We start from the raw sequence: 72,089 nt of genomic DNA, 5'->3' as shown, positions 1-72,089 counted from the left end.
TATCTTATTCTGTTATTATATGTTGATGATATGTTGATCGCAGGAGGTGATCAAAAGGAAATGGATAAGTTGAAAAGGCAATTGTCTGAACGATTCTCCATGAAAGATCTTGGAGAGGCTAATCAAATTTTGGGCATGAGAATCGAGCGTGACAAGGCGGCAGGAAAATTGTATCTTTCGCAAGCTGCTTACATTGGTAAGGTTTTGGAAAGATTCAACACGGATAATTCGAAGCCAGTAAGTGTGCCTTTGGGCAGTCACTTTAAGCTGTCGAAGAAGGAGTCGCCGAATACAAAAGAAGAACGTGCTGAAATGAAGAAAATTCCTTATGCTTCAGCAATTGGCAGTATTATGTATGCAATAGTGTGTACGAGGCCTGATATTGCACAAGCAGTGGGAGTAGTGAGCCGGTTCATGGGTGATCCGGGCAAGCAACATTGGGAAGCAGTTAAATGGATCCTTCGATACTTGAGAGGTACTACAGAAAGCGTCTTATGTTTCAATGGCAAGAATGTCGAGCTGGCAGGTTATGTGGATGCAGACTTGGCGTCCAATGATCTTGATGGGAGAAGAAGCACAACCGGGTATGAATTTACTTATGGTGGTACTGCTATTTCATGGACTTCTAAGTTGCAGAAGACTGTTGCTTTGTCTACTACGGAGGCTGAATATGTAGCTGCGACAGAGGCAAGCAAGGAGATGGTGTGGTTGCAGAGTTTCTTAGATGAACTTGGGAAGGAGAACAAGAGTAGCATACTCTACAGTGATAGTCAGAGTGCTATTTTCTTGGCGAAGAATCCAGCGTTTCATTCTAGGACAAAGCATGTGGAGTTGAAATATCATTACATCCGACACCTAGTGGAGATGAAAATCCTGCAACTTGTGAAGATACTTGGAAGTGAGAATCCTGCAGACATGTTTACTAAGGTGGTAACCTTAGAGAAATTGAAGCTATGCATAGCTTCAATTGGCCTTGGAACTTGAAGAGAAGGTTAGGCGATGCTAAGCGGATGAAGGGATGAGATCACGAGGAAATGGTTGTTTAGGAGTTGTTAGTCTCCAAGTGGGAGATTGTTAATTATGGAGCATAAAATATCTCCTACCATGTTTAGGATTTGTTTCCTTGAAGTATATTTCCTTGTGATAGATTTATTCCTTAAAAGATATTTCCTTATGGAATATGTTTCCTAGTTTGACTAGAATTAGGGCTCTCTAGTTACTTATAACTAGAGGTGCTCCCTCATTGTTAAATCATCCTGAAATTATATAGTGAAATCCCTGGCTTGGCATCGCCTCCAGACGTAGATACACATTGTATCGAACTGGGTAAACAACTTCTTGTGTTCATTCTCTTTCATATTCGTGATTGCCTGTGTTTATTTCCCAACATTCTTAAGAAAACAAAACAAGTAACATTGTTTAGCTCCTCAGATCAATGAACTGATAAACTACTGGACTACGAAGACAACTGTGACAGACGACAACTCCCCTTCGCCAAGCGGCCTAAGATTCCAAGTGAAAACTGGACTAAGAGTGAGGAATGAGAGTGGATGGAGCTCGTTTCCAAATATCTTTTCCTTCTCCATTTGGTATTCTATTTATAGGGTGGCTTGCTTAGGGTTTTTCTTTTTTATGAAATGACAGCTTTGCCCCTCTTCAACAGCTTTGAACCCAATCCACTTGAATAATTTTTTACTCACTCCTGGCTGATCTGAACCTCAAATTGCACACTTCAACAACTTTCTGGCACATAATATTCGTTAAAGCACTGACCAGTAACTGAGGCTTAAAACATGATTTATCAGTCGTATCAGTTAATATGAAATCAAAGGTGATCGAAGTTATAATTGTCTAGAATATTTATTTTTATAAAAAAAACTACGGGCTAAAACATGAAAAAGATTCTCACACGTATATAGACATGGAATAAGTTAATGTTCGTGCAACGCATGAGTATGTGGAAACAAAAAGTTATGTAAATTAGATGTGTTGTAATAGTTATATATATAGCTAAATGTGTTGTAATACATAAATTATAAATTAATATATTAGTAAATCATGCACATAAAATGTGAAAGAGATTCTCGCATTCGATACTGACGTAGGTCGATACTGGTGTAGGTATGATTGTCAATACATTCGAGATAATACCAAATATTTATTGAATGTTTAGTTTCCAAATACGACACATACGTTAATATGAAACAAAATGTAACCGAAATTATAATTGTACATAATATTTCTTTTAATACAAAAAAACTACGCTCTAAGAACATGAAAAAGATTTTCGTACTTATATAAACATGGAATAAATTAATGCTCGTGCATTGCATGAGTATGTGGGAATAAAAATCTATAATTAGATGTGTTATAATAGTTATATGTATAGTTAAAGGTGTTGTAATATGTAATCATATATTAATATAATAGTAAACCATACGAAAAGAATACGAAAATGTTCTTCAGATTTTAAATCGTCAAGTAGATACCTGAATAGGTCTACTGTCGATAGTCGATTAATTCAAAATATAATCTAATTTTCGTACATAATGAAGTGATTGATAACATTAAATTGATTATGATCCCATCCACTAATATAAAATAGTAAAAGGTCTCACATTTATATAGACCGGTAGACGCCTGTATAGGTCGATTGTCGATAGTCGATTAATTCGAAATAGAATCTAATATCAGTATATAATGCGGTGATTGATAAGGTTAAATTGATTATGATGCCATCCGAAAATATAAAATAGTAAAATGTGATAAGAGTTATTTTCAGAAATATAATAATAGTCCGTGCGTCGCACGAGTGTATGATCAAAAATGTATGTACAATTGATATATTACCTCTATTTTAATTAATGATTTATTATAACAAACATTGTTAGAGTGTGTTATTTTATTTAGTATTATTTTTGTTATACTATTATTGCACATATATTTATTTAGTATTATTTTTGTTGAATGTAATATTTTTACGATCCGTATTTTTTCTTTTATTTTACACCACATTGTAATATGTAAAGTATATCTTAGTAGCCAATGAAAAACTATGCGCAAAATATTTTAAAATGATTCTCATATTTAAACTCGACAAGGTGATACTGATGTAGGTCGATACTAGTGTAGGTATGATTGTCGATATGTTTGAGGTAGTACCTAATATTTATTACTAGTTTAATTTCCATATATGTCCCATCAAAGTTAATATGAAATAAAAGGTGATCGAAGTTATAATTTTCTAGAATTTTTATTTTTATATAAAAATTCTACGCGCTAAAACCTGAAAATATTCTCCCACTTATATAGAGAGGAACAAATTAAAGTTCGTGCAGCGCACAAGTATGTAGAAACAAAAGGTATGTAAATTAGATGTGTTGTAATAGTAATATGTATTACTAAATGTGTTTTAATACATAAATTATAGAATAATACTCCCTCCGTCCCGTGTTACTTGCACTTATTTCCTTTCTGGGGGTCCCAAGTTATTTGCACTCTTTCCATTTTTAGTAAAAATTATCACCTACAGCCGTAATATTTGACTTTGTCTATCACTCATTCCTTAATCTCCGTGCCGAAAAGGAAACGTTCAAGTAACGCGGGACGGAGGGAGTATATCAATAAATCATGCTCATAAAATGTGAAAAAGATTCCCGCATTCAATACTGACTTAGGTCAATACTAGTGTAGGTATGAATGTCGATACATTCATGATAATACCAAATATTTATCGAATGTTTAGTTTCTAAATACAACACATCTGTTAAAATGAAATAAAATGTAACCGATATTATAATTTTACATAATATTTCTTTTTATACAAAAACACTATGCTCCTAGAACATGAAAAATATTCTCGCACTGGTATAAACATGGAATAAATTAATGTCCGTGCATCGCACGAATATGTGGGAACAAAAGTGTATGTATAATTAGACGTGTTGTAATCCTTATACGTATAATTAAATGTGTTGTAATATGTAATTATATATTAATATAATAGTAAACTATGCGAAAATCATGTGAAAATGTTTTTCATATTTCAAATCGACAAGTAGATACCTGAATAGGTCGATTGTCAATTATTTTGAAATAGAATCTAATTTCCATATATGGTGAAGTGATTGGTAAGGTTGAATTGATTATGATCCCATCCACTAATATAAAATAGTAAAAGGTCTCATCCATAAATAAAAATATAAACTAGTAGATACCTGTATAGTTCGAATGTCGATTAATTTGAAATAGAATCTAATTTCCGTGTACAAATACAGTGATTGATTAAGGTTGAATTGATGATGATGTCATCCATAAATTTAAAATAGTAAAAGGTGATAAGAGTAATTTTCAGAAATATATTAATAATCCGTGCGTCGCATGAGTATAAGATATAAAAAAAGGTACGTACAATTGATATACGTACTTTATTTTAATTATAACAGACATTGTTAGCGTGTGTAATTTTAAACCATGCTCTACTATTATTGCACATATATTATTAATAATCCGTGCGTCGCATGAGTATTATTTTTGTTCTATGTAATATTTTTACTATTTGTCTTTTTTCTATTATTTTACACCACATTGTAACATATATATTAGTAGCTAATGAAAAACTATGCCCAAAAAATGTAAAAAGATTCTCACATTTAAAACCGACAAGTTGATAATGAAGTAGGTCGATACATTCGAGGTAATACCTAATATTTATTAGTCATTTAATTTCCTTATATGTCCCATGTATTTTAGTGTACATGGGTTCTTTTGAAAGCTAAACCCCAAGGTCACTCAAATTGGCTTGACAATTATTTTTATGCAAATACTATTTTCGGCAAGTGTTCACTGAGTATATCAAGTACTCAGCCCTGAATGTGTTTTCCCTTTGTGTAGGTTGAGCAATGAAGTGTTGTGGTGGGTGTTGACCGGAGCCTCTGAAATCTACTCGCTATCGTGTACCGAATGAGTCGTGTCTTCACACATGATGTCATTCGTTTCTCTTGGATGTTTCCACTAAAGACTATTTATCATTTCGAATATTGTGACTTTTGTTGTGACATACATTGAACTCAATACTTTAATTCATCGTTGATGACTAAATAAATTGTTTTATTTGTCGAATTCCATCTAGATATGAATTTGCTTCAATCCTCATTTCTTCCCCGCTTCTTATATACTCCCCAGTCGCGATCAACCGTTCTATCCTTAGAAAGGGCGGGCATGACAGAGTGGTATGAGAGCTTACATTCTTTCAACGGCAAGAGTCTTTTCAATCTTCGCCTAGTTTGTATCCCTAGACCAAACGGATTCAATTATCAATAGCTCAACACATGACACGTCATGCTCAACCACGAGAAAGAGGTATAATCTATTTTCAAATTAGGAAAATGAAAGTTATTGATGATGTTGAGAAAAGCGATACTTTTGAGCTTTTGTGAAAATGGGTGAAGTAAAATTTTATGATGACTTTGTTTTAAAAATAGTTTTTGAGCATTTGGGAGGTACAAGGTAGAAAATGTGCGTGTGATGGAAAATTTTTGGAAAATGTCAATTTTTTAAATTTGAAAGCGTTTAATGTATTCTTTCCATATAATTATGATGTGATATGTGAATGTGAAATACAATGATGATGTTATTGATGCTGATGTGTGAAGTGGAGATATATGTATGTTCGATGTTGGTTTTGTTAAGTGTGGACAAGGGACTCAAATATGTGCCCTATGCATGCGAACTAGATGGCTGGAGATGTAGTCTAGTCCAAACACTAGAACAATAGTTGTATGTTGACAATTTTTTAACCGCTTTCCTAAGCGATGGTTAGAACAAATGATTAGAACTTGGGGCGAACCCCTAATTTGCCAAGCATACGAGCAAGGGGAAGTCGAGCATTGGATGAAGGAGATTTGATCGTAATATCCTTCCCTACCATCTTGAAGCCACGTTTAGGCGTTTCTTTGGAGTATCACCACACGTTTAGAACAAGCATAACGAAATTGATATCACTTTACACGTTTTCTCTCATCCTTTCATACACACATATCACATATCGCATCATTTTCTTATACTCTATTTATTCTTGAACGTTACTGAGGGAACTTATGTCACGCTCGCATTTTCTAAGGATAGGAAACACGGTTGATCGCGACTAGGGGGGATTAAAGAAGTAGGGAAGAAAGGGGGAAACATACATCTTTGACCAAAATATTTAAATAACTGAAATAACTTGAAAAAACGACATAGTATTATCTCAACAAAGTACCAACTCTAAGGAAATTAAAGACTGGACAGTAAATAATTTTAGAAAGAGTTAAACTCTCAACGATAAGAAAATTCTAAACAAAAAAGCTATTTTGCGGAAGCGTTAAAGACATGGATAATGTCGAGTATGAAGACACGACATATCCAACAATACTAAACCAAAACATAATTATCAATGAATTCTGCTCAACATCATCCACGTCCATCGCCGCTCAATCTGCACATTAAGAAAAACAATATGCAGGGCTGAGTACTTGATGCACTCAGTGGACACATGCCAAAAATTCAGTTTGTCAATCCATAACAAGTGATATTGGGGGTTTTAATTGAAAAGAACCCAAGTACACTAAAAAGAATTTCACATAAAAAGTCGGTTGCGCAACCATTTTCCATCCACATCCACCATCACCATATCTGAACATACATGACAAGGAACGTGGCCACGAACCAAGTCACTAGACCGGCCAACTCCAAAGAGATAGCACACGATCTACGGGGTGTACACTAGTCCGAGTAGGGTTTGCGGCCCTACTGGGACCCGAATTCGATTAAACATACATGGCATAGCCACTTCAGATAGGTTCATCAAAACACAAAACATGGCAACACAAACATTTTCCACTTTCTTTCACTTAAAAATATATTTAGGACATAGTCGTTATTTAAAAAGAAAGCACACATCGAATGCTTAACTCCTCAAACCACTTTCCGTTCCCACCACAGAAAACGTACACAAGTTCACCCTTTTTCGAAATAACATGATATGCAGAATTATACCTTGCAAAATAAGTAAATTTAACAATGCATGCATCCTAGGTGTGTGCTCAAATTATCCTCCAATCATTTCTTAGTCCACACAAATAAAGTCCTCGTATTTTATGGCTCAAAACATCACTTAAGTCATCTGCCAACAATAATTAATCTGTCCCTTAACTAAGCAAAATATATGTAAATTTTCAACTAGAGTATAATAATCACCATAACACTTGTTCTAACCCAACACTGTACTAATAAATCAGTCCATCAACACGCCTAAAAGTAATAACTAATTTAAGTAAAAAATTAATAGCACACATATACTCCCAACCCAAACACACGTATATACATACAAAAAGGAAAAAGAGAAATAGTACTATTTAAAAGTATACTCCCACATCACTACACGTATATACTCCCTATCCTCCTCTTCAATTTAAAACAACTCCCACTTTCTAGTTCTCCGTTTCTCCAGATTTCTTCCTTGCATAAAATCCACCACATAGAACACCAAACTCACTCTCCATATCTCACTTATGCAGAACCTAAATCCCGATTCTCATCTCTCAATTTACAGATCCCAAATCAGCGCACAACCTCATCTCCCTCTCATCATCTGCTATCTCTATTCACCAACTGCCGCTGCTGCCGTCCAGCCTCTCCGTCGCCGAGAAACAGACACATCCCCTTTTCCCATTCTAAACTTTTATTAAGTTCTCTAATTATTTGTATTTCAAATATTGATGGGCAGGCAGAATAATCTTCCAGAATTAAGGTTAAAGAGAAAACAAAAAAACAACTTCTAATAGCATTAAAGGTCAAGGCTTTAACAAGAACAATCAACCAATAATTTTCAGGAGTTTTAATCGTGTGAGCTACTGTAAATATGTGAAAATATGACATGGGATGGAATGCAGAGAGTTCAGATGTATGGATATACCTCAAGGAAGACAAAGTTTACTAGCAAACAGGGGAAATTGAGATCACAGCTCTCCCTTGGTTTCAAACTGCAATACCACGGAATTAGATTTGTTTGTTGTGGGGAGAGATATATAATGCAGAGATTAGATTTGTTTGTTGGAGAGATTTTTGGGAGTGGATATATTGATGAAGAAACATGTAGAATGAGATTAGGAGAAGGAATTCATGTTGACTGATGATTTGACTGCTAGATTGGTAGAAATAATAAATATTTTGGGCTTCTCCAAATTTGGTGCCAACTAAAATAAATAAGGAGGCTAGAACAAGATAGATAGAAAAGATAGTCTCAAATATTTGATTAAGGGTATTGCTTAAATTGTGGTGTTTTATTTTAGTACTTTGGTGTTATTCCAAGTACTTGTAAACGATCGCCCAATTTTCCCAATCGACAAAATTCACATCAAGCTCGTCGACTATTTTCACCATACAAATAACCAACAACAAATCAAGCATTTAATATTTCCAAAATCAACCAATCAAAACAAAGACGGTATTTAATTCAAGGTCTATCAATCAATCATTCTCAAAACAAAGTCTTAACATAAAAAGGTAGAAAAAATAAAAGCGGGTATTACAATCTACCCACCTTCACAAAAATTTTATCTCGAAATTTGCTTAGATCAAACAAACAGTTCGGGGTATTTCTCCCTCATCTTGTCTTCCAATTCTCACATACCTTCCTCAACACCATGATTTCTCCACCGAACCTTCACCTAGGCAATACACTTATTCCTCAATTCTTGCACCTTGATAAGGCTCGTTTCATGCATTGATTTTGGGTGATATTACATGGTTTTTGGGGGAGATAATGCGCAAATTTGAGCTTAAGTGTGTAGATATTTGCTGGGTCGAGTAGATGCTGCAAATTGACCGAGCAGATGCAAAATGAGCAGAAAATGAGTAAAAATTGTCAAAAATCCGTTAGGTCAAGGAGAATTATCAGGAGAGCAGGTGCGTGAAAAATCTGCCGGATCTAGGAACGCACACAAATTACCCGGGGCAAGGAAAATTGAGAAGAAACAAGTGAAGAATTGAGCAGTTTTAAAAGATCGTATTTTAAGGGTACAAACGTCAAATCATGAAGAGCATACCCTAGGGATTTGAGCTTGAAACCTCCCTATATAAAGGGACCAACATGAATGAAAAAGGTAGCGCTTAACGCTACCATTCTCGTAGTTTAGGTAGGAAACTCTCATAGGCGCTTAACGCCACTGCTCTCTTAGCTTAGTTTAGTTGAGTTGCTGATTTCTTAGATTAGTTTAGATAGTTCACTACTTTCTTAGCTTAGTTCAATGGTTTCAACGATGGAATTGACGACTCCGACGTTGGATCCTTGCTTTCTTTGCCGTTTTTGAGACAATGTAGGTAGATCTCGAGTTTCATCGGAGGAATTGACAACTCCGCCGTTGGATCTCGACTTATTTCCAATTTTATGAAGCTTTGGTGTTTATTTTCATGTTGATGATGCTATTTACTCATGTTTCTTTGATGCTTTTCGCAATTGGTGGCTTAGATGTTTAGATCCATGATGTTTACATGATTTCCAGTAGTTTAGAGGTTGAGATCTAGTTATTCACGTGCTCGATTTCTGATATCTGTTAGTTTAGGTTATGCATGCAAGGTTAATCTGTGTTTATTCCATTTTCTGCTTGATCCAGGAGAGTAGATCTAGCAGTTCTAGCTTGAATTTCGTGTTTACGTCTCGTTTTGAAGCATGCTCTGTTTTATTTCGTCAATGGTGTTGAAGCTTTGTTCCATGCTCTATTTTTACTTGGTTGTTTGGAGGAGATGAAGTAAGAGGTTGTTAGAAATCAGATCTGCTTTTTGCTTTTGCTTTTTTTGCTTTTCACAGTTTCTGCCAGCCCCAACCAGTTTAGAAAAAATGGGAAAGTTTCAGCATGTTCCTTCACTCATAGGTGTTCTAGTTAGTTTAACTCCAGTTTACAAGTTGCCATGAGTTTGGTTGTCATGCAAGTGTTCGTACCTTTCCCATCCGCTAGGTCAGGTAGATAGTTCCAGTTTAATTCCGCCAGGTCAAGTAGATTAGAGTCTTAACCCACTTAATGAATGCGTGGCAGCAGCCGACCCCTTTTCCGATTGTGTCGTAGAAACAATCTCGAGTAGGTCCCTAGTCTCTGTGGTTCGACCCCGCTCTTGCTGCTTATACGTTGTAATATTTGTTGCATTAGTGGGAAATTATAAATCTTGTTGAAAGGAGGGACATGTTCACACGACACACGTGCAAAAACCCTCTCTCGAAATGGCGTCGTTGCCGGGGACTATGGTGTTATCTACTTGATTTTATTTCTGTGACACTGTAAATAGCTTTCGGCTTTCTTTAATTTTTGTTTTTGATCGTTTTCTTTTGTTTAGGCATGACTTCTTATCCAAGGTGTTTCCCAAGGTTGAAAAAAAAATCAAGGCTGAAGTGGAGAAGGAAAGCTCTCCGATTACATGTGGTTGAAAGAATGCCTATGGGGCCAGGGAGTTTTCTTGTTCTTTCAATTTCATGATTATTGGTTGCATATATGATACTTGGATACTTTAGAAACTCATTTTTAAAATACTTTTAGTCGACTTTTAATTATTGTAAATAGTTTTCTAAGAAAAATCCAAAAAACTTTAAAAAAAATAGAAAATTGCAAAAAGATCTTTAGTTTTTTTAAAAATCCCTTTTTCTAATTAAGTTTATTTCAAAAGTTTTTCTTTTTAAAAAAAATAATAATAAATAAATAAAAGAAAAAGAAAAAAAAGGACACTTAGAAAATCCAAAAAAACATTTGAAATTTGGAAACTACAAAAAGATTTTAAGTTTTTGTAAATACCTCCTTTCAGTTTGCTAAATACTCTTCGAGAATCTGCTGGGTCAGGTAGATAGGAAAGAAGTTCTAAAATCTGTTGGGAATCGTGAGAATGGCCAATTGAGGTTGAGACTTCCTACTCAAGGCATCAGCCACTACATTCACCTCTCCTGGGTGGTAGTTTATACTACAATCATAATCGTTCACCAACTCGAGCCATCTGCGTTGCCGCATGTTCAAATCCTTCAGCTCAAAGAAATACTTAAGGCTTTTATGGTCCTGTATATCTCGCAACGCACTCCATAAATATGATGTCTCCAAATCTTCAAAGCATGTACTACTGGTTCCAACTCCAAGTCGTGCATCGGATAGTTCAACTCATGGGGCCTTAACTGCCTTGATGCATAAGCGATCACTTTCCCATTATGCATAATCCAACCTTCGAGGCATCATTATACACCACATAGTTAGTGTTCGGCTCTGGCACAGCGATAATCGGTGCGGTGGTCAGCTTCTCTTTCAACAACTGAAAACTCGCCTCACATTCCGGTGTCCAATTCACTTTGAGCCCCTTCTTCAATTGTTGAGTCATTGGTCTCGCTATCTTAGAAAATCCCTTGATGAATCTCCGATAGTATCCTGCCAGTCCTAAGAAACTCCGAATTTCATTAGTTGTGCTCGGCGACTTCTATTTTTGTACTGCTTCCACCTTTGCAGGGTTTACTCGAATTCCATCCGCGATCACTATGTGTCCTAGGAAATTTACTTCCTTAAGCTAAAACTCGCACTTGCTGAACTTAGCATAGAGTTTCTCGGCTCTTAACGTCTCCAAAGTGGTCCACAAATGCTCTTCATGTTCCTCCTCGTTCCTTGAGTAGATGAGTACATCGTCTATGAAAACTAAGATGAACTTGTCCATGTATGGGTGGAACACACTATTCATAAGATCTATAAACACGGCGGGGGCATTTGTCAATCCAAAAGGCATCATTATAAACTCATAATTGTCGTATCTAGTTCGGAAAGCCGTCTTGGGTACATCTTCTTGTCGGACTCTCAATTGATGGTACTCTATCTCAAATCCATTTTAGAGAATACTCCTGCTCCTCCGAGTTGATCAAACAAATCATCTATCATCGGCAATGGGTACTTATTCTTGAGTGTCAACTTGTTCAACTCTCGATAATCTATGCACATTCTCAATGTTCCATCCTTCTTCTTCACGAACAACACTGGTGTTCCCCAAGGCGACACACTAGGTCTAATGAAACCCAAGTCTAGCAATTCTTATAGTTGCATCTTAAGTTCTTCAAATTCCTTAGGCGCCATCCTGTAAGGTGCTTTAGATATCAGTGTTGCTCCTGGCTCCAAATCAATTGTAAACTCCAATTGCCTATCGGGTGGTAGTCCCGACAAGGCATTAGGGAAAACGTCCGGGAACTCTTTCACTATCGCTACATCCTCTATTCTTCTTTCTTTCTTCTCCTATACATTTAGATAGACAAGATATGCTGAGCATCCCTTTCTCATCATAGTAGTCGCTTGAAGTACAGAAATTATGGACATGCGTCGGTTCATAGAAATCCTATGAAATATAGTCGGTTCCTCTGCCGGGGTTTGGAATGAGATCTCCCTCTCCTTGCAGCGAATGGTGACACGATTCTCGGCTAACCAATCCATACCTAAAATTATATCTACACTCCCCATCGACATCACTTGCAAATTATGTGCAACTTGTTTAATTCTCCCATATAAAATTCTATGTTCGAGCAAGCTTGTGAAATATCCATAGTTTTCCTCCTACTGGTGAAGTCACACTTATTCTTTTTTTCAATTTTAATGATAGGAAGTGCTAAAGTATCCACACATGATGTTGATATAAAAGAATGTGATGCGCTCGTATCCAACAAAACAATAACAGGCATGTCGATAAGTGTGCCCATACCTGCCAAATTTCTGTGCTCGTGACTCCCTTGCTCATTCGCCGGTTGTTTCCCTTTCAAAGCATATGCCCTTACCTGAGAGGGAAGCCTTTGATGGCGCTGCTGCTGTTGTTGTGGTGCAGGTAGATATCCCCTCGGCTCGACTTGTAGTGCCCGCAGTTGCGGATGAAATCCTTGATTACTCTGTCTTGTTCCCATCCCAACATTCCTATTCGGACACTCTCTAGAAAAGTGACCATTCCCACCACAAGTGTAGCATTTATTACTCTTTTCTCTGCACTCTCCAAAATGATTCTTGAAGCACGTAGCACATTGAGGGGCCCTAGACCGGAAATCACCACTCTGATAGGGAGCATTTTGTCTTCCTCCATATTGCGGTTGGTTTCTGATAGGTTGTTGCCTTTTGTTATCATATGGTGTCCGTTCTCCGTCTCATTTCCTCTTGTCTCTGTAGTTTTGTTGGTGAGACGGTGGGGGTGGAGCAGGTACCACTTCCTTTTCCTTAGGCATGGCTGCCTCAATATCCAATGCACGTGCCAACGAGTCGGTGTAGCTTTGTTCCCCAAAAATTGCTAATGGAATTCTTATCTCGTGCCTCAATCCGGAGCGAAACTTCTCTGCTTACTTCACTTCTGTATTAACTTGGCTAGGTGCATAGCAAGTCAAATCGCAAAATGCCCTATTGTATTCGGTCACAATCATTTTTCCTTGCTCCAAATGGTAGAACTTTGTCTCCTTCTCCTTCCGGTAGCTTTTTGGGATGTACTGGTTATTTACCGTAGTTTTAACCTGCCAATTGTTCTGGAGTCATGGCAAGCCTCGCGTTTCCCACCAAAAATCCACCGATCCAGTCAATTGGAAAGTTACGCAAGACATGCGTTCTTGGTCCGTGCATCTTAGTAAGTTAAAGGTACGCTCCATATTGCGTATCCATATCCCGGCCTTGGCCGGGTCTCCCATTCCATCAAATACTGGGGGATTTTGCTTCATAAATAGTTCTTGCACTTGTCTCTCTGGCGGGGGTGGAGGTGGTGGAGGATGCTCTTCCCCTTTTGCTACAACCCTAAAGGGAAGGAGTCTAATGATGAAGATGAGTATGACGAGGATGATAACGATGGCCGCAAGTTGGGTGATGGCGAGAAGAAGGAAGAGTACGTTGAGGATGATGAGAAGGGGAAGGCGGTGATGGAGGAGGGGGACTCAGACGATGATGAGGACCTCGAGGAAGGGCTTTACACCGAGACTTCAGGTGTAGAGGAGGCCAAGTTTATTCCCCCACCTCCACTTGAGCCACGACCCATGATTCCGCCTCCCCTTATGAGTCCGCGTATGAGTACCTTCCACCCTTTCCGCCGAGTGGTCTATTATACTATGTGGATTACACGATACCCATGGGTTATCGGTACGGGATGCATCCTGGCATGGCTTATTATATGGTGATGCCTTAGTCGTCAGAGCTCATAGTTAAGCACGTGATTCCCGCGGAGCAGCTATCTCCTATCATTGAGGAGATCTTTTCCAACACACATGGGAAGACTATGTGGGGACCCCATTTGGATCTACAGTGATTCCGAGGTGGAGGATTAGTTCTAGTTTGAGTTTGTTCTCATACTGTTTTGTTTAGTACTGATAAGGACAATTTCATGCATCGGTTTAAGGGGTAAAAAGTATGCTACTTGATCAGTTTTCACGCGGAAAATGAGTGTTAATTGTGCAGGAATGCCGCTTGACCAAGGGCAGCAAGGCCAAACTGATCAAGCTGGCGCAGAAGGCAGCAAAGGCCAAAAAGTGTATGGGTTGATCAAGTTGGTGGTCAAGTAGTTAGCCGGCGGACCACTGCGAAACAAAAAGAGGACACGTATATCCGATGCGCTGTAAAGCGATCCTCAATCGGATATCAAGGACCACTACATTCTAGAAGGAGGACACGTATCGACGGATGAGACACACAATCCCAGCAAGGACCACTACATTCAATTTCGTGTTTGTTGCATAGTTAAAGAATCGTCCTTGTTTTGTATTCCGCATCTTCACAGTTCGGTTCTGAGTTCTGAGTTAAAAATCAAAGTTATTTTGTTTCGGAAATTTCATCTACTGTTCTAGTCTAATCTTTATCTTTAAAAATCCCAGATCCAGTGTTGAACTTTCATTATGTTGAATGGCAAAGTGTTTCGTAGATTCGTAGCATGTTTAGGTAGTTAAATCTTTTATTCCAGTTTGTCGTTTACTTGATCGATTCGCTATTTTCCAGCATGATCAGTCCCTTGATCCAGTAGTTAGTTTACATTCCGCTTAGTTTAATCCAGTAGTTTAAAACGCCCAACTTAAAGCGTGGCAGCAGCCGAACCCTGTTCACTAAACACACACTCAACGCACCAGTTTCTCTGTGGGATCGACCTCGTACTTGCCGCTTGCTGTTAAAAGTAGGATGCATGTTAGGGAGTTATAAATATTTTTTTGTGAAAGAGAGAAGCGCCTTGATCAAGTCGCAACGACATTTGCAAACTGATCCACTCGGTCGGTTATTTTTTCCATATAACTTGATTAGCGAAATATCCTCTCCGTTTCACCAGATGACACTGTTGCCGGGGAAGCATGGTGTTATTACAAAGATGTGTTTAATGCATAGGTGTAAATAGTTTTGTTCCTTGCTTTTAATTTGTTTTTCTTTCTTTTCATGAGAAGGTATCACCGCGGAGGACACTGGAATCATCCTCTCATTTACAGAAATACAACCGCTCAGTGGCGAGTCCGGGAGGCCGGTCTGGTAACCACTCGTTACAGAGCCGCGTTAGCAGCAGCCACTTCGTCATCAACTGTTGAGCAACTGACCAGTGAGGAGGAAGGAGAACTGACCACGCCGCCTAAACCACCACTACTCGAGGAAGCAGAAAAATAGATGGCCGTCGTAGACAACGATGGGGGAATTGGCTCCCTACATGCTCATGACGAGAAGGAGCCCACTCATGCCATCGCTATTACTCCAGGAATGTGAGCAATCGCAATCAAATCGGAGGTACTTGCGGTGTTATCAAATTTCTACGGACCCTCGTAGGAATGCCCTTATGCCTTTTTAGAAGAATTTTACAGATATTGTGACATACCGACTGGGTTCACATCAGAAGATTATAGGCTCAAGGCGATACCCTTTTGTTTTGAAGGGTGATGCAGGAGTCTGGCAGTCAAGGTTGTCGAAAGGCTCAATTAGAACCTGGGCCGAGTTTCGCATGATCTTTTAGACAGTTTCTTCCCAGCATCAAAGACAAGTGCCCTGAAGAGAGAGATTACAGAGGCAAGGCAGGAGTATGATGAGCCTCTGGGCCAATATTGGGAAAGATTTCAGGAACTGCTTCAAGCGTGTCCTAATCACAAGATGAGAGAGCGGGAGGTCTATTCAACCTTCTATGGTGGATTGACAGTGGACTACAAAAATGATCTGAACCTAGCTGCCCAAGGGGATTTCTCAAAAACCTCGTTCAGTCAAGCAAAGAGCATTCTGGAGAGGTTAATCGAAGCAAAGAGATCGTATGAGACCTCTCGAGGCCATTACAGACAAGGAGCGATGCACGCATCAGATGCACGAAGCGACGAGAAGCTGGAGGCTCGATTTGAGCAGATGGAGAAGAAGCTGCTAGAAGCAGTATAGAAGTCCAGAGCGCCTCCACCGCCCGCTCCCAAGGAGAAGACGTATGTGCCACCACCACCGGAGGAGCACCATTATTATTACTGCGAGTTTCCTCCTGAAACGGAACCGCAGACTCAAGTGAACGTTGTCGGCCATTGGAACCCAAATGACAACTGGATCCAGGAAAAGCAGAGGGATGCGCCATGGAGAGATCATCCAAATTTCAGGTGGAGTGATCAAAGCCCAAGCCAACCACCTCAACCATCGACCCAACAGATACAACCCTCCGAAGAGCAGGCCAATTGGCCCGCACGAAATCAAGAAAGACCAAACAATGGAGGAAACATAATGCAGGGTGGTCAAGGGAACTGGTCAAGCTGTCCCCAGGGTAACTGGTCAGGCGGAAGCTAAACCAACTGGTCAGGAAGACAGCAGGAAGGGAACTGGGGATACAGACATCAAGGCCCCCAGTCAAGCAACTCTGGAAAACAACCCAACAATCAGGTGGTGAGCTACGTTCCGCCACATCAAACGGGAAATCCGCAGCACCTAGGAACCAGCACTACCATCAGCCCCAGTATCAACCAGAGCACTATGGGCCATCCGACAACCCTCAGCCCAGCCACGGCGGAGAACCTTCGAATCAAAGATATAACAGGCACCCCAACGAAGGTCCAGGAGAGGTTATGGCTCCGCACCATCCTAATTATGCGATGCGCGAGATCCAGGAAGCACAGAAGGAGCAGAGGGCAGCGCTGGACATGCTTACAAAGCAACTTTCTCAAGTTTTCATGTCGCTGGGAGAACTGAGAGAAAATGAAGGGAAGATCCCTGCCACGGTGCAACCAACTGGGCGAGAGAACATTAGTGAAATCTCCCTAAGGTCAGGGAAAGTATGTCAAAGCCCACTTGCGAATTCTCCAGTGTCTACATCTGGACCGCGCTACGAAGAACAAGAAGGAGAGTCCAGTTCCCTCGATCAAGCCGCTAGAGGAAGAGACAAAGGAAAGGCGAAAGAAGGCGGCGAGACCTCAGGAGAGATTGAGAAGGTCTAGCCCTACCCCTACCGCAAAATGGTGACCAGAAAGAGAGAAGCCACGATCGATGTGGCCAGTCTATTCAAGGACGTGGAAGTCAAGGTGCCACTCCTGACGGCGTTGAAGATGCCCCCTATCAGCAAATTTATCAAGGACTACCTGGCGGGCAAGGTCAATGAAGAAGGAAGAATGATTACAGAGGAGAATGTCTCTGCAGTGATCCAGCGGAGCGACCTCCCATCAAAAAATACCAACCCAAGGATGTTCACGCTCTCGATTTTGATTGGAGATATTCAAATGGAGCGCGCAATGTGCGATTTAGGGGCGTCTATCAATGTGTTGTCGTATTCCATTTACAAAGTTGGGAGAGGCTAAGCTTGTCGACACCGACATCATGATACAGCTAGCCGACAGATCTTGCATTCACCCCGAGGGAATTCTTGAAGACGTGATAGTTAAGGTTAACAATTTCCTATACCCAGCTGACTTCTTCGTCATAAAAATGTCAGAGCCAGCAGCGAAGGAGTCTAGTGGAGTCTTGTTGGGAAGGTCGTTCCTATCCACAGCCAGCACTATAATCGACGCCCGCCATGGGACGATCAGTCTGGACTTCAATGGAGAGCTTCGATGAAGCGATGAAAAGGCCGAGGGACTGTGAGAACATGCACTCGGTGGACATAGTCGAGCCTCTGGTGCAAGAATATTTAGAGGAGTTTCTACAGAGGCAATTCACGGACTCGGCAGCAGACGAAAAGATCGAGAAGGAAGTCGCCGACTGATTCAACCGATCTATCCCGATCAACACAAGCCTTCAAGAATTCTGTGCAAACTCAGTAGAACAGCGCAAAAATCAAAGTACCTCGACAAACTCAAAACCAATTGCATCCATGCTCGAAATTAACAGTAACTCAAATACGGAAACAGAAACTTCAATAACCAACGGAAATTCAACGGAAAACAAAGCCGAGCTTCGAACAGCGAAGCTCGGTGAAATTCAAGACGGAAATTAAAATGAAAGCGATTAAATTATTTCTTCGCCCTCTATGAGGACGGTGTTGCCCAACTACGAAGTAGCACAAAATAACCCGAAAACTACCCTACGATCTCCCGAACATTTCCCCCAAGTGTGTAAAAGTGAGTAAGCAACGAGCCACAGTCTGGTCACAAGTCCTCCACTCTCCAATCTCCTTTTTTTTGCATGCTCTCCTCCTTATATAGGTGCGGAGTTGATCTTCTAGAAGCCTTCGTAGAAATCTTCATTCTACCTTTCAGCTTCGTTATCTCCTCCGTCTAGTCGTTTTCCTCCAAATTGCTCACTTATTCGCCAGTTCCTTGGACCATGTAATTGTCCTCTTCTTTCCTGGATCTGGCGAAAACCTTCTACACACCTGGCTTAAAATATGCGTTAGACCCCGCAAACAAATGAATTTTTCCCTTTAGCCTTATCAAAAGTTAAACTGATCGAGTGGTTATTATTTGAGTATTCATCTAGATTGACTTGTCCACTTGATCAGTTGGGTACTGGGTGTATTTTGTGGTCTAAATGCAGTGGCTTGATCAAGGCAGGGAACTTAAATTTCGCGCTTAACTGCCGACATGTCGAGGGGAAACCACCTTTTGGATAAGGATAGCTAAAAAAGCGCGCCTAATATATGAAGCGTCGTGGGAAAGCCAAACGGCTATATTTCAAATAAAAGGGAGTTTATTCTGAAACGTCATTCACTTTTTCCTCACGCGCTACCCAAGTTTCTCTCTCAATTTTTCTCAAATCGCAGGAACCCTAGCCCCAAATCGCCGCCGATTTCAACGAACAAGCCGCACAATACCATCAAAATGACGAAGAACAGAGCCAGCGACCACGCAACATCCTCAAGGAAAGGCGGTGCCGGAACCAGCGGACGGTGGACCTAAGTCCCAGCCTTAGCGTCACCGCCAGTAAACCCTAGCGCCGCTACTCTGCTTCCCCCCTTCGTACAGTAGATCCAAGGCTATCGGAGCAACTAGAGAGGCTCCTCAATAGTTTACCCATAGGGACGGATGCCGCGACGGCTTTCGCCCATCTCAGAGCAAACCTAGTATCTTCTTGATCTAGAAATCCTACTGTCCCTACTGCCGAAGCCCAAATCCCAGCATCTCCCCCCAAAACCCAAAGTCCGCCTCCCTACCCTAAATCCCACAAGCCCACATCCCACCCATTGGAATTAGTGGATAATTACAATGGAGCTACTGTATCGGTGGTGGACCCAAATGTCGTAGAGAAAGGGGAGGTTGTTGAGCAGCCTATGGCTCACCCAGCCGAGGTCACTGCCATCCCTACCTCGAGGCTGGAGGAGGCAGAAATCGAGTGGGTAGTCGAGGACACCGGTAGAGCTAGCCCCAGACAGGAAGAAAAAGGCGCCCATGCCTTAAATATCATGTCACCATCGAGTGGCGGAGGCTCCAACTCCGCCCATGTCCAAGAGCCACAGCCGATTGAAGTGGTGGAGATTGAGGACGACATGGAGGTCTGTCCACCCCTCCCGAGTGACATATTTCTTCAAAGCAGGGGGACCGACTGGAACTTCCTACAGACGCTCGATGATGAGCAATACCTAGAGAGGGAGGAGGAACAACTACTTCGAAGGCCGCGCCGTATGAGGCACTTGATTGATGAAGAAGAGGTTGTAGAGGACAGCCATGCCAGGAGGGAGAAGAAGAGAAAAGGGAAGGAACTTGCCCAGCCGACCACAAAGAGAACACGCTGCGTTAGCCAAGGGATAGTCATTCGGGACACTGACCAACCAGCTGCCCCACTGCCGCGAGATGATGATGAGGACAGTGAGACCGGAGAGCGCGAGCTGCACTGGACCAGGACGTCCAGGCGAAGCATGGGGAGGCCTGAGCCAGGCCTTGCTGTGACCTATTCTAAAAAGTCTGTTGTCCTGACCGCAGACCTCCTGAAGAGGATGCTGGAATTTGATAATTCAAAGTGGCAAGAGGAGGTCAACCAACGGGTCACCAAGCAGAAGCGCCTCAAATCAGGGAAGAAGCTCCACCAACCCGCCCTGGAGAAGATAGGGGTCGAGGAGAAGTTCACAGATTATCGGGATAGGCTTCGAGTGGCTGTTAGATATTGATGCAACCTCTATCCCCGAAGTCCTAGCTAAGGAATTCTTTACCTCCTTCAGATTTACCGGAGAAATCGACCTTGACGCCCAGAGCGTCAGATTTAGGGTGTTTGGCCGCTCGCAGCACATGAGCCTTAACGAGTTCTCTAATCGGATAGGACTCTATACAAACAACCAGGTGGCCAATGGGGAATGGTATCGGCCTCCCTAACAAAAAGGCTGATTTCGATCAGCAGGCAGTCTGGAGTGCCCTCAGCCATGAAAGAGCTCCAGCATTCAAGGCCTCCGAGTCCCGGGGAAACCATATTGAGGACCCTGCCCTCCGCCTCGCCTAAGTCTACCTTGGCTGCAACCTTTTGGGCCAGGCCAACACCGCAGCCATGATTACTCTAGCTGAGCTTTACTTCATGTGAGGTATGAAGGAGCAGAGGAAGGTCCACTTGGGGTTCTGGCTGGCTTATTCAATCAATCAAATAGCTACCCGCCCAGCTCGCCACCTGAACGTGTGCCATCTCCTGGGAGCTTACTTGAGGAGAAACTGGATTTTGGAGAATCAGGAGAGTGTTAGACGCCCCCTCCATTGCCCTCCCCCTGAACCGTTTGACCTTGATTACTTTTTCAGAATACAGGTGCTGGAGAAAGGCAGATAGGGGAGGATTCACTTTTACACTCTTGGACAGAGGGAGCAATCAAAGGGCCAACTTGAAGGAAGGCAGAGGCAAGCTGATCGCCTAGCCAGCCCAAGCAAACACCAAAGGCCCTAGCTGGCGTTAGTGGCCACCCCGAGGGTAGAGCAGACAGAGGAGGCTGCCCAGCGCGACACTGATTGAAAGCTGCGAATGGAGCAGATGATGGCGCAGCTTGTGGAGAACTCTCAAGCCCACCTGGTTCAGATGAACTGGATTGGGACTGTGATGGAGAGGCTGCTGGAGGCTGTTCATGGCCCAGCAAGCACCTTGGCGCGACAACCAAGCACAAGGCACCCACCACCTTCCTCTACACGCTCACCTCAGGCTAGGCATGCCACTACTCCGACCAAGCACACCTCTAAGCACACCTCTCCGTTTCACCAAGTACAATGGATTATGTAGTGGGTTTTCCACTTTTTATTTTAGTACTGTTGTTGAGATTCTAAGTCCTCTTTGAGGCAAATTTTGTTTCGGGAGTTATAAAATTGTTTTTGGTTATAATTATGTTCTACTTGTGTTTTAATTTTTACGTATTTTACACATAAGAGTTACAAGTTATGTTGAGAAACAACGAAGAAATGAGCAATAACGATAATGGGTATAATGTTTGAACAAAATGCCTCCAAGACGTGTCGAAAGACCTAGAAGTGATAGAGGTGTACCTGGAAGAAACAATGGAGGAGGAGCTATCGTTATACCCACTATCGTTATTACTCATTGCTTTCGTTGTTTCCCAACATTACTTGTAACTCTTATGCGTAAAATACGTAAATATTAAAACACAATAATAACTAAAAACAAAATTTCATAACTCACAAAACAAAATTTCCCTCAAAGAGGACTTAGAATCTCAACAACAGTACTAAAGTAAAACGTGTTAAAACCATTACATAATCCATTGTACTAAATAAAACAGGCTCAGAACAAAACTCTAAACTAGAACTAATTCTCTGCCTCGGAATCACTGTAGATCCAAATGGGCCCTACATAGTGTTCTCATGTGTGTCGGAAAAGATCTCCTTAATGATAGGAGACAGCTGCTCCTCGGGAATCACTTGCTCAACTATGGGCTCGGACGACTCAGGCCCGTATCAATAACCCGTGAGTATCGTGTAATACACATAGTAGAATAGACCATTCGGTGAAAAGGATGGAAGGTACTCATACGCGGCCTCATAAGGGGGAGGTGGAATCATGGGTGGTGGCTCGAGTGGAGGTGAGGGAATAAACTTGGCCTTCTCTACACCTGAAGTCTCAGTGTAAAGCCCTTCCTCAGGGTCCTCTTCATCGTCTGGGTCCCCCTCCTTCATCACTGCATTCCCCTTCTCATCATCCTCAACGTACTCTCCTTTCTTCTCCTCGCTATCGCCTAACTTGTGGCCATCGTTATCATCCAGTCATACTCTTCCTCCTCATCAGACTCCACCCCCTCGGAGTCATAGCGGTCACGATCCTTGGTACGGACTCTCTTGGCCCAATATGATTGGGAGGACTCGCCCTCCCCTCGCCCGAGAAAAGTCTAAAAAGGTAGATCCAACCATCTGGTGGGTGGCTCCACAGTAGAAGCAGGTGGTGGCCTCTCGGGATGGTCCACCAATACCTCAAACATGGCCTTTGCAAACCCATGCATGTCTCCATCCAACGCAACTAATGGTGGGTTGCATATAAAAAACCGTTTGGTCATAGCCTGGGCGCACTCACTCCACTCCTTGGGCAGAGTGTCCACTAGTAGCACAATGTCGTTGTATCCTCCCACTCCGTAGGGATGAGCACGAAGCCAACAAGACCAAAAACATGCAACAAAATCAACTATGTCTTCTCACGTTGTCCTTCGGTAGGCATAGAACCTATCAATATGCCGACGCCTCGTCTCTGTCGCTATGGTACTCTTACGAGGAGTATGAGCAGTACGCACCATCTACAGAAAAATGATAAGGTCTCTCTATAACGCTCAAGAATAGATAGAGTATAAGAAACTGATGCGATATGTGATATGTGTGTATGAAAGGATGGGGGGAAACGTGTAAATTGATATCAAGTTTTCATTGTTAAATCTTCACCATCTAAGGATAGAATTTTTCAATTTCGTTATGCTTGTTCAAAACAGTGTGGTGATACCCCAAAGAAACGCCCAAACATGGCTTCATCAAACAAAAGGGTATGGAAGGATATCGCGATCCACTCGCCTTCATCCAACGCTCGACTTCCCCTTCCTCGTATGCTTGGAAAATTAGGGGTTCGTCCCAATTTCTAATCATTTGTTCAAACCATCGCTTAGGAAAGCGGTTAAAAAGTTGTCAACATACAACTATTGTTCAAGTGTTCGGACTAGACTACATCACAAGCCATCTACTTCGCATGCATAGGGCACATATTTGAGTCCCTTGTCCACACTTAACAAAACCAACATCGAACATACATATATCTCCACTTCACACATCAGCATCAATCACATCATCATTGTATTTCACATTCACATATCGCATCGTAATTATATCGAAAGTATACATTAAACGCTTTCAAATTTTGAAAATTGACATTTTCCAAAAAGTTTCCATCACATGAACATTTTCCACCTTGTACCTCCCAAATGCTAAAAAAATATTGTTGAAACAAAGTCATCATAAAATTTTACTTCACTCATTTTCACAAGCTCAAAAGTATCGCTTTTCTCAACATCATCAATAACTTTCATTTTCCTAATTCGAAAATAGATTGTACCTCTTTCTCGTGGTTGAGCATGACGTGTCGTGTGTTAAGCCATTGATAATTGAATCCGTTTGGTCTAGGGATACAAACTAGACCAAGATTGAAAAGACTCTTGCCGTTGAAAGAATGTAAGCTCTAATACCACTCTGTTACACTCGCCCTTTCTAAGGATAGAACGGTTGATCGCGACTGGGGGAGTATATAAGAAGCGGGGAAGAAAGGGGGATTGAAGCAAATTCATATCTAGATGGAATTCGACAAATAAAACAATATATTTAGTCATCGAGGATGAATCAAAGTATTGAGTTCAATAAATAGTCTTTGGCGGAAGCATCCAAGAGAAACGAATGACATCATGTGTGAAGACACGACTTATTCGGTACAAGATAATGAGTAGATTTCAGAGGCTCCACTCAACACTCACCATGGCGCATCATCGCTCAACCTGCACATAGGGAAGACACATGCAGGACTGAGTACTTGATATACTCAGTGAACACTTGCCTAAAATAATATTTGCATTAAAATAATTGTTAAGCCAATTTGAGTGACATTGAGGTTTAGCTTTCAAAAGAACCCAAGTACACTAAAAATATTCCTATTTTCATCAAACTCGGTCGCGCAAGCTTTTTCCGTTGTCCATGCACTATTTGAAATAACCCGTGAACCAGGAATGTGGCCACATTCCAAACGGTCACTGGACCAGCCAAATGTGTGACAAATAGCTCACGGTTCCCCCATGGTGTACACTAGTCTAAGCAGGGTTAACGGATCACACTCAGACCCGAATTCGATTAAATATCTGGCAAAGTCAGGTAACTAGCAAAAAGCCAGGCTAAGCCAATTAGCTCGAGAAAAACGGCATGGCAATCATTTATTTCACGTCAAAGCATTTAGCATCATCGTTCCGAAACTAGAGTCTCACGAAAAAATTCCCTTTAGATAAATAAAATATAAACACTACAATTAGCTCGAGAAAACTACTAATTAGAATGCATGCATCCTAGTTAAAGTATTTTATCTGGTTTCTCGAATTTCGCATATTTTCAATTATTCGGTGGCCGCCCAAGGCGTCATGTTGTGCCCATAACTCCTCCTTTGACTCCTTGTATTTTTATCCACGATATCGAATAAAATCCCAATATTAAATTAAGCAATTACCGCAAATTATTTCCCTCGAATATTCAGTATTGGGATAAAATTATTCGTCCTTCTAATTATTCCGGAATTAATTAAATAATTCCCCACAATTAAATTATCAGCCCAAGAATTATCTGATTAAAACAGCCCAAGGATTTAATTTAATTGCCCCAAACAAGAAATTTATTCCAAACCTTCTATTTATTTAATTATAGTTGGCCCAACCATAATTCAGCGCCACCACTCCATTGTCGTCAACCTTATTCCGGCTAAGCCCAAAACAGCCCCGAAACTCTCTGATTAAACCCTCGGTCACATCCGAACAGCCCCCAAACCCCAAAAGATAAGTTCTTTACTCGGCTTTTATGTTCTTAAGTTTTCGAGTTTTCGTTCGCAGCAAAGGGGTTCAATTGTTGATGTTTGATTGAAGCGATTAACTCGGATGATGGTATGCTTATGTATAAACTGATGATGTAAATCTTGAAAAATGGGAGGGAGTATTATACCTTCAACCGATTGGAAATTGTGTTGCAAAACTGTAGTGCTTTCCTTGGCTTTTGTTTCTGTTACAAGTTTGCATACGTTTTATTTCCGTAAGGAGTGTGAAATTGTGCCATGAACGGATGAATATGAATTACCTATAATTCGATTGGAAGCTCTCGGTTTCTGCCATGATTAAAAGCTTTCCCTGAGCTCTTGGTTACGAATAAACAAAAGAGTTGAGGAGAAAAGGGCATTACCAAAGGCCTTCTATTTCCTTTCACTCTCTCAGCTCTCTCTTACTCTCAATTGGGATTGAAGATTGTGAATATGGTAGGAGGGAAATGGAATCACGAGGAGATTGAGTAGTAATTGGGATTGATTGCCAATTAACTGGGTGATTGAATGGCAATTAGGATTAATGTGGGGCTTTCATTTTCGCAGGTAACGGTAAGGAGTGGAAAAGAAGAGTAGAATAGATTCAAGAGATCTCGAATTTATTTAATTGTTTGGACTCATTTAATTGTGTAGTCCAAGTTATGAAATTATAAATTTAATTTGGACTCCTTTATTTCTCAAGGCCCAAAGCCACATTTTGTAATAAACATTGGACTCTATTTTAAATAATATAATATTTGGTATTGTTCCAAATATTAATTCCTCCATCGACCCTTGATTTAAACACGCCGAGTACTACATATAGTATTTTAATTTATTTCCCACAAGATAGAAAATATTCCTCTCAAGAATTAATTCACACTATGCAAGTATGAACATTACACCAAAGTATGCACTTCCCTTCGCGCAATCGAAAAATTTAGTCCCTTGGTGTTATGTCAAGTACTACCACAAATCATCATCACATCCACTAGATTAATTCCTCAAGGTACGTAATTGACAAAGTTCATAAAGAACTAAAAGAATTCATCTCGCTCGAAGATATTATCTTTGCAATCTCAAAGTAGCCAGTTGAAAACTATGCCTGTAAAATGTGAAAATGATTCCCGCATTTGATACTAACGTAGGTCAATACTGGTGAAGGTATGATTGTCGATACATTCAAGGTAGTATGTAATATTTATTGGGAGTTTAATTTCCAAAAATTACCCATTTGTTATTATGAAATAAAATGTAATCAAACGTTTGTTTTTATATTAGATACACAGGAAATAAATTAATAGGTCGTGCATTGCACAAGTAGGTCAAAACCAAAAAGGTTTGTATAATTAGATGTGTTGTAATAGTTAGATGTTTATTTTTTTTCAAATTTATTACATATATATGTATATACTATTTCTTCACTTTTATTATATATAATAACATAGTTTCATCTTTTAATTGATTGATTGGCAATACAAGTTACATACATAAAAGGGTTTCAGAGTAAATAATAAAAATATTAATAAATTGATATACTTATATATAATTTAATTTCGAGTTTATTATTACAATCAATGTAAGTCTGTTAAATAATCCATTCGTCCGCGAATAGGAGCCCCATATATTCCGGCATGGGTTTTAAGAAGTGTTAAGAAAAGTGGGTGGAAGAAAGTTAGTCGAATATGGATTCCACTTGTATATATTAGTTTTAAATGATATGTTAGTGGAATGAATTGGTGGAATGTGGGGTCTCTTTACCATTTATAGTAATAATGAACCGGGACTGTTATTCGCAGATGAAGGGAGTATTATTTTTCCGTGCATCGCGTAAAAGTAGATATTGTTTATTTCCTATACGGATATTGCTAGATTTTTTAAAAATTGATCTAGTATAAATATATTAATAGTTCGTGCGTCGCACGAGTATTTGATATCAAAAGGGTACGTACAATTGATATACATACTATAGTGTAATTCCTTATTAATTATCACAAACATTTTTAGTGTGAGTTATTTTGTATCATGCTATACTATTATTACACATATATTTATTTAAAGTATTTTTTTTTCATGTATATTTTTACGATTCATCTTTTTTCTTTTATTTTACGCCACATTCTACTATGTAAATTATATATAAGTAGCAAATGAAAAACTATTTGCAAAAAAGGTTAAAAAGATTTCTCACATTTAAAATCAACAAGGTGATACTAATGTAGGTCGATATTGGTGTAGGTATGATTGTTGATACATTCGAGGTAGTAGCTAATAGTTATTGGCGGTTAATTTAAAGATATGATACATCAGTTAATATAAAAACAAAGGTGATCGAAGTTATAATTGAATAGAATATTTATTTTTATATAAAGAAACAACGTGCTAAAACATGAAAAAGATTCTCGCACTTATATAGACATGGAATAAATTAATGTTTGTGCATCGCATGAGTATGTGGAAACAAAAGATATGTTTAATATGATGTGTTATATAATAATTATATGTATAATTAAATGTGTTGTAATATATAAATTATTTTAATATATTAGTAAATCATGCTCATAAAATGTGAAAAAGATTCCCGCGATTAATGTTAAAAAGTCGTTAGTGACGTAGGTCGGTACTAGTGCAAATATGATTGTCGATAAATTCGAGATAATACCAAATATTAATTGAACGTTTAATTTCCAGATGCAACACATCTGTTAATATGAAACAAAATGTAACCGAAATTATACTTTTATATAATATTTCTTTTTATACAAAAAAAAAACTACGCTCTAAGACATAAAAAAGATTCCCGCACTTATACAGACAAGGATTAAATAAATGTTCGTGCATCGCACGAGTATGTTTGTGACAAAAAATGTATTTATAATTAGTATGTGTTGTAATATGTAATTATATATTAATATATTAGTAAACCATACGCAAAGAATGTGAAAATGTTATCCACATTTAAATCGACAAGTAGATACCTGAATAGGTTGATTGTCGATAGTCGATTAGTTCGAAATAGAATCTAACTTCAGTATATAATGAAGTGATTGATAAGAATGAATTGATTATGATCTCATCTATAAATTTAAAATAGTAAAAGGTGGTAATAGTAATTTTCAGAATTATTTATTTTATTATCAATATGTAAATTATAAATTAATATCAGTAGCTAGTTAAAAACGATGCGCCTAAAATGTGAAAATGATTCTCGTATTTAATATTGACAAGTCGATCCTAGTGTAGGTATGATTGTCGATACATTCAAGGTAGTATGTAATATTCATTAAGAGTTTAATTTCCAAATATGACCCATCTATTATTATGAAATAAAATGTAATTAAAAGTACAATTATATAGAGTACTCTGTTTTTATATAAAAAGGTATGAAAAAAACTTGAAAAAGATTCTCGCACTTATATACACAGAGTCATGCATTGCACGAGTAGGTGAAAACAAAAAGGTTTGTATAATTAAATGTGTATCTGTTTATATTATTTCTTCGCTTTTTATTATGTGTAATAACATAGTTTCTTCTCTTTTTGAATTATTATTTTGAATTCCATTTTTATGGAATACTATGTTTTCCATTTTTTAATTGATTAATTGGCAATACGAAGTTACATACATAAAAGGGGTTTCGAAGTAAATAATAAAAGTAATAATGAATTGATATACTTATATAATTTAATTTCGAGTTTATTATTACAATCAATGTAAGTGTGTTAAATATTGCTTATCCGTGCATCGCATAAAGTAGTAGGTATTGTTTATTCCTATGTAGGTATTGCTTGATTTTATAAAATTCGACCTTAGTATAAATATATTAATAGTCCGTGCATCGCTCGAGTATGTAATGTCAAAAAGGTATGTATAATTGATATCACAAACATTGTTAGTGTCTGTTATTTTGTACCATGCTATACTATTATTGCACATATATTTATTTAAAGTATTACTTATTTTCCATGTATATTTTTAAGATTCATCTTTTTTCTTTTATTCTACACCACATTGTAATATGTAAAGTATATATTAGTAGAAAATGAAAAACTATGTACAATAAATGTTAAAAAGATTCTCACATTTAAAATCGACAAGTTGATACTGATGTAGGTCGATACTAGTGTATGTATTAGAGATGCCCACCGGTTCCGGTTCCGGCGGTTAACCGTCGAACCAGAACCGCCGGTTCCGGTTCCGAATGGGAACCGTGGCAATATTCTCGAACCGGAACCGTCGGAATTCGGGTCGCGGTCCGGTTCAGGTTCAAGATATTTCGAACCGGAACCGTCACCGAACCGGCGGTTCGGGACGGTTCGGAACCGACGGTTAACGGTGGAACCACCGGTTCGGGTGCGTATATCGAGGCATGGGGGATGGGGCCGGCGGCGGCAGCTTTTCAGCAGCAAAACCGGCTGGAACCGCCGGTTTTTTCGGGGTTAACCGGCGATTAACAGTGAAAACCGGAGGTTAACCGCCGGTTCAGTGGCTTTCGAGGCGGCGCGGAACACGAGGCGACAATGGCGCAGCTTTTGCAGACGGTTCGTTGACCGAACCAGCGGTTTTGTCCCGGAAACCGGCGGTTCCGGCGGTTTTCCGCCAAAACCGCAGGTTCTGTGAAATTTCAAAAAAAAAAAAAAATCAAATTTCAAATTCGAATTCTTTCATTTTCCCCCTCATTTTTATCTATAAATACCCCCCTCTATCCTCATTTACATTTACCCCACTCTTGTGTTAATAAGAGTTTCTCTCTTCAATCTCCCAATTCTCTCTCTTTGTCTCCAATTTCTCATTTGTGCTATTGTGCTTCCATTTAATTACTCAAGTGCTACTCTTATTAAGCATTGTTATACGCTTTATATTTGTTCCCGTAGTTCTATAAGTTGTCTTTCGTTCTCAATTGCTAAAAAAAAAATCAGAACAAACTATCTATTAGTGCTAATTTTTTCCATGCTAGATGCTTGAATAATATTCTGACTATGTGTGTTCGAGATGCATTGATTGCTTGGGAAGATCAAATTGCCCCTATTAGAAATGCAGCAATGTGTATATGGCGTGCTGATATGTGTTTGCTTAGAAAATGGGCAACATTTTGCAAGAAAAAAGGGTTGATCCAAAGGTAAGAGAACTACGTGGGCTTTGATTCCTCAATAAAATTGTGGATATGTAGGCAACTCAACTTAAATTTGAAAAGTTTAACTTTGAAAGTTTAAGTTGATCCCAAGCCCTTTTCAATTTTTCCTTTCCCCCCCCCCCCATTTCATGTTTTTTTTATTTACCTTCCGAGTCCGACGAGGCGACGACACTTCCGGAACCAGAACCAGAACCGTGAAATAGCCTCACGGTCCGGTTCCGGTTCCGCCTCCGCCAAAACCGGAACCGGCGGTTCCGGGTTCGGAACCGCCGGTTTTCGAACCGTGGGCAACACTAGTATGTATGATCGTCGATACATTCGAGGTAGTAGCTAATAGTTATTGGTCGCTTAATTTATAAATATGATACATCAGTTAATATGAAAACAAAGGTGATCGAAATTATAATTATATGGAATATTTATTTTTATATAAAAAAACAACGCGCTAAACTTGAAAAAGATTCTCGCACTTATATAGACATGGATTAAGTTAATGTCCGTGCATCGCACGAGTATGTGGAAACAAAAAAATATGTATAATATGATGTGTTGTTTGATAATTATACGTATAATTAAATATGTTGTAGTATATAAATTATTTTAATATATTAGTAACTCATGCTCATAAAATGAGAAAAATATTCCCGCATTTAATATTAACAGGTACGTATGCCGGTACTGGTGTAGGTATGATTGCCGATACATTCGAGATAATTCCAAATATTTATTGAATGTTTTTAATTTCCAGATGCGTTGCATCTGTTAATATGAAATAAAATGTAACCGAAATTATACTTTTATATGATATTTCTTTTTGTACAAAAAACTACGCTCTAAAAACATAAAAAGATTCTTGCACTTATACAGACAAGGTATAAATTAATGTTCGTGCATCGCACGAGTAAGTTTGTGAACAAATATGTGTATAATTAGTATGTGTTGTGATATGTAATTATATATTACTTCCTCCATCCCCAAAGAATGAACTTTGGGTTCGACATCGGTTTTAATGCAAAATTGGTAAAGTAAGAGAGAGGTAGATAGAAAAAGTAAATAAAGTATTTTTTTTTATGAATCAATGAATGTGATATAAAGGTAAAAAGTAAAGTACAAGCAAGACACGGGCATACCCGAGGGATACATGCCTAAAAGCCGAAGCTATGTAGGTCGATGGGGGGGAAGTAAACTCTAGGGAAACAAAGCCCTAAGAGTTTGTATCACAAACCGAAAAACAACATATAATATCAATGCTTCAACAAAATCAACATAAGACATCACTTCGGTTAAAGTCTTCAAGATGGGATCCACTTGATTTGCTTCGGTACTTCTTTCCATCAAGGTGTGCTTGTACTCATTGCTACCGTCCACGTTACCCCAATGAAGGTAGGGGTAGGGCCTCGTTAAACCCTCCTAGAGATAAAACCCGATGGGAAAAAATCCCTAGGAGGAAAAAGAGTACCCCCGTGGCCGAGAGCAACTCCCAGATGCTCGGTCACTTGTTCATGCGGATAAAGGGAGTATAACACTGCATGTTACTTTCTTCACTTCAAACACCAAGTGCTTGGGTTCGAATGCTGATCCGTCAAGAATCAAGGCATCCCTGGCTCTCCACATTAGGCTGACCATTGCCATGAGGGCTAGCCTTCTAGCCTTGCGGATGATTGTCACGCCACTTCTTTCCTTGATCATCCACTTGATGGCGCTCGGTATTGTGACGCCCTGCTTTTTCTAATTTCTTTTAAGTTAGTTTTTGGATGATCGTCGAATTTTAGCCAAATATCGTTTCGTTTTATTTTGAGAGTTTATGGAATTTTTTTAGAAGTCCAAAATATTAATTATTTATTCTAGTCAAGCAGTCAAATTTTGGTCAAATATATTTCTCCCAAATCCCATTACCAAACGATTTCTCCATATCTCCACTCCATAAAATCTCTCCAACAAACCAAATCTCCACAGAATTTATTATATATCTCAACTACTCCATATCAGTTATCAGTTTCAAATCTACAATTTATATGTGAATATATATACCTCCACAAGTTTCCCACCATTCAGAAACCTTGAAAAAAAATATAAAGAAAGAACGAGTAGGAGAAGAGAATTTTCTGCCGCCTAAGAAGGTAATCATCCGATCAATCCTTAGCATCGAATTTCTTGCATTCATTTAGGATAATTTTGAATCATCGTGCTCTGTACAAATTTTCAATCTTTAAGTTAGCCTTTGTCTCTTTTGAAAATTTAATCTCCGAGTAACAAATCGAAATCGATTAAGAGAATTAGAATTAGAAGGAGTTGGGGGGGGCGTACCAGTCGCAAAGGGAGGAGAGCCGGCGACTCGCGGTGAGTCGCGACGGCGGCGCCTGGAGCTTCCATGGCGACGACAGCAGGTTGCGGCGGTGGAGTCGGCGCTGACACTGCAGTGTTTCCTGCGAAGGGGACAACGACGGTGGCGCCATGGAGAATCGCCGGTGAGTGAGAGAGGGGGGAAGAAGATTGGAGTTTCTGTTTTGGGATTTTATTTTGGATTTTAAGATTGAGAGAGAGAGAGAGAGAGTACGAATGGAATAAATGGAAGAGAAGACCTTTTTATTTCTTCTTTTAAATTTTGAAGTCAAAGAAAATTTTAAATGGACTAGAGTTTTGCTTTAAGTTTTGGGCCTTATGGCAAATAATTAGAGGAGTTGAGTTTGGGCCGGCCTTTTCTATTTTAAGTTTGGAAGAGTGGCGTTTTTTTAAGTAATGGGTTGGAAATTCTTGTTTTAGTAATGGAGTTAATTATTTTTTTTTCTGAGTTGATACTGATCCGAGTTTTTACACGAGAATCCAGAAATTTCCCTAAGAAGAGACCAAGGATAAAATGAGCACTCACATAGGAAGCATACATTCTTTTAATTAGATGTTTTCTCGAGTTTTAATGAGCTTATTATTTTTATTTTAAAAGGATTTCTTTCGCAAGCGAGTTAAGGACGGAGTGAGAATTTTCAAGTTAAGAAATTTAAGCGAACGAGGTGGGCTTTCTAACTATGTATTTTATGGGCTTTCTATCCTACATTATTGTGTAGGCTTACTTTTAAATTTACGCAATATCTTTAAAGTATGAGTTATGTGATTAAATTCCAAATATATTGTGTCATGCCATATTTTATTTTGTGGATGTGCTTATCTGTTCGCCTAGTGGGGAGTGAGTCCCTACTAGAAGTTATGAGTTTAATCGAATTCGGGTTTGTCTAGGGAGTGAATCCCTATTCAAGCTAGTGTACACAGAGGGGATCGTGCACTATCTTCCGAGTTGGCCGGTCCAGTGATCAAGAATGTGGCCACGTTCTCGTTTCACATACGAGGTTCAGATATGGTATGAGGAGAGAGAAAAATGGGTTGCGCGGCCATACTTTTGAGTGAGAAAAATGTTTTGGTGACTTGGCCTTTTATAAAACTCCGAATTCACTTTTAAATGCTGACACAATATTTTATAAAAATTATTTTGGCATGTGTTCACTGGGTACATCAAGTACTTAACCATGCATTTCTTTTTACTAATGTGCATGTTGAGCGTGACCGGTGCGGTGAGTGTTGACCAAGACCGGTGAAGAAATTTAAGTATCTAGAATGTGTCATGTCTTCACACGTGGCATATTCCTTCTCTCAAATCTTCCGCTGAGTAGTTGTCATTCTTTTGAGTTCTTGTATCGCTGAGATAATATTCATTTTGATTTGTTGATTGTTGAGATACTCTGATTTTATTCGAGTTATTCCCATTTGTTTCGAGCTATGGTCGATTTGTGTTGTTTTCCCCTTTCTTCCCCGTTTCTTTAATCCTCCCCTAGTCGCGATCATCCGTGTTTTCTATCCTTAGAAAATGCGGGCGTGACAGGTATGGTGGTGATGTTCCTTCGCATTCCCAGCCAAGATTTGATCTCCTTCCAAACTGCCCAAGTCTTGTGGCATTTGAAGAAAAGGTGGTCCACGGACTCCGTGTGCGCCATGCACAAGGGGCAGCGTTGATCGATGTTCATGTAGCCCAGTCTGTCCCTCATTGGATGTCGTCCTTTGAGAGCTTGCCAAGTAGTGAAGGAGTACTTTGGTGGGACAAACTCATTCCACACAAATCTGTGCCACAGTCGTCGTTCTCCTTTTTGCCTGAACCACTCGTATGCCTCGCCCGCTCCCTTGCTCCCGTACCATTGTCCCAGCATCTTCTCCACTTCTCTTCTCGGCCAGTCGGTTAGCAAATCGTCTCGTATTTCAAAGTATTGTATCCCACCTCATTAGAAAGAAAAGAGTTCTAAAATTAGAAAGTGCATATTCTTGTGGGACAAACTAAAAAGAAAAGAGTGCATATTCTTGTGGGACAGACTAAAAAAAATAATGCATATTCTTGTGGGACAGACTAAAAAGGAAAGAGTGCATATTCTTGTGGGACGGAGGGAGTAATTTATTAGTAAACCATGAGCAAAGAAAGTGAAAATGTTTTTCACATTGAAATCGTCAAGTAGATACCTGAATAGGTCAATTGTCGATAGTCGATTAATTCGAAATAGAATCTAATCTCCGTATATAATGAAATGATTGATAAGGTTGAATTGATTATGATCCCATCCACTAATATAAAATAGTAAAAGGTGTCACATTTATATAAATAGGTAGATACATGTATAAGTCGATTGTCGATAGTCGATTAGTTCGAAATAGAATCTAATTTCCGTGTATAATGCAGTGATTGATAAGGTTGAATTGATAATAGCAATTTTCAGAAATATTTATTTTTTATCAATATGTAAATCATAAAATTAATATAAGTAGCCGGTTAAAAACTAACTCGTAAAATGTGAAAATGATTCTGACATTTAATATTGACAGGCTGGTGTAGTTATGATTGTTGGTACATCCAAGGTAGTATGTAGTACTCCCTCCGTCCCACTCAAGATGACCACATTCTTGAGTGGCACGGAGTTTTAGGTGAAATAGTTGTTTGTGATAAAGTAGAAAAAGTAATTGAATATTTTAATAAGGAGAGAGGAGAGAGAGATTTATTTCCAAATATAGAAAGTGGACATTTTGAATGAGACAAACTAAAAAGGAAAGATGGACATTTTTAATAGGACGGAGCGAGTAATATTCATTGGGAGTTTAATTTCCAAATATGACACATCTGTATATTTTAATTTTGATTTTGTAACGTCCATTTTTTTATTTCCTAAGACTTTTGGAGAACTGACTTATTAGTATATTACTCACACCTAATCTGTTTTACCGCGCGTTGTGATCAAATATTATGTTTGAAGTATTTAATTTTCCTATAGTCCGTTTGAGATGACTGAATTACAAATGGAAGTTCAAAGACGTTTTACATCGAGTTCAATACTTTGAATGAAAATAACGACAAAACTTCTAACTCCACGAGAGTCGTGCCATGACCCGCTTGCACTGAACAACCACATCGAGTAGCCCTGCCTACACCCTCCGGGTTTTGCTCGATAAACACATCTTGCAGTCCCATTACCTACACAAAAGAATAGACCATGTATTAAATACACTTTTGACATCAAATCAAGAGAATACGTTTGACAATCGCATCACATCAAGCATGTTTCCCAAACAACGACGCACGTTTCTCGAATGACGATTGTACTTAGTGGCCGTCATTTTAGACGACAAGTCATAAGATTCTTGCTAAATATGGTCATGAGAATTGTGGATGTGACAACTTACCCCAAACGGTAAAAAGTCCCTACCCTTTTGACTAGGGATGTCAATCAGGCCAACTGATGATGACATATCTGCAAAACCAACTCATCATATGGTCACTAGAGGTAAGGCAAGTATATATAAGCCAAAGGTGTTCACAATCTCCCTTGATTGTCTTCCTAGATCCGCTCTTGAGGCTTTACTTATTCCTATTTGGAAGGCTGCAATGCTAGAAGAATTTTTGGCCTTGTTGAGAAATAGAACATGGATTCTCACTTCATTGCCTCCAGGAAAAAATTTGATTGGAAATACATGGATTTTCAGGTTAAAAATACATGCTAATGGTAGCATTGCTAGGCATAAAGCTAGATTAGTAGCTCAAGGGTTTTCTCAAGAGCCGGGTTTTGATTTTACAGAAACCTTTAGCCCTGTTGTCAAGCCAACTACTATTAGACTGATTCTATCCATTGCTGTCACTTGTGGTTGGGAAATTTCACATCTTGATGTTAACAATGCATTTCTTCATGGTGATCTTAACGAAGAAATATACATGAAACAACCTGTTGGCTTTGAGCAAGGAGATCCTTCTTTGGTTTGCAAGCTTAATAAGGCTCTGTATGGGCTGAAACAAGCCTCAAGGTCTTGGTTCTTGACTATACAATCTGTCCTTTTATCTCTTGGTTTTCAGCAGTCCAGGGCAGACACATCTTTATTCTTCAGAATTCGTGGAAAAGAAGTTATCTACTTGCTTATCTACGTTGATGATATGCTAGTTACAGGTTCATCTTCCACTGCCATCAAGGAAATTATTTCTAAACTCAGTGATCACTTTTCACTGAAGGATCTCGGGGAAGTGAGGCATTTTCTTGGAGTTGAAGTCACACATACAGCACAAGGCCTTCACCTGTGCCAAGCAGCTTACATCAAAGAACTTCTCAACAAAGTGCAAATGCAAGACTGTAAGCCTTATCCCACTCCTATGCTTACTAACCTCAAATTATCTAAGAATGACGGAGATCCTTTTATGGATGGGAAGCTCTATAGGAGCACAGTAGGAGCTCTTCAGTATGCTACTATAACTAGACCAGAGATAAGTTTCTGTGTGAACAAGGTGAGCCAATTTATGGCATCACCACTTGATACACACTGGAAAGCAGTGAAGAGGATTTTGAGATATTTGGCAGGTTCAATAGATTATGGTCTTCATGTTCAGAGGTCAGACTCTGTTCTCACAGCATTTTCAGACTCGGATTGGGCTGCCGATCTTGATGATCGAAGATCAGTAACAGGATATTTTGTTTACTTTGGAAAAAATTTGGTTTCCTGGTCTTCAAAGAAGCAAGCAGTTGTCTCAAGGTCTAGTACAGAAGCTGAGTATAGAAGTCTTGCTCAAACTGTGTGTGAAGTAAGTTGGATAGCTTCTCTGCTTGATGAGCTGAAGGTCGATTATGCAAGAACTCCAGTTGTGTGGGTGGATAACATGAGTACCATTGCTCTAGCGAGTAATCCAATCTTACATGCACGCACTAAACACATAGAGATTGATGTTCACTTTGTAAGAGACAAGGTGAGAGATAAAATGGTTGAACTGAGGTATGTGCCCACTACTGATCAGATTGCAGATCTTATGACAAAAGCTTTGGGATATCAATTCTTCTCTCGACTGCGAAACAAATTGGGAATTTACTCCTTGTCGGGGATCGAATTGCGGGGAAGTGTTAACATGGTGACCAAAACACCACCATGTGACAATCATGCAACTGATGAAGTTAAGGAGAAAAGAATGTGCTGCAATGTGATGGAGCCTTGTGTATCAGTTCCTACATGGAAAGATGTATTGTTGAGTGGCATGTCACCATTGGTCAAGAGCTGAAGAATCTCCAGCATGTGAGAATGTAGAGGACCACACAGCAATTCTGTTGGAGAGTATTGTCGTCTAGTTTCAGAGTGGTCAAACTTGGTTAGGCTATTAGGGTGTTTATAGCCAAGTTCTAGGACCTTCTTAGCATCACATATAAATAGTGACAAAGTGTAATTGCACACAGCACTTTTTCGAATTAAAAAAACACTTGCATTTGTTGCTTCTATCCTAAAGCAGTTATATTCTCCCTTAGTTTTTCAATGCTCTTTATCTTTACTGCCATTTTCATTAAAAAGTTTGCCGAGAACATGTCTTTACCCAACACCATCACATACATTTCATACCAAGAACATAGGATTCATTCTTAGCAACCTTTGTATGCTAAAGAAAACCAAATCATGAAACAAGTAGTGTATCCCTTATGTGAGAACCGTGTCGAACTTAAAACCAACGTGGATACTTAGCTTTTAACAGTATGGCCGAGAGAGAGACATGGTTGGAGGGAGAAATTGATGGAGGGAAGAAAGAGGCACCTCTTTCTTAAAAATGAAATCTAATTTTGAACTACAATATGATTGGGGTTCCACTTCGTTTAGCTAGCTAGAATTGGGCTCCCTCTTTGGACCAAGTTAATATTAATTGAGTGAGGTCTCTTATTTCTGGATCTGGGCTGTTTTCTTTAAGAAGAAAGAAGAAGTTTTGGACCCTTATTAATTATACTACTGGGCTCGTTTAAGTGAGAAATGGACTTGGTAATAATTTAGAAGTTTGGTTCCACCTTTGAGCCTAATCTTCTTATTGTAACAAGTGACTCTTGTGGTGGATTGGTAGAGCTTTTGTTATTTGTTATTTGGATGGAAGGTCATGAGCTCAAACCTTCGTAATAACAAATTTTTAAAATCTGGAAAAGGAGGAGAAAAGGTGTTTTGGTTTTCGGCCAGAGAGGTCAGACCTTCTGAATCGTAGTCAGACTAGTCAAACTGGCTGGTCCGGTCCGATTTTTAAAACATTGGTTTCCACTTTCCATATAAAAATCTCCAGTTTTTTTCATATGTAATAAGTGGATATAAATTTTACTAATTCATTCTAACTTGCAATTATTATAAAATTAATATCCATCCGTTCCACAATAAAAGTAATACTTGTCAGTTGACATATTAATGTGACAGAGAACTTTTTTCTAAAATGGAAATGTGGCATTTTATAGTGAGACAGATTAAAAGGAAAATGAAACATCTTTTATTGAACAGAAAGAGTAATATTTAGTACTTCATCCGTCCCACAATGGAAGTCATATTTGGATTGGACACGAGTTTTAAGAAATATATAGAAAAGTGAGTTGAATAAATTAGTGGAATATGAGTCTCACTTATATATATATATATTAGAATATGAATGATAAAATGCGAGTGTAATAAGTTGGTGGAATGTGAGTCTATTTATCATTTATGATAAAAGTGAAATAAAAATCTTATTGTATGGCAGGAAATGGCAAAATAGGATTTTTATTGTGGAGGGTAGGATTAGTATATAAAATTAAGAACTATTCCACTTGGTTTTTTATTTACTACAAGTTAAATAATTTATTAAAATTTGTCCATATCAAATACTCCTTCCGTCCCACAAGAATATGCACTCTTTTTTAGTCTGTACCACAAGAACATGCACTTTCCAATTTTGGAAACTATTTTCTCGCTAATGAGGTGAGACTCATTCTCCACTAACAATACTTTAATTACTTTTTTCTCTCTACTTTACCAATTTTGCATTAAAATTTGTGTCGAATGTAAAATGCTTATTCTTTGGGGGAGTATGGAACATTTGTTAGAAATAAATAGACTGTTACCTCGAATTTCCGAGCAACTAATTAAACTGTGGGCTCATCTACGAAAAAGAAGTTCAAAAAAAATCTAGATAGATAAAAGCGAATCAAATTTGAAACAATTCAAATCACCCAACAAATCAAAGATGTCTCCAAATCCTTGATCTCGTGTATTGGTATTCACCTTCTCAATACTCTGCGCCGCGTTTGGCGATGAGGCTCCGCCGCCGCTTGAGCACGACGACGAGGGCAGCAGGATCTCGTGGGGAGTCTCGGAGTTGTTGACTAACCACGCATCGTTTTGACTGTCATCAGTTGAAATGGTTGAATCAACCTCCGCTTGCAGAGGTTGGTGGGTGACGGGGTCGATTCCCATTTTCTTCAATTTCTTTTTAATGTGCGTGTTCCATTGATTCTTGATGTCGTTATCTGTTCTTCCCGGGAGATGGGAGGCAATCTTGGACCATCTACATGTATTCAATTCATAAAATTATAATCATTATCATTTGTCTTCTAGCTATATTGGAAAACTAGTGAATGGGAAAAATTAATGATGAATTGAAGTGTCGAAATGTGAATATCCTCTACTACGTGAATCATTTGTTGTGCAATTCTGCACAATAAACCCTGATGATTCTAATGCAACAACAAAATAATAGGTATGTATTTAATTTTTTCTATTTTATTTATTTGAATATTTTATTATTATATTATAAACATCACGGTTATTATGCAAAAATTGCACAACAGCAGATCCTCACCCGTCGACAAAAGGGCTTTTTACCCACATCCACATTCAATAATTGCAAAAAAAGAAGAAAATAAAAATAATTTTTTTAAAGTTTGATTGGATGAAGAACCTGTTCCCTAGTTCAGCATGAAGATCAATCACCAATCTCTCTTCAAAATCAGAGAGAAGTCCTCTTTTCAAATCAGGCCTAAGATAGTTAGTCCATCTCAATCTGCAGCTCTTCCCACACCTCAGCAGTCCTACCTCACGATGGGGAAGATAGATAGGACAAAACATGATAAAAACACATATTTTAAGTCAGATAATAACTACAAGATAGAGAGTTATCTACGATGAGCACCTGCGAGTTTGGGGACAGCTCTCCAGCAACATTGGCTATTAGTGAGAATGAAATTGAAGAGTTTCTTGTCTTCATCAGCAGTCCATGGCCCTTTCTTTAATCCAACTTTGTCACAGCAAGGTTGTCTCACCATAACTCTCCCAATATTTATTTATAGGAGTGATACAATAGAATTGAGAGAGAAGGATATGAAAGCAATAAGAATAGCACCATATATTAATACTACCTATTTATATATACACCTGCAGGTGCTAACAGGGATCCCATTTGCAGAATTTAAAACTTTTAACAAACTCACTCCCTATTTAATACTATAAAACTGGAATTGGAATTTTATTAAATTAAAATTGAAGTCTATAAATACTCTTCAGTCCTATATAAAAATATGGACAACTAATATGATGAGAGAATTAAGACAAATTGATAAAGTAAGAGATATGAGGAGAATGGTAGTTAAAATAGAACAAGTGGTTGGACCCACATTATTTAATGGTGATATAAAAAATAAGTTGATATATAGAGGTAATAAATTGTGATAACTTTCCAAAAATGGAAAGTGCATGTATTTTTATGGGACAGATGGAGTATAAGTCTATTACTCCATCCGTCCCTAATAATTTATCATCATTTGACCTGCCACGGGTTTAAAGAGATGTAATAGGATTGAAAAAGTTAGTGAAGTGAGTCCTACTTTTATAGTACTCCATTTGTCTCGCTGAAGATGACCCACTTTCCTTTTTAGTTTGTTCCAACCAAAATAGTCCATTACTTAAAATGAAAACATATTTATTTCTACTTTATTCCATCTCTCCCAGTTCACTCTCTCTACTTAACACAAAATAAAATTGCATAAAATCCCGTGCCACCTAAGGAATATGTCATCTTCCTTGGGATGGTGGGAGTATTAGTTTTACAATAAATATAAGTAAAAATGAGTTAGTGGAATGCGGGTCCACTTCCAAAAATAGTAAAAGTGAAAGGTAATAAATTTTTGTGGATGAGCAAAATGATAATAAGTGACAAATTTTCAGGGACAGATGGAGTAAAACATTTCTTAATCCTTTGAAATATTATAGGAGTAAGCAAAATACTCCCTCCGTCCCATAAAAGTACGCACGTTTAGTTGGATACATGTTTTAATGCATAATTTATAAAGTAAGAGAGATGAAAAAAAAATAATTAAAATATGGTTAGTGGAGAATGAGTTTACCTCATTAGAGATGAAAGAGATTTTAACTTTACAAATTACATATTCTTGTGGGAAGGACTAAAAATGAACGAGTATATATTCTTCTGAGACGGAGGGAGTATAGATACAGGTTTACAATTACAATTTTATTAATCGAAACAACTAATTAAGTAATTAAATGTTTGGAAGGGCAGCCTAAGAGTTTAATGAAATGATTTAATTTATCTTCTTCCAAAGCGATACTATAATTTATGAATGCTGAGTATACTCAGTGCAGTAATAATGAATAAAGTGTGGATTATAATATACTAATAGCTATAAATCCAAATGCCAGCTAATATTAATAGTATTCACTTTTTAATTATGGAAAGTACTTTAAATACATCTAATGTTATAATGGAGAAAGTGCCAATAAATTCAGAAAGTAAATGCTTGTAATAGTAGTTGGATTTTTTCCCACGAACTTTCAACTTAACAAAGAATATCACAAACTTTACTTGAGTTAGTAATTTTTTTCGGAAAAAATTCCGGCAAATACAATACAGGTTTTTTTTTCCGTAATTTCTCGATAACAATTTCGAGAGCTTCAAGATCTTCAGTCTTTGAGGATAGTTTTTCGTGAAGCATATCCTCCAAAATTGTTCGTCAATCCATTAATATAGTCTTTTGCTGGTGCGAAATAGCAAACTCGAATAAAGTTCTTGACCTTATTTGCAAAATTGAAAGTTCGTGGGAAAAATCCAACTTTTTTAAAGTTACATGATATTAGAAGCTAATATCCATTAATTTATTGAGGTTTATCAATATTCTAATTTCAATTTCTATATACTCCTCCATTATGAGATAACATAGTCATTTCTTTTTGACATGGAGATTAGAAAAAAGTTGTATAGTAGATAATAGTAGATAACAAAGTAGGAGAAATTAAAAAGTAGATAGAATAAAGTAAGAGTGAAAAGTAGATAGAATAAAGCAAAAGTGAAAATAAAAAAAGAGTGAGTAAATGTGTTATTTTTTACTAAAAGGGAAAATGGCCTAACTATCATCAAACATCCCAAAATGAAAAGTAAGTCAGCTACTATAGAATTGAGGGAATACTAAATAGGGTAGTGATAAAATACAAGCTCTAAATATTGTACAAGCTCCAAACTACAATCAGAACCGTTAGAAAATATCAACACATGACAAAATAACAACAACAAAAAGTATAAACACAGTTTCAATACAATGTCAACATAGCATCGTCCGTTGACACTGTGTTGACTTTTTTATTGTTATTATTTTGTCATCTATTGACATTTTCTAACGATCCTGAACATAGTTTGAAGTTTGTAAAATATTTAGAGTTTTGTATTTGATCACCGCTCATACTAAATATATCTAAAATGTTATACAGTATTACCAAATTAATTAAAAATCTTACTTATACATTATAAAAATTAAACAGGATTGAGGTAGTTGCCAATGATTTTATTTATTGACATGCTAGCAAAATTATCATTTCTTCAAGATTCCACCGTAGATTATCATCTGCCCACGGGAAAATGCTCCCGCGTGCTGCCGTTTAATTCGTGATTGTCGAGCTTAATTCAGGCCGCAGATCGTCTATCGTCGCGGAGTTTCATCACCGCCGGCAATCGTTAAGGGAAACACCCTTAAATCATTGCTATTCTATATTAAAATTAACAAGCTTCAGTGAGTTGCATATAATGGATAATAGTCATTAAAATCCTGAAATTCAGTTGAAGTTTAGTCAATATCAAATTATTTGAAAATAAAATATTAAATTTAAAGATTTTAGTTGTTCCTGATTATATATAAGACACATCTTTCAATGACTCTTAAAATGATGTCGTTTCATTAAATGGCAGATGGTCAAAAAAATCTTGAAAATTTAATCAAATTATCGTCTATCCCAACATTAAAAAATGACCAATTATATAACTTTAACATTTTTCTCAATTGTCTCATGATCTATGATTTGAGAAAAGTTATGTATGCTTTTGGCAAACAAAAAATATCACGCGAACAAAATATTCAGCAGTTTAAACGGCGTCATTTAATATATTTAGTCAATTATGTCTTTATCTTTTACATATGTTTACGTTACGTTGATAAATTCAGAAACATAGTATGATGATTTTTTTTTCTTTTTCGTTTGCCCTTCATTAAAAGAAGTAATTTTTTCCCTTATTATTTTATCAACTGTCATGCTAATCAATTTGATAAAATTAGTAGTTCATAATAATTGTTGTGAATATTATTGGCAATAAGTTAAAATTAAAATTAAAATTAAAAGCAACAAATTGGGACATGCGATTCTAGATGCATGATCTGCCTTTGAGTTGGGGAGGAATTTCAAATCAGTGTGAAAATGTGAAATTATGGCGTTGTTTATCAGTCTAATATTTCTACCCAGCAACATTCCTTCCACATCTATCGTGCCATTGACGGACAGGGATAAATGTCCATAGTGTTTGAAACATGTTGAAGATGGTACACAATAAAGCATGCAAGTACACGAGAAGGAGCTATGGACTTCATCACATCTGATCAAGATGCATCAGATTCAAAAAGCGGTTGGCAACGGCTACTAGCCGTTGGCTTTCTTTAATTGTTGTTTCTTGTTGTAACCGATTCTTGAGTGAAGTCGTACTCACTCTTAGCTAGTATAAATAGTGTGTAAATCATAATTGTAGTTTACAACACTCGTGCACAACAAGTTTTACATTCTCTCAAAAAGATTCAACTTCATTCCTCCAAATACTCATCTTCTCGTTAGTATTCAATATTCTCAACTTTGATCGATCATCACTCGGTTCGAACTTTAACAAATTGGCACCGTCTGTGGGAAGCTACGCGTTCTTATCGATCAAGTTTTTTGAGATGGCGGCTAGGCTGGACGTGGAGAAATTTTCTGGCAGAAATGACTACGGCCTTTGGAAGATGAAAATGAAGGCAGTGTTAGTGCAGCAGGGTTTGGCTGCGGTCCTTACGCCGGATGAATCTGATGAGAAGGGGAAGGCTCCGGTGCTAGATGATAAGGCTCGCGCAAAGATGGAGGAGATGCAGATGAAGGCTCACAGTGCAGTGATTTTGTGCCTTGGAGATAAGGTCTTACGCGAGGTTCAGGGTGAGACTACTGTGTCTGGTATTTTGAAGCGGTTGGATGAAGTTTACATGGCCAAGAGCCTAGCCAACCGTCTTTATACGAAGAGAAGGCTTTATTCATATGCCTTTTCTGAGGATAAATCCATCATGGAGCAACTTGAGGATTTTTGCAAGAGTGTGGACGATCTTGAGGCTGTGGATGTCAAAATCTCAGACGAAGACAAGGCGATCTTGGTCTTGAATGCACTCCTAAACTCGTATGATCAGTTGAGGGATGCTATTCTCTATGGAAGGGATAAGTCTATCACATACATTGAGGTGTATTCGGCTCTGATGGCAAAGGAGCTGCAGAAAGTGAGTCTCAAGGTTCAAGATCAACAACCTGAGTCCTCAATATCAAGAAATGGAACAAAAACAAAGGCAAGAAAAAGGCTGAGGAGTTCAAGCCTATAGTTCCGGGTGTGAGAGAAACCAGAACCTGCCACTGGTGCAAGAAGCCTGGGCATCTAAAAAAGGATTGCTTTGGGTGGAAGAAGAAGCTTGCATCTGAAAATAAACCTCACTCGAACCTTGTTAGCAGTGATGGAGAAGAAACTGCAGAGGTGATGAATGTTGTGGATAGAATTCAGAAAGGGTCTTGGATCATGGACTCAGGGTGTTCTTTTCACATCTGCCCGCATCTTGAATGGTTCCATGATCTTCTTCAAAGTGGGGGATCAGTTTTGCTGGGCAACAATAACTCTTGCAGCATAAAGGGGATTGGCAATGTAAAATTGAAGTTGGCTGATGGAGTGATCAGAATTCTTTCTGGGGTAAGATATATACCAGAGGTATAGAGAAATCTCATCTCATTGGGGACCCTTGAGAGGAAGGGCTACTCCTTTATATATGAGAATGGGGTTATGAAGATCTGCAAAGGGCTGGATGTGAAAATGGTGGCTCAGAGGGGTGGAAGCCTGTATTATTTGAAGGCTACTGCTATTATTGGTGATGCAAACCTATCTACAAATCCTGATATAAATCTTTGGCATCTCAGGTTAGCTCATCCAGCTGAAGGCACTTTGAAGGCCTTGGTCCAGAAAGAACTCATCGCAGCTGAGAATGTGCAGAAAATGAGCAGATGTGAAGACTGCTTATTAGGGAAGGCTAAGAAACAATCCTTTCCTACATGTATTCATTCCTCAACTTCACCTTTAGACTACATTCATTCGGATCTGTGGGGGCCATCCCAAGTCAGAAGCCTAGGTAGGGGAAGATACTATATGAGTATTATAGATGATTTTTCTAGAAAGGTATGGGTCTATATACTCAAAGAGAAGTCTGAGGCTTTCCTAACCTTCAAGAATTGGTTTGTTGAAATTCGAGAATCAGAAGGGAAGGACACCTAAGGTCTTGAGGACAGACAATGGTCTTGAATACCTATCTAGAGACTTTGATGATTCCTGTAAAGCCAAGGGGATAAAGAGGCACAAGACTGTTCCAAGCAACCCCCAACAAAATGGGGTTGCTGAGAGAATGAACCGAACTTTGTTGGAAAGAGTCAGATGTCTTTTATCCTCATCAGGAGCTGGAAAGGAATTTTGGGCCGAAGCAGTGAGCACAGTGGCTTATTGTTTGAATAAGAGTCCATCTTCTGCATTAAAGGGTGGTATACCAGATGAGAAATGGTATGGATCAACCCCAGATTATTCAAGGCTCAAACCATTCGGTTGCAAGGCCTTTGCACACCTAAGGCAAGGAAAACTTCAAGCTAGAGCACTGCAATGTATTATGCTTGGCTATCAAAAAGGTGTTAAGGGATATCGATTGTGGTGCATAGAACCTGGAAATAAGAAGGTGATAGTCAGCAGGGACGTTGTCTTTGTTGAAGACTCAATGCCTTTATTGGATAACAAGGCTGGTAAGAGTAATGCTGTCAAAAATGAATCTCAGTCAGAAAATGTGCAGAGTTCAAGGTTCAATGTTGAAGCTGAAAATACAGATGAAGTGCAGGGGAATCAAGATGATGAGAATGAAATCTTGATGGATCAGCAAGAAAGTCCTCATCAACATCAGATAGCAAGAGATAGACCAAGGAGAAATGTCAGGCCACCAACAAGATTTGATGATTATGAAATGCTCTATTATGCCCTGCATGTTGCAGAGGAGTTGGAAGCTTCAGAGCCTTCTACTTACTCAGAGGCAGTGAATGGGCCAGAGAAGGAGCAATGGCTTGAAGCAATGAGAGAGGACATAGAATCTCTCATCAACAACAAGACCTGGATCTTGGTGGAAAAGGCTGAGGACAGAAAGGTTGTAGGGTGTAAGTGGGTTTTCAAGAAGAAATTGGAGGCTATAAATACACAGAGAGTCAGGTTTAAGGTAAGGTTAGTTGCAAAGGGCTTCAACCAGGTGGAGGGAGTGGATTTTAATGAAGTTTATTCCCCTGTGGTGAAGCACCATTCCATCAGAATATTACTTGCTGTTGCAGCTGAGATAGGCTGGGAAGTTGAGCAACTTGATGTCAAAACGACCTTTCTGAATGGAGACCTTGATGAAACCATATATATGTCACAGCCACAGGGATTTGAGGTGCCTGGTTCTGAAGATAAGGTGTGTATGCTCAAAAAGAGCATCTACGGCTTGAAAAAATCAAGTAGACAGTGGTATCTGAAGTTTGGAGGAAGCTTGATGAATCTGGGGTTTGAAAGATCTTTATATGATAGTTGTGTGTTTGTTAAAAGGCATAAGACCAAGTCCCCTATCTATCTTCTATTGTATGTTGATGATATGCTCATCTCAGGCCCTGATATGGAAGAAATAAGGAAGTTGAAACAACAACTCAAGGCTAGCTTCGAAATGTAAGACCTTGGTTGTGCAAGCAGAATTTTGGGCATGGATATAGTGAGAAATAAAAGGGAAAAGAAATTGTGGTTATTTCAGACGGACTACATCCGTAAGGTGCTGAAAAAGTTCAGGTTACAGAATATGAGGAGCACAGCAACGCCAATGGCAATGCACTTCAAGTTAACAAAAAATCAGAAGGCTAGCACAGATGGAGAAAGGGCTGAAATGAAGCTAGTTTCATACTCTAACGTTGTGGGCAGCTTGATGTATCTTATGATATGTACTAGGCCGGATATAGCTCAAGCCATAAGCACAACTACCCGATATATGGCTGACTTCGGTAGACAACATTGGAGTGCACTTAAATAGACACTAAGATATCTGGTAGGAGCAGACAAGCTGGGGATAGTGTTTGATGGAGTAGGTGGAGTTGAAAGGGAGCCTCTAGTAGGCTACTGCGATTCAGACTATGCGGCCAATGTTGATACAAGGAGGTCGCAAAGTGGATATATTTTCACTTTGATCGGTTCAGCAATTTGTTGGAAGTCGTCTCTGCAAAGTGTGGTTGCTCTATCGACGACAGAAGCTGAGTACATGACATTGACTTCAGCAGTAAAAGAAGCAAAATGGTTGCTTGGACTTGTGGGTGAATTTGGTGTGAAGCAAGAAACAGTTTCTGTGTATTGTGATAATAATGGAGCGCTATGCCTTGATAAACACCAAACATTTCATGAATGCAACAAACATATAGATGTGAGGCTGCACTTTATCAGAGAAGAGGTGGAGAGTGGGAGAGTAAAGGTGTTGAAGATAAACACAACACACAATCCGGCTGATATGCTCACAAAGCCTCTAAGCAAAGAAAAGTTTCAATATTTTTGCAGACTAGTGAATGTGGTTGCACCAGATTTTTGATGTATTGCTTAATTGTCTAAGGTGGAGATTGTTGAAGATGGTAGACAATAAAGCATGCAAGTACACGAGAAGGAGCTATGGACTTCATCACATCTGATCAAGATGCATCAGATTCAAAAAGCGGTTGGCAACGGCTACTAGCCGTTGGCTTTCTTTAATTGTTGTTTCTTATTGTAACCGATTCTTGAGTGAAGTCATACTCACTCTTATCTAGTATAAATAGTGTGTAAATCATAATTGTAGTTTACAACACTCGTGCACAACAAGTTTTACATTCTCTCAATAAGATTCAAGTTCATTCCTCCAAATACTCATCTTCTCGTTATTATTCAATATTCTCAACACTTTGATCTATCATCACTCGGTTCGAACTTTAACAAAACAATGCCGCAGGAGAGAAACAAATTATAAAATGAAATAAGAAGATGCAAATAAATTGGCAAAATGAAGGAAAAATTGTTTTTTGAAAAATATTTAAATGTGATAAACACTTTAACTAGATATTTATGGTGACAGTGACAGAGCAAGAATTTTCATATTGGATGATAAAAAAAATCTTTTTGCTATCACTCTCATTGAATAAATAATTTTTTCAAATATTAGAATTACAAAATAAAAAATATTTCATCTGTCCCATTAAAAATAAAACGTTTTTCTTTTTTGGATTGTCTTATTAAATGGAAACACCAAAACAACTACCTTTTCATCTCTCTTACTTTACTCTCTCTCTATTAACTCACAAAACAATATTGCATTTCGTACCGGGAACTAAATATTTCATATTTATTAGGACGGAGAGTACTTATTTTATGTATATGATACTATTTAAGTTATGGTGTAAATATAGCCTATCTAAAATTAATATGGTAGATTGTTTTATTACTAGTGTATGCCATTATATTTTAAAATTAACTAGGTAAAAATACACTAAAATGGGTTAAAAATATTCATAATGCAATTATGGACATTAATTTGAGTTTCTAACTGAACTAAAAACGCTTCAAAAAATATCATCAATGTTGGTGTCCCTACTAAAATTAGGTGACACCAATAAAAGCATTTCCAAAAATAAAGATTAACATAATTTGTGCTAAATTTAGGAATACTTCATTTTGCTATCTAAATTGTGATTATTTTTCAAAATTTTATAAACAAGTAATTACATCTCGCTTTTTGTGTCATACTTAGATAAGTTTTTTTGTAGTAATAGCACATCACTGAAAAATTATTTAACTTAGTAAATTACTATCATTGGGTAAATATTCAAAAATAAATGGCATTGGGGAGAATCAAACTCAGCAGCTCCAAGTTGTAAAATCTTTAATCTAGATTGCTGGCCAAGTTGACCAACTGTATATATTATAGTTATAACTCAAATGGTTGTGTTGTATTTTAAGGTTAGTATGTAGGGTTATAGTTTTTGGGCTTAGAGTGTGTTGGGCTGGGCTGTATCACAATATTAGCAACTATAATTATTATTATATAGGTTTCAATTTATTAGGTTTGGAACGTAATAGTGTACATATTAACATTAATATATATTCTTATAACTGAAATATTTTTAATTAAATATTTGTATAAAATAATCTTTATTTAAAATCATTTATTTTAGTGACAAGTGCTAAATATTCACCATGTGGCATGAAAAATTTCATTTTAAATGGATTTTTGGTTAAATGAAATATATTTTAAATTTAAATAATTAAAATATTTATATCTCCAAGTTGACGTGTTCCATAAAAATTGCAAAAAAAATGAAACAAAACATTCTTCTTTTAAACGAAACACATAGCAAGTATGCAAATTTGTAATGGTAGATAATTTATCTCAAAGATCTATTTTAATAGGTAAAATGTATTTTGTATATCAGTTATAATTTTCCTTTTTATAGGAGTTTATTTGTAATTTCCTCTTTCATATAAGAGTTTATATATATATATATAGGATTGTGTTCAAATCCTTTTCACCTATTAAATCCAATCTCCTTCTTAATCTCCACCCTTTATTTGAGCCGATCTAATGGACTAAATAATTGATTCTAATTATCAGATTGCATGCATTATTTACGTGAGAAGGGTATAATTGAAATTCTGTGTTGTAGTTAGTTATGGAAAGTGGCGTGAATACCTCCCTCAATGCTTATTGCAGTTTTGCAGCAAATCTTTTCCAGATTTAGTCCACTGCGTGCTCCATATTCCAGCGTTTAGCCGAGTGCTTACTGCTAATCGACGATCAATCTTTGTTGAATCGATTTTTTGAATCCAAATCTTACGAATACGGTTCATCCCCGGTATTTCAAGTATCAATGGAAGAAGGTAATATTGCAATTTTCGCCCATGTGAACTGAATTGGTTGCTGTCAATTGTTATAATCTGGGAAAAAATTGTTGGACCATGATTTGGTTGCTGATTTGTTGTTTAATATTGCAGTTTCTAACAACTGTTATGTGTAATTCAGCCGCACGACCCAATATGTTTAACTCAGCAAATTATTGTTTCATGTTTGTGTGCTTGGGTGTTGGTTTATTGAATAAATTTAGACGTTTAACGGTTTTGTTGTTGCTACGGTTTATTCAAGTTTATAGTTTTTGTTATTTCACGTGACATTGGCTTTCAATCTTCCCCGTAGGGTTGCCGATTTCTTGGCCCAGGTTGTGGTATAATATGCGATTCAAAACATATACGTTGGTTTAACATCGAATGATTAGTTATGAAAAATCATACATGTAATGTATAATTATGCTTATGTAATGCACTGTTTTATGTTATATAATGTATAGTATATTTCATATAATGCATCTATAGCTTAACATGTATACTGTTTCGTGTTTGTAAACAGGACGCGTTGTGCCTGCATGTTCTGAGCAGATAAAGCCTGTAGTTGGTCAGAGGTTCGAATCATTAGAGTTTGCTCACGCGTTTTATGATGTGTATGCTAGGGTCGTTGGGTTTGACACGCGCAAACAAGGTGTGAGGAAGGTGGACGAAGTTTCATTGTTGCATTGCTGGAGTAATTTACCTCTGATTGTTGCATTGTTGGATTGTCTGTGCATTATGTGGTTGTTTATGATTCAGATTTGGTGTATTGGAGCATATGGATGCTGTCTATGTTTGGTTCCCGAATTTGTTTGCACGCCAGTTATTCTCTTTCCTTAATTACTTCTCATTGCATACGAGTAATGGGTATAATTTACCATATAATGCACAATATGTGAAATGCAATACATACGAACAAGATGTACCGTGTTACGATGTTTGGCTCACGTTTCTTGTTTCCCCTAAGGGTTTAATAAGTCTAGGGGTTAGGGTATAGTACGTACACATTAATAACAACGTTTAAACTGATACGAATAATGCACCGAATGGTAACGAATAATGGATAGTATTGACTATATAATGCACCATATGTGAACTACAATGTATACGAGTAACATGTGTCGTGTTTCGATGATTGATACACGTTTCTTGTTTCCCCTAAGGGTTTAATAAGCCTGGGGGCTAGGGTATAGTTCGTACTCATTAATAACAATGTTCAAACCGATACGAATAATGCACCGAATGGTGACGAATAATGGATATTATTTACTATATAATGCACCATATGTGAACTGCAATGTATACGAATAAGATGTGTCATGTTTCGATGTTTGGCACACGTTTCTTGTTTCCCCTAAGGGTTTAATAAGCATAGGGGCTAGGGTATAGTACGTACTCATTAATACCAACATTTAAAAATAGCGCGTGTTGAAGTTATACATAATTAACGTATTATGAAATGTACATATTATAAATAGTAAAGTAATTCTTAGGTGCATAATTAACTCGGTGAAGTACCCATTAGCCCATTGATAGTTCGTATTCCCTACAACATTCAAAATAATGACAAGTTCTCGCTACATAATGCAACGTTTTACTCAAATAATGCATATATCTGTCTACCGATGAATTTATATCCACTTTTAATATACCATGCATCCCTGAACATAGATAATGTACAAGTTTGTTTGACTGATGCTCAAAGTGGTAGTTAACTAATTTGAGCTGAACTAGTTATTGCTTCTGACAGTCGTTTGTGGAATTTCTGGGCGATTCCCACAGGCAGGATATCATCGACTGCGTCTCCGATGTCAATCCTTAACTGCTTCGTCCCTGTCCAACAACAGTAAAATGCAGCATGAAACATGCAATATAATGCATAGAAAATAGATATATACTGTACAGATACTTCAAAGTAATGAACATCAAACTTGCATTCACTACTTTACCAATGTCCAACAGCAGTCGTACTGCATTCATATAGTTACGTAATGCAGTCGTATATGCATATAATGCAGAGATTATAACAAGTAATGCACATACACATATTTCATTTACTCTTTGACAATATAAAACAACAGCAAACATAATGCATGCATATAGACAAATAATGCAATCAAATAGGCAAATAATGCAAAGATTATATCAGGTAATGAACAAACAAATATTCCATATACTCTTTGACTAATATAACACAGCATTGACATGATGCAAGATACATGATATATAATGAATAAAAAAATGCACATAATGCACAGACTCATTCAATTAATGAGCATAAAACTATTGCATTCACTATTTCACCAATGACCAACGGCAGTTGATTGAAGGTTGTAGCACTGAATATAATGGCATTCATATAGGTACATAATGCAGAAATTATAACAAGTAATTCACATACACATATTCCATTTACTCTTTGACACTATAAAACAGCAGTAAACATAATGCATGCATATAGGCAAATAATGCAATCATATAGGAAAATAATGCATAGATTATATCAGGTAATGAACAAACAGTAGTAAACATAATGCATTCTGCGCTATGAACAAATAATCTACAAACTCGACTACATCTTTAAAGAATTAAATTTAAAATATGTCAAGCACAGAAACAGAGCAACGGCCGAACAGAATCTCACCCTCTTTCTAGGATTGTTGGGGATTTGAAGGTCTTCCTCTTTTAGTCATTACATAATCTGCGCTTAACATCAAACAATGAAAAACCTACAAAATTTTGGCAACAAATACTCGCGGTTTAATTGAAATCGTTTGAATCGTGAACGCTTGTTAAAAAACGTAAAATAAACGACCAAACCCTACCTGCTGTTGTAGTGCAGTGAAATCTTGTTCAAACCGGGAAGGGATATTGGAAAGCAAGGGAACCAGCGGTGAATCTCCGAGAAATCGTCGCGATTTTGACTGGGCGGCGGCTAGGGTTTTTGCTAAATTTGGAAAATGAGAAGACGCTTATTGAGAGAGAATCGGGAGTGAGATTGTGAGTAAATGCATGTGATGATGGAAAGTAGTGGAAGATCCCGCTTAATTTTCGGCAAATACGTTGTCAGCGGTTTTGATTACACAAAATGACTAAATCACCCCCATGATGCACCAAATTGGTCAAATAATGAAGCGCGGAATGATAAATATGCTATTAATCTAGAACGTCCATCCTCCAGATCCAACGACCGAGATTGCGAAGAAACTTAAATCTAAGGGGAGAAAAGGAGTTTAACACTACCCTATATATATATATATATATATATATATATATAGGGTTTTGATCTATGCAAAACTGGATTTAAATACAGAAACGCAGAACAATATCATAATTAGGGCACTTTTAGGTCATAATTAGGTAATTTGTAGGTCATGCTAACAAAGCATGACCTAAAACGATCTTAGTATGACATTAAATCCAAATATTATAATATGACCTAAAATTGCTTAATTATGACCTTCCGTGTTTTTAGTTAATTATTGACCATTAGATCATCTAATCCTAGGGCTGAGATTTGGTCTGCATTTCTGGATTTAAACACATACTTATTTTGATCATCTCCCTATATATATATATATATATATATATATATATAGGTATTTGATCAAAACAAGTATTGGCTTAAACCAAGAAATGGAGATGGTTTTCTGTCCATTGAATTAGCCAATCTAATCTTAAGATTACATTAATTAACGACTATATTTATGGGGTAGATATTAATATTTTAATTACTTATAATCTTAAAAGGTTAATTATGTAAATTGCATTATGTCGTTAGTTATAGTATTTCCTATAATTTTGCTCCTTCATCTCTCCACTAACCGTTCTTCAGCGTAGGTTATCAGCCCATAATTTCATCTCCGTCAATTATTCGTTGAATTTTGATACGCTGTTCCATTTAATGTCGTTCTGCTAAGTGTTAACATTTTAAGATATGCTAAAATTCTCTATCGATTTAGTTATTGTGGTGTAGTCTTATTCCCTATCAACATTTGAGTTTCCATTCCAAAATCTCGATACTACGTATTTCAGTTTAAATTTCTGTCTTCCATCCATTATTTGAATTTGTGGTTCTTGTTTCTCGGTCGAATATATACGGTGAGTTATTACAATATACTTCAGTTATTCATCTCATTTTTATTGTATGTGGGCATTTTTTATTTAGGCGTATGAATTTAAGTATCTGAAATTTCATTGATATTGTTTAATGTTTTGATAATAAGATTTGATGGTTTATGTTATGATATAAACATCCGGGAATGGATTCTGAAACGCCATCTACTTCGAATGTAGATAATCAGTCACCCGTAGATGACATTGTTGAGAATACAGGTTTTCATTTAAAACATCCTTCGATGACTTATACTTATAATCTTTTTTTTACTCTTGCTTATGTATCAATATTAGTAACGATGTAAGTTTTACTTAGTTGGCGTGTGGCTATGACATTTTAGTGGAGGCTGTTTGTATACAATTAGTATCAACGTTTTTATGATATGCTTATATTTGTGTTTAGTATGACCCATATTTGTGTATGATAGTAGTATAACTTTTATGAAGCGATTTCATCCTATTATGACCTATAAGCATACTTCTTCTAGTAGATGGAATATTGTATTTAATTTATTTATTTTTTTGGGTCTTTTCTGATTTTGAATTATTTCAGATTTAAATATACCAGAATGCCCAATAGAACTTAAACCATTTGTTGGTCGTAGCTTCCCTACATTGGACAACGCAATTGAGTTTTACGAGAACTATGGGCGACGTGTCGGATTTGATACATAGAAGAACGGGTCAAAGAAGGTTGATGATATCACCATATGGTTTTACATGGTGTGTAACAGAGAGGGTGAATAGAAGATTAACGATCAACAACCCAAACGACGACGCAAATCCAAAATATGTGGATGTAATGCTTCTGTTGCTTTCAAATTTGATTCAGATCGTGGTTACGTAATTCAACACTTTAACGAAGAACACAACCATCCCATGGTTGCGGTATAACACCACAAGTTCATGAGGCTAAATCGTCAACTTGAACCAGTTCATCAAAAATTTATTTCAGATTGTGCTGGTGCTAATATCGGGCCATCTCTAACTTTCAAGTTGCTGACTGAATTGATGGGCGATTATGAGTCTGTTGGGTGTACTGTGTTGGACATTCGCAACTATACACGGGATATCAAAAGATACGCTGAAGGATGTGACGCCCAAATGATAATAGATGAGTTGAAGAAGAAGAAGGAAAATTGTGATGCCTTCACGTACGAGTATGAAGTTGATTCCCTGAGTCGTTTGATTCATTTGTTTTGGTGTGATCCTATTGCCAAGATGAATTTCTTGCAATTTGGTGACATCGTTTCGTTTGATACTACGTACTCAACTAACAGGTAAAAGTTTTTTTTATTAAAATTGATGCATGTATCTGTTATGCTACTACTTTGGTTTATTATGACATATTATTTGATATATCAGTATGCACGTGTAAATCTTTTAATACTATATTTTTTTTCCTCGAAGGTACTCAATGATTTTCGCTCCGTTTACTGGTAAGGACAACCATGGCCGTGCAGTGTCCTTTGGAGCTGGTTTGCTTTGTGGTGAGAGCGCGGATTCGTTCTCTTGGCTTTTTAAGCAGTTTGTGAAATGCATGGGCATACATCCCAAGTTGATAATTACTGATCAAGACTTGGGCATGAAAGTAGCTGTTGAAAAAGTTCTTGTGAATACACGTCACAGATGGTGTATGTGGCACATCATGGCAAAGGTAGCTGAAAAGGTTCCTAAGTCACTTATTGGAAATACTGATTTTAAAAAGGATTTGAATTTATGCGTTTGGTCTGAGTTGATTGAACCCACTGAGTTTGAAGACAAGTGGATGAATGTGATGGAGACTTATGATCTTGTTGGCTTTGAATGGTTCCAGCCTACTTTAGGGACTTTCCTAATAGTTCGTTGATAAAGACGACATCTGTTTCGGAGTCGCAGAATAGTTTTTTCAAGATGTACACTCGGTCCAGGGCAAACCTTGTTGTTTTTTTAATGAATTTCAATAATGCAGTTGATGCCCAAAGAAACTACTCTGCAAAGCTGGATTATATGGATTATAATACAACTGCAAAGATGAAGACAGAATGGTCTATTGAGAAGCATGCATCCACAATATTTACTGATGGTGCGTTCAAGGAAATTCAAGAACAGATTATGGAGGCTTATAACCACTGCAGTCTGGTATCGATATCTAATGATTCAAGTCCAGAGGTTTACAAGGTTTTAGATCATTTTTCAAGCACATGGTCGGTCACATTATCTGTGGAGGATTCTGTTTGTGTATGTGGTTGTAAGATGTTTTCGAGGACTGCTCTTGTATGCTGCCACATCTTCCTTGTGTTGAAGAACAAAAATTTCGATTGATTCATGAGTATCTGATTGGAGGTCGATGCTTGAAATCTTCTCTGCTTAAGGCTGTTCATGGCGTCCAAAACTCAGATGTAGCAACGCATGGTTATGTTGATGAGAAGAAGAAGGCTCAAGCAATTTTGTTGGGAGAGATGTTGGGTCTCGACAACAAATCCATAGTGCGTGAAGCTCGACAACAAATTTTTGCCAACGGGGTTGTAACGTCTACAGCACAGAAGAAGAAAATAATGAAGGAATTTTATGGGGCTGAGGCACCCCAGGAAGTGGATGTACAACCACCTGAAGTCGTCAGCACCAAGGGATGTGGTAGTAGACTCCCTTCAAGAGTTGAGAAGGCTTTGAAGCTTAAGAACAAACCTATGCGTCAATGCAAGAAATGTCAGGAGTGGGGTCACCACGATTCAAGGAATTGCGACAAATTTAAAGAGAAAGAAAAGATGCGGTCCAGAAGAAATTCTGATGTTTGATACAATTTTTTTAGATTTTTAAAGTAATGTTCGTTTAATTCATTTATGGTGAACACTTCGTTTGCAAAGTTACGTATGTAGAAATTAATGAAGTTCAGTCTTCAATTTGTGTGGCTTTCTCTTTGGCAATAGGTATATGTTATGGATGAAATTTTGGATTATTCTGTCTAATGTTACTGCTATATGATCATGACCTATATTTTCATCTATTATGACATATTAGAATAAATTAAATTTTTGTGGTATAAAACATAATCCCTGTGTTATGACTTGAATGTAATTATATGACCCTATTTTACCATATTTTTTATTATAACACATAACATTAATTAGTATGACCCAAAGATATGTCTATATTTTTTAATAAATTTTTTTGTCGTGCTTGAATTGTAAAGGCGTTTTTAGTATGGTTATGCCATGAGTAAAAATGCGGTTTTTGTTTTTTGAATTGGTTATACAACTAAAGATTTTGCGTCGAACGTACTTCTTATCAGTTTGTTCGTTTATGTCCCAATAGTGTTAGGTAATGCTTTCTGGTGTTGTATAACTTGACAAATAGTATATTGGCGGGCTCGGAAACGCGCGGATTAAGATTGGAACAAGTTATATGGAGGATAACTGAATCAGTTGGACCAGTTAGCAAATTGTCGTTGCCACTTAATCGAATCAATCCTAGAACCGAAACGCGCCAAAGATAATATTTATAACTCCCGATTTCGCACTACTTTAACAGTAAAGCGGCAAGTTCGGGGTCGATCCCACAGAGAAGTTGGTGTGTCGAGTGTGTGAGTAGTGAACAGGGGGGTTGGCTGCTGCCACGCTTTAACTTGGGAGTTTTAACTATGGTTTTATCTAGGCAGAATTCAAACTAGCTAGCTTGATCAACAGAAATTTAAACACTGGGTCAAGTAAATTGCAGGTAATAACAGAAAAGTAAATGCGCGATTTAAAAGAAGAATAACTTCGATTAAACTAAGATACGATTACAGCGTGAAAATAAACTAAGCTAACACTTCGAAAATAAAGAAAGCGGTAAACTGAGAATAATCTCAGCGGGAAACTTAAGTTACGCTGACAGAAATGGTTATTATGCAGCGCTCCCTTCGGTCGCCCTTTTAACTAAGCTATCTAAGCTAAACTAGAGATCTGAACTAAACTAAGCTAAGAGAGCAGAACTAAGCTAAACTAAGTTAGAGAGCTGAACTAAGCTAAACTAAGCTAAACTAGGCGGAAAGTAAAGTCTCCGATACTTTCTTGTGGTGGCGTAGCCTCTATTTATAAGCTCGATTAGGCCTCCAGCTGGATAACGATCTTGACAGGGAATATTCGCTCATGCAGAGGATGAGCGACTCATTGATTTCTACGTGCTCTTTCTTCTAGAATAACAACGCTTTTGGATAACAAATTTCTGATTGGTTCGTCCTGGCGTCTTCACAAGCTGGCACGTGTCCCCTTCTAAAACGTCGTCCTGGGTAACAGAATGGTGCGCCGCATCCAGCTCATTTCCTCACTTTTTCCTTCTAGAAACCAGCGGTCCCCACTTTAACTGCTTGACCTCTCCCCTTGATCAACTCCCTCGATTTTTGGCCTTTTCCGCCTTTTATACGTGCTTGATCAGTTCGGCCTTGCTGCCTTGGACAAGTAGTATTTCTGCACTTTTTAACACTTGTTTGCGCGATCAACCGATCAAGTAGTATATGTTTTACCCTCAAAATCGATGCATGAAATAAGCCTTATCAAACTGCTCACACTTAAAACATACTTGTTCTCAAGTATAAAGTGAAAGAAAAAGAAAGAGAAAAAGATAAGGAAAATTTCAGGCATGGTTTACTTATTTCACAAGCAAAAGAAAGTAAAACAAGAACTAAAAACACGTATTCACATGTATGCATTGGACCGAATAATTTTCCAACAATCATACCCGAGGTCGAGGTCATACCATTAACCAGTAGCTTATGTTTTTGCTTTTTCGCTTCTGCTTGATCAAGGAGTCAGCTTGTTAAGATTGCTCAATTTAAAAATCACTGTTGGATTCACTCAATCACTCTTTTCTCACCAGAGATGTTAGGACTGTTCACTCGGTGTTGCTACAAATTTAATACTTTGAATGGGACTGCACAAGATAGTTCCTTAAGGTCTTTGTTTCGGGTTGTAACAGGGCTCAGGGGTAGTAACTTGTTAGGGTAGGGTCCTAGGGGTTCTATGTTTAAAAGAGAAAATCACATGAGTCAAAAAGCCAAAGATTTGATTAAACTTGCTGGATTAAATTTGGGGTGTTTATTTCTTCTTCCACTTGATGCTCATTCTCGGTCAATGTTGACCCTTAGCCTTATAACTTTCGGCTTTATTTTATTTTTTCCTAGGTCAGGTTGCAACTATTTCCTGCCCCTTTCTTTTCTTAAACCTTTTCTCAATTTTTTTGTATGATCAACCTGATTGTCTAACTTGATCGACCCAGCTACCTTAAATTTTTTTTTTCTATTGCTATCCCCTTTTGTCCCACATGATAAATTTCATCTCCTTGACCCTCTTCCCTCATGTGATACAAAAATTTTTGGTTTTAAGGTTTCAAAGAATGGGTAAGAGTGTATGGGCTCAAAGTGGCTAACTAAGGGGTGCCTTTAGTAATGAGGCGGGTTCGTGGAACGAAGGAAGAAAAATGGCTCAACTAGTTAAATCCTAATGCCTTTAGTCCTCCTCACTACTTGTGCAGTTTTAATCTCAATATTAAAAGTTAGCCTCTCGTAATTTTTCTTTTGTAAAGAGTAGTAGAAAGTGTTCTACTTTTGGCTTATAACTCACATATAGAGAGGCTTCACAGCTGGTTTAGAAATTGAGTGATTCCATCATACTTGCGTCATTCAAATTGATCAAGTTTTTGCATTCAAGTTTTACATGTGAGCGTACTGAATTCTTTCTCTAACTCTTCCACGAAGTAATCAAGTCTTTCATTTATCTGATTTCATGCATATGTCCTATCTTATTGCTATCTAAAATTTGTTATTTATGAAAAATTTTAGCATGTATGAATTTTCTGTAACTAACCCGTCCCCCCCTGCATATGAGCTCGTCCTCGAGGGACTGGATGCAGTGGAAAGAAGGGTTAGGTACAGGCAATTTGCACAAAAACAAACAAGGGAAACTTCTCACACTTAGACCAAGCATTTGGCTAAGTGTGAGGCAGTTCCAATAATCAAAACATGCTAAGAAACACATAAAAACGGAAACCAAAATAGATATGGGCAGACGAACAAAACAGATAGCAAAAGTGGACATGCATACTTCTCACACTTAGACCCAATATAGTCTAAGTATGGTGTGGAGCAGAATAACAGTTATACATACCCAAAAAAAAACAAATAAAACTAAAAAAGTTTTGGAACTTGAAATGAGTAGAGATCGGGGAGGTATACTCAATGCTTGCGGAGCTGACTGGGGGACGCTGAGGGTGGCCTGGAGGATGGCGGGTGCCGAGGTGGAGGAGAGCTTGCAGAGGGAAGTGGTGTTTGCATAGCGAGGGTCAACTGGCGAATAACCTGCAGAACCCTGGACTGAGCACACCTGTTGGGCGTCCGAATTTGCTACTAGCTGCGTCAGCATTTGCTCCATGCGGAGTCTCCATTCATTTGTAGCACGTGCAGCCTCCTCTGGTTCTGCTACGTTTGCTAGCTCCAACCTCTGCCTTGGCTGCCTGTCGGGGATCGTCGGTTGATCTGTTATCCTCCTCATTCTCTCGTTTCTGACCTCCTATAGCTCTTCTCGCCTGTCCTCCTGTTGTTCTGCCTGCTTCTCCTTCCGAGCCTTTGAGATGAAGTGAAGTTTTCCATCACGCAGTCCTTCGAGCACCTGAATTCTTACAAAGAAATCAATGTTAAACAGTTCAGGTTTTGGCAGCGATCGGGAAGCTCCACACCCTCCTGGAATTCCAGGGTCCAATTTCGCCTTAGGTATGCTCCGAGAAGGTGGCAGACGTTGAGGTGGCGGGCGGGGCGATTGGCAATCTGACTTATCGAGTGGGCAATCCAATAGCCCAGGTGCACCCTCCTTTGGTCCTTCATGCACCACATGAAATAGAGCTCGGCCAGAGTAAGAATTGACAATGTACTTGCTTGGCCCAGGAGGTTGCAGGCTAGGAAGGCTTGGGCAAGGCGAAGGGCAGGATCAGCAATATGGTCCGCTCTGGACTCAGACGCTTTAAACTCGGGGGCATGTCCGTTGCACAGGCTTTGCCAGACTGCCTGCTGATCAAAATCCGGCCTCCTCTGAGGAAGGCCAATGTCGCGCCCGAACCATTCTCCACTGGCTACCTGGGTCTCGGTATGGAGTCCCATCCGCACAGAGAACTCGTTCAGGCTCATCTTTTGCTTACGCCTGAACACCCGGAAAGAGACGCTCCTGGCCTCCAAGTTTGTACTCCCGGAAAACCGGAAGGATGTGAAGAATTCTTTGGCCAGGTCTGCGGGCACGAAGGTATCCTCGCTCTCCAGCAACCACTCAAACCCGATCCCAGTAATATACTGGGTAAATTTCTCCTCAACCCGGATCTTCACCAGGGATGGTTGGTGGAGTCTCTTACCTGCCTTCATCAGCTTTGTGGCCGTCACCCTATGGTGGACCTCCTCATTCCTATCGGGGTCTTCAACACCACAATTTGTTTGGCATGTTCAGCAGCGGGAGGTGTTGCGGGCCTTCCTTGGTGCCTGCGGGATGTACGGGCCAACCGGACCTCTCTCCCCTCTGTGTTACTGCCCCCAACTCCTTCTTGTGGAGGGGCTGGTTGGTCTGCGCCAGTAATAACGATGCCCTGGGCATCAGTAATTACGGTGCCCCGGTGTGCGGGGCACATCTTCATCGGGGGAGGATGAACAATGTCCTTCCCTTTCCGTTTCTTCTCAGCTCTCTGGCGGCTGTCCTCAACAGCCATTCTTTTATCCTCGGCCTCTCCGGCCTCTTGGTTTATAGCCCCAACGGCTCCTAAGTTCTCAGGCTCATCCGGCTCATTCAACAACTGTCGCGCTACACGGAGTCCTTCCTCTTGCCCTTCCTCTGCTTGTTGTATGTTGGCCATCCCGGCCTCCACCTCCCCCACACTCTATTAACTTCCACCCTGCGCGCCCGGCAGTGTAGTGGCTCCTCCTCCTCCTCCGGGACCGATTCATCCTCTGCATGAGGAATAAAGTTCCGTCCTACCTCCCTCTATAATATCTCGCTGGGAAGAAACAGAAGGTCCTCCGCAGACTCATCATCAACATTTATAACCTCGATCGATTGTGTTGGCTCGAGGAGAGTAGGGGAGCTGGAGCCGTCGCCATTGGATTGCGTCGGAGCACTAAAAATAGTCGTGCCTCCTACATGCAGAGGCGGTATGGACGACATCCCTTCAGTCGGAGCGGCGGGGGGCTGCTCCTCTTTGTTTTCTTCAAAGTCGTCCCCATCGTACGACACCAAGGGGACGAAGGGTGTAGGTTCAGGGATGCGAAGAGGGGCTTGTGTTTGAGTGGTGGATGAAGGGTTTCATGGATGATTTTGGGATGTGGAGGCCACGGCTTTGTCCTTTGACAAGGTTACTCCCATTTGGGCTTTTACAGCTGCATAAACCGTCCTGATATCTATATCAGAGGGAAAACTTCGGATGATTCTCGTCAAGCGCCGTTGTGTTTCTTCATCAACCTCGGGTAATGAAGCGGCGACGCTTGTTTGGGGTGGAGCAGTGGTTGGTGTAGGTGGCCTAGGGTTTTCTATATGGGTTTGTAAGGCAGTTTCTTGGTTACCATTATTAGCACTGGAACTGGAAGAAGAGGATGAAGTTGAGAGTTGTTTGAGCAGCATTTTTACTGGTAATGTAGGTTTCGGTGAAGAAGATGATGTTCTAGGAAAAGAGGTTTGATCTTGAGGGATTTTTTGGCGAGAGCAAAAAGGAAAGAGAGACAGGCAGCTTGGGTAAAAGTAATTTGCGGATCTGAAATATGTCTTTTATAATGATATTGCGACTGTTGGGATTCTCCACTATTGAGATCTCTGCGGCTTTTCAAGTACGGGCGCGCCTTTTCAGAGTGCCAGCTGGCCTAGCTTCTCTGATACGCTTCGTTCCTCTCTCCAGGGTGTCTTTTCACTGTGTCGGATGGCGCTTCCTGACACCTTTTCAGTGGCTGCGCACATCCTTTCATCTCCTGCCCTGCTCAACTTAATCGCTATACCACCAATTAAATTTGAAATGCACTGATCAAGTGGACAATTAATTCTTAGTGAAACTTAATTAGCTCCACTTGATCAGTCTTCCTCCTTTCTTCCATCTTTTTAACTTGAATAATAATAAATAAAAATAAAACTTACTAAAAGCTATTTACACTAATTCCTAAGGGTTTTTTGACCGGGTCCCCCTAGGGTGTCACTTGATTAGTTTAATATATTGAGACTTTTCCTCTTGATCAAGCAGACTACCTATGAGTACCTGATCATTCCCTTTACCATATTACTGGAGAGAGTTAGGCATGAGTAGTGGAATGTCGTCCACCACAAATACCTCCATTCCTTCTCTGTATGGCTTTACCCTATGACCATTCACCATGAAGGAAGGCGAATCTGAGTCGCCTCCCTGGAGTTCGATTGCACCATTCGCTCGGACGGCGACAATGGTATAGGGACCTATCCACCTTGATCTGAGCTTCCCTGGCATCAATTTCATTCTGGACTGAAATAGCAACACTTTCTGGCCTACTTTGAGCTCCTTCTTGTGGAGATTCTTATCATGCCACATCTTCGTATTTTCTTTGTACCCCATAGCAGAGTCGTAGGCATCCAGACGGAGCTCCTCAAGCTCCTGTAGTTGCATTCTTCTTTCTGCAGTCCCTGCGTCGGTATTCATACTCATTTCCTTGATGGCCCAGTAAGCTTGATGCTCCACTCCCACCGGCAGATGGCACATCTTTCCAAATACCAGCCGGTATGTGGACATTCCTATAGGCGTTTTGAAAGCGGTCATGTATGCCCAGAGTGTGTCCTCCAGACGACGGCTCCAGTCCTTCCTCGTGGGATTGACTGTCTTCTCTAGGATAGCCTATATCTCTCTATTAGAAACCTCAGCCTGACCATTGTATTGCGAGTGATAAGGTATGGATAGGCAGTGGTGGACTCCATACTTCCTCATCAAGGCTTCGATAGTTCTGTTTACGAAATGAGTTCCTTGGTCAGAGATGATAGCCCGTGGTACCCCGTATCGGGTAAATATGTTTGATTTCAAGAACTTCGCTACTTCTCTGGACTCACACGTCCTAGTTGCCTTTGCCTCAATCCATTTGGACACATAGTCCACTGCCACTAGTATATAGAGATTGCATTCAGACGCGAGAAAAGGGTCCCATAAAGTCCATTCCCCATACATCAAATATTTCACAGAACATAATGGGGATTTGAGGCATCTCGTCTCTAGTAGATATCCCTCCAGTAAGTTGGCATCGAGAGCACTTCTTGCAGAACTCATAAGTCTCTCTACGGATGGAAGGCCAGTAAAACCCGCTATCAAGTATTTTCCTTGTTGTTTTCTTCGGTCCAAAGTGCCCACCGCAAGCTAGTGCGTGGCAGTGGATCATCACATCATCCTGTTCCCACTATGGAATGCATCGTTGGATTACTTGATCTGCCCCCATTTTCCATAGGTAAGGATCGTCCCAGTAGAAGTATCGGGAATCGCTTTAAGCTTTAGCTTCTGTGCTCTTGTAATCTCATCACTTCTAGGTAACTCGCCCGTTACAAAGTAGTTGGCCATGTCCGCGAACCATGGCTCCTTTCTCGTGTTCTGTCCCTTGCTTCTCTGGTTGCCTTGATCAACTCCCTCCGCTTGGTTGATCCACCGGCATTCAGGTGATGACTCGATCAGGCAGAGATGCTATTCAGGGAAAGCGTCTGGAATTGCTTCTTCATTGTCCTTTTGCAAAATTCGACTTAGGTGATCTTCCATCTTGTTCTCACATCCTTTCTTATCCACTGCTTCCCAATCAAACTCCTGTAGAAGGAGTACCCACCTGATTAACCGCGCTTTGACTCCTTTTTTGCTAAGAGGTATTTGATGGCCGCATGATCTGTATAAACAATAACTTTGGAACCAAGCAAGTATGGTCTGAACTTTCAAACACGAAGACTACCGATAGCATCTCCTTTTCGGTCACATCATAATTCTTTTGTGCCTGATTCAGAGTTTTGGAGGAGTAAAAGATGACATAACTCTTCCCTTCGATTTTCTGACCTAATACTGCCCCCACAGCATAGTCACTAGCATCACACATCACCTCAAAGGGGTGATTCCAGTCGGGGGCACGTATTATTGGAGAGCTTATCAATCGATATTTTAGAAATTGGAACGCGGCTTTGCAAGCACCTGAGAACTCAAACTCGACCTCGTTCTGAAGAAGTCGTGTCAGTGGCTGGGCTATCTTTGCGAAATCTTTTATGAATCGTCTATAGAACCCAGCGTGCCCCAGAAAGGCTCTGATCTCCTTCTGGTTGGTAGGATATGTAAGTTTTGCAATGACCGCTATCTTTGCTGGGTAGACCTCGATCTCTCTGCTTGACACCATGTGGCCCAAGACTATTCCTTCGGTAACCATAAAATGACATTTCTCGAAAATCAGAACCATGTCCTTCTGGCGGCATCTTTCCAATACACTGTTCAGACTATGCAACCCTTGATCAAAATCATCCCCATAGACAGTAAAATCGTCTATAGAAATCTCAATGCAGTCCTCCAATAGGTCTGAGAAAATGCTCATCATGCATCTCTGGAAGGTGCCCGGGGCATTACAAAGGCCAAAAGGCATTCTCCTGTGAACGTCGTCTTCTCCTAGTCTTCTGGATTTACAGCAATCTGGAAATAGCCACTATAACCATCCAGGAAACTGAAGTACTGCTTCCCTGCCAACTTCTCCAATATTTGATCAATGAACGGCAAAGGGAAGTGATCCTTCTTCGTAGCTTGGTTCAGCTTCCTGTAATCTATGCACATTCTCCATCCAGTAACTGGCCTTGTCGGGATTAGCTCATTTTTTTCATTTTTTACCACTTGAATCCCTCCTTTCTTAGGCACCATGTGCACTGGGCTGACCCAGTTACTATCGGGAATGGAATAGATAATCCCGATCGAAACCAACTTGACGATTTACTTTAGCACCTCTTCCCTCATGTTGGGGTTGAGTTTCCGTTGTTGGTCGCGGTGTGGCTTGGCTCCTTCCTCCAGTCGGATGTGATGCATGCATAAGTCCGGGCTGATGCCTACCAAATCTGCCAGCCGATGGCCCTCTGATTCCTTCTTAATACTTCCAGCAATCTGTCTTCCTGCCCCTGGGTTAATTGATTGTTGATGATGACAGGCTTGGTTTCATCTTCACCCAGGTAGGCGTACTTTAGATGTGCGGGAAGGGGTTTTAACTCTTTTGCAGGTTTTGGTTCTTCATTGAGCAGAGGGTTTTCTGCTGTGTCTCTATCCAGTAGCTCGCCTTGATCATGCCGCTTCGCTAGGCTAGATACTTGAGCTGTCCCACTTGACCCAGCTGGCTTTGGGCGCTCGCAAAAATCATTTATTGCACTTGCGACGACTTGGTCGTCCATTTCTCCGACCTTCATGGTCTTAAACCATTCTTCCACTTCCTTTTCGACTTCATTATTTGCGGCGGAGTCAGTGAACTGCCTTTTAAAAATTCTTCCTCCAAATACTCTTGTACCAAGGGCTCAGTCACATCGATGGAGTACATGTTCTCTCCGTCGGCTGGCCTTTTCATGGCCTCATCAATATTGAACGTGTACTGTTCTCCTTTGAAATCTAGGCTGATCGTTCTATTCCGTACGTCTATGATAGTGCTGGCTGTGGACAAGAACGGCCGTCCTAGTAGGACTCCGCTTGACTCATGTGTTGCGGGCTCCGTCATCTTGATTACAAAGAAATTAGCTGGGTACAGAAAGTTATTTACCTTAACAATAACATCTTCCAAAATTCCTTCCGAGTAAATACATGATCTGTCCGCCAGATGTATCATTATATCTGTGTCGACTAGCTTTGCCTTTCCCAGCCGTTGATAGATGAGGTATGACAGAACATTGATAGATGCCCCCAGGTCGCACATGGCGTGCTCCACCTGGACGTCTCCGATTGAAATTGGGAGCGTGAACATTCCTAGGTCGGTCTTGTTTGAAGGGAGGTCATTCCGTTGGATCACGATAGAGACAGTTTCATCTGCAATCATTCTACCCTCCTCATTGACTTTCCCTGCCAAGTAGTCTTTAATAAACTTGCTGACAGGGGGCATTTTAAATGCCGTTAAGAGTGGTACTTTAACGTCCACATCTTTGTGTTAGGTTTAGTATACTGAAAAGCGTGTTTTGAGCAAATTCGCACGAATAGGAATCTTGCTTGTATACGGAAAAACTCTACAATCCACTTTTAACCTGATTCAGTATTATTCGAGCAGTTTGCAAGAATAGAATCAGTATATTATTACATTATGTTTACTTGTGCGTTTATAAGATGTTTTATAAACATTTAAATGCATAAGAAGTAAACAAAACCTAAGTCTTTTGCTTAGTAGACTGGTCGTGGGCTGCGCTCACTTTAAGGTACTACAGTCGGTTCTAAGCAATGCTTTGCAAAAGAAAAAGAAGAATTTCACAACCTAGATAGGCTTTGGCTACCTATTGTGAAAGGTTGCAATGTCAGTCCGATTATTTCTAAGCCTTATTGAAATAAGATGACGTTGGTGTGGTATAGCACTGAATGGATCTAACAGCAAGACGTGTCTTTATGCTATCTACTGAAAGACGAGGTCTTGATAAATATCTATTTCTTAATCAATGTACGTTAGCATTGAGCATACGATATTGAGTATCTACTACTTTGACTTACCAAAGGTGCGGGTTTTTTGTCACCCAACGATCCAGGTACATTGGGTAGTGGTGATCATTATCTAGCGGTGCTAGGATTGCTATTATGTTGAATCGTGCGCGAGGTGAACCTCGTTTGATAATGTCCTCAAGAGGAGCTTGAACAAGGTTTTATTATTCGAAAACTGGCCAGTTGTAATTTAATTATTCCATGAATAATAAATAAGTGTTTCTTGCTAAGTCCACTCTTGGAATTAATAAGATGTTAATTAATTAAGTCCATAGCAGACTATAATTAATTAATGAACATTTCTATCTTAAGCGCGAGAAATAAATAATAATAAACAAAATGGAAACCCGGATTACTTGTAATTTCGGATTTGGATGGGGAGGTCAATATTACGTCTGTAGTGGCTGCTCGTAATATTCCAATATAAGCTTTTATTAAATTGTGGGTTCAATTTAATTAGTAAAAAGCTAATTGGGGGAGCCCATATCCAAAACCTTCCATAGATCCCCGACTGGGCCCAATATGAACTTAATATAAATAGGAGAATAAAAGAGACAGGATCATTATTCAAAATATGAGAAAATTTTGTCCCTCTCTAATTGGAGAGGGGGACGAAAATTTCAGGAATTTATCCTCCGTGAGAAAGTCCTGTCTTCTTTATTCGAGTCCTAGTGTTTCGATAAGATCAGCCCACCCTGATGTCGGAATACTGTTCGGGACACCAGTCAGAAGATCCGTGGTCTAGTATTGAAGATCATCGTGTAGAAGGCGCGAACAATTGACGATTCTTTGGAGAATCAAATCGGTAACTCTAAACCGTAGAATTCATGTTTATGATTTATATTCTATGAGCATGAATTATTTGCGTCTAGCATGCAATTCTGTGTTTACATGTGAATAGATTAATTCCATAATCGGCCAAATAGATCCTACGTCTGATTTATTTATTTGTACAAGTCTTCCGCTGTGCAAGGGGCTCCAAAACCCCAACACTTTGAACATACTCGCCACATCGATTGTGGCATCCTTCATTCTTGCCACCATTCCGCGGTACGGATACGTCTCAACTTTCTCACCCCCCCTCTTTCTGATTTCCTTCTGAGGTTTCATCTCCCACTTTTTCCTTGCCTTTCTCTTTCGCTTGATCCAGCACCTTGGGTTCTTCCTTCTCTTCACGGTTTGGTCCAGGATCAATTGTTTGGGACGTCGCAGGATAACTGGGGCCTTGGTGGACCCTTCCTGATCTTAGGGACACTTCGCTAATGTGTTCACTCCCAGACGGCTGTTCAGTAGCTGGAATTCTTCCGTCATTTCCCTTTAACTCTCCTAGCGACATTGCAACTAGAGAAAGTTGTTGTGTCAGCATTTCTAATGCCGCCCGCTGCTTTCTCTGAGTTTCCTGGATTTCCTGCATCGCATCATTTGTGTGGTGCGGTACTATCATATTGCTCAGGCTATCATTGGAGTAGCGGTTATATTTCTGATTTGGCGGCCTCCCTCCATGGTTGGGCTGCGGTTAGTCAGATCGCTCGTAATGTTCGGGCAGGTATGGATGATGGTTGTAGAATTGAATTCCCTGTTGTTGGCCTCCCCGTTGGTGTGGCGGGACATAAGTAACCATCTGGTTGTTTGGCTGCCTTCCCTGGTTGCTTGACTGAGAAGCTAGCTGCCTGTATCCCCAGTTTCCTTCCTCTTGTCTGCTTGACCAGCTAGGCTGTCCTACGCTTGACCAATTCCCTTGAGGTCCATTTGACCAACCTGTCTGACTTCCCTGCATTCTGTTTCCTCCAGCATTTGGCTTCTCCTGGATCCGAGCAGACCAGTTGTGCTGTCCGTCAGAGGGTTGTAGTTGTTGTGTCGATAGTGGGAGTTGTTGGCTTTGATTCTGATCCGTCCACCTGAAGTTGGGGTGGCCACTCCATGGAGCGTCTCTTTGCTTCCCCAGGATCCAGTTGCCATTTGCATTCCACTGTCCTACTGCATTTACTTGCTCTACCTCAGGGGGGAATTCACAATAATAATAGTGATGTTCTTCTGGCGGCGACAGCTGTGGTACGTACTGCGTCTCTTTTGGTGCAGGTGGTGGTGGTGGCGGTCTGGTTTTTTCTACTGCTTCCAGCAGTTTCTTCTCCATATGCTCGAATCGAGCCTCCAGCTTTTCATCGTTGCGCGCCTCTGCTGTGTGCGCTTCTCCTCTCCTGTACTGCCCTCGAGAGGTTTCATACGACCGCTTAGCCTCAATTAGTCTTTCCAAAATATTCTTAGCTTGGCTGAAAAGGGTTTTTGAGAAATCCCCTTGTGCTGCGAGGTTGAGGTCGTTTTTGCTGTCCACCGTGAGTCCGCCGTAGAAGATCGAGTAGATCTCCTTTTCTCCCAGCTTGTGGTTGGGGCATACTTGAAGCAGCCCTTGAAATCTGTCCCAGTACTGGCCGAGGGGCTCGTCGTACTCTTGTCTGCCCTCTGTAATCTCCCTTTTCAGGGCACTTGTCTTTGATGCTGGGAAGAAACGGTCGAGGAATATCATGCGGAAGTCCTGATGGATCCCTCTGGTAGCCTTGACAGCCATACTCCTGCGTCCCCTTTCAAAACGAAGGGGATAGCCTTGAGCCTGTAATCTTCAGACGTGGATCCAGTCGGGACGGGCTGAATATCGCAGTATCGGCAGAAATCCTCCAGAAAGGCGTACGAACATTCCTTCGAGAGACCTTAGAAGTGGGTCAAGACGGCCAACACTCCTGATTTGATAGCGATGGTCCGCATCCCAGGAGTGGCGGCAATGGCATGTGTGGGCTCCTTCTCATCACTTGTCTAATTTGAACACAACACATGTGCATTTCAAGTAAAAAGAATACTAATCCAATTTCTACGAATTTCATAGAGCTTTTTGTCTAATTAAACACAACACATGTAAATTTCAAGAAAATGTATACCAATCCAATTTACCACTAACCTCTGTAGCTACGAACTG

At 39.1% G+C, this 72,089-nt stretch overlaps 2 protein-coding genes and 2 long non-coding RNA genes across 4 annotated transcripts; 1 reads left to right on the top strand and 3 right to left on the bottom strand.

Moving 5' to 3' along the window:
* Positions 1 to 24,217: 24,217 nt before the first annotated feature.
* LOC121771311 lies at positions 24,218 to 25,805 on the bottom strand. The gene is made up of 3 exons (XR_006043981.1): positions 25,685 to 25,805; positions 25,553 to 25,609; positions 24,218 to 24,351 (listed from the first exon to the last, which is right to left on the bottom strand). It is a non-coding gene; the product is annotated as an uncharacterized LOC121771311 (long non-coding RNA).
* A 6,669-nt stretch (positions 25,806 to 32,474) lies between these two features.
* LOC121770704 lies at positions 32,475 to 33,084 on the bottom strand. Its single transcript, XR_006043810.1, has 2 exons — positions 32,845 to 33,084; positions 32,475 to 32,727 (listed from the first exon to the last, which is right to left on the bottom strand). It is a non-coding gene; the product is annotated as an uncharacterized LOC121770704 (long non-coding RNA).
* Positions 33,085 to 39,993: 6,909 nt separating this feature from the next.
* LOC121770383 (transcription factor MYB20-like) lies at positions 39,994 to 41,129 on the bottom strand. The gene is made up of 3 exons (XM_042167121.1): positions 40,997 to 41,129; positions 40,766 to 40,895; positions 39,994 to 40,372 (listed from the first exon to the last, which is right to left on the bottom strand). The coding sequence occupies exons 1-3, from the start codon at positions 41,127 to 41,129 to the stop codon at positions 39,994 to 39,996; spliced, it is 642 nt and encodes a 213-aa protein (XP_042023055.1).
* A 10,213-nt stretch (positions 41,130 to 51,342) lies between these two features.
* Positions 51,343 to 58,245, top strand: LOC121770382 (protein FAR1-RELATED SEQUENCE 5-like). Its single transcript, XM_042167119.1, has 6 exons — positions 51,343 to 51,352; positions 51,876 to 52,004; positions 56,424 to 56,748; positions 56,879 to 57,312; positions 57,420 to 57,724; positions 57,823 to 58,245. Exons 1-6 carry the CDS (start codon positions 51,343 to 51,345, stop codon positions 58,243 to 58,245), a joined length of 1,626 nt encoding a protein of 541 aa, XP_042023053.1.
* Positions 58,246 to 72,089: the final 13,844 nt, after the last annotated feature.

Source organism: Salvia splendens, chromosome 16 (genome assembly GCF_004379255.2).
Source record: "Salvia splendens isolate huo1 chromosome 16, SspV2, whole genome shotgun sequence".
NCBI classification, from domain to species: Eukaryota; Viridiplantae; Streptophyta; class Magnoliopsida; order Lamiales; family Lamiaceae; genus Salvia; species Salvia splendens.
This window is presented reverse-complemented; position numbering and strand designations above follow the sequence as displayed.

Bases quoted from the DNA above. Each gene is read 5' to 3' on its own strand.
- LOC121770382 (XM_042167119.1), top strand. The intron at 56,749-56,878 runs GTAAAAGTTTTT...TTTTCCTCGAAG, and splicing joins ACTACGTACTCAACTAACAG to GTACTCAATGATTTTCGCTC. The intron at 57,313-57,419 runs GTTGATAAAGAC...TCAATAATGCAG, and splicing joins AGGGACTTTCCTAATAGTTC to TTGATGCCCAAAGAAACTAC.
- LOC121770383 (XM_042167121.1), bottom strand. From the start codon at position 41,129: ATGGTGAGACAACCTTGCTGTGACAAAGTTGGATTAAAGAAAGGGCCA. The intron at 40,896-40,996 runs GTGCTCATCGTA...ATCGTGAGGTAG, and splicing joins AGCTGTCCCCAAACTCGCAG to GACTGCTGAGGTGTGGGAAG. The intron at 40,373-40,765 runs GTTCTTCATCCA...GAATACATGTAG, and splicing joins CATGCTGAACTAGGGAACAG to ATGGTCCAAGATTGCCTCCC.